Below are 64,237 nucleotides of genomic sequence, written 5' to 3'. Positions count from 1 at the left end.
CTCTCGTCTCGTTCCATCCAGCACGCAGCTACTATGTAACAGAAAGACCGACCTACAACAGTTTAACCGGCGTTATTCCCCTGCGTTTATTTTTTTTCTTGTTTCTCAGTGTTTTTCTTTTTGATTTTCTATTATGGACCCTACTGTTCTCCTCATCATCCTGAAGCAGGGGGAACGCTCTCTTGAGGACCACACCCGTGATTACATCTTCCTGGCAGAACACTCCCACTTCCCGGATAGCAGCCTTTGCACTTTCTACCGTGCAGGACTGAACACCACCACGAAGGGGCTGCTATCCGGGAGGGTCCTCAAGAGAGCCTGCCGGACTACATCGAGTGGGTGCTGGCGTCCTGTGGATCGTCATGGACTATTGACTTCGTCAAGGAGGACGTCAGCCCCACTCCAGACCCAGAACCCAGCCAACCCTCACCCCGACATGCGGAGCATGAGCCCGAGCCCACCGCGGATGACGAGCCAGAGCCACGAGCGACAGAGCAAAGGATCGCCACAGAGCCAGAGCCCTACACGTCCGACCAGGTGCGAGAGCCGGCTACGACTACCGCTACGGTGGAGTGCTGCGTGGAGCAAGAGAGGGCTATGGAGAGCCCTGCCCACTGCACCACCGCTGGGGGTGAGCTTGAACTGAACTCTGGGGACTTGATTGACTTCTTTACTGAAGTTCTGGAAACTAACTCTGAGGATTTAATAGACTTTTCTACAGAAATACCTACCTGTCATGAGATATCTGTTGATATGGAATTCCCACCCACCCCCCCTCTTCGGTCTGTCTGGCCACCGCTGTCCCCTGACAGCCCCTCTGCTCACCCTCAGCCCACCACCTGTGCAGTGGGCTCGCCGCGGGTCTGCCAGCTTTCATCGGCGTCATGGCTGGAGGATCCCTCAGCTCCGCCTCCAGCCTCAGAGTCCAGAACTCCGCCTCGGCCCTCCGACCCTGCGGCTCCACCACGGCTCTCAGCGCCCTCGTCTCCACCGTCGCCCGTCGGCCCACCAGCTCCACCGGGCTCCCTCGTCCCTCCGGCTCCGCCTTGGTCGGTCGTCGTCCCGCCATCGCCTCAGGACTCCACTCCTCCGGCTTTGCCTCGTCGCTCCGTCCCACCGGCTCCGTTGGGCTCCTCCCTCCCTCCGGCACAGCCTCCATCCTCTGTCGCTCCGGCTCCGCCGCGGACCTCCGGATCTCCGCCTACGCCTTGGTCGCCAGAGCCTAGGGCTCCGCCTTGGCCCTCCGGATCCTCGGTGTCGCCCTGGATCTTCGGCTCTCCGTCTCCGCCTCGGGCTCCTCCGCCAGCTGCTCCGCCTCTGTCGGTCGGCCCCCTGGAGTCGTCAGCCCTTCCTCCACCATGGCTCCTCCCTCCATCGGCTCCACCGTGGGTCATCATGGCTGCGGTCTGGGTCTCCCTCTGCTTCTCCTGCTTCGGGTCCCTCCTGTTTCCTCCCTGGCTCCTCCCACCTTCGTCGCCCCCATGGACTCTAAGGACTCTGTTTTTTGTTTTCCGTCCTCCGCCGAAGCCTCCCCCCACATGGACTCTGTTTTGCTGCTGTTTTTTCGCCCCTCTTGTTTATTTTGTTTTTTGTTTCCTACGGCGCGAGGTCGCGCCTATTCGGAGGGGGGAGTAATGTTACATGTCTCCTTGTGTTTCTGTTTATTGGACTGTTTTGGTTTCTCCCATTGTCTTCCCCCGTCGATCTGTCTGCTTTGGTTTAACCCTTGTTAACGTCATCCCATTCACCTGTCTTGGTAATCAGCACACCCTTTATAAGCCTGTTTGTATCCTGAGTTCTCTGTCGGTCTTTAATGTTGTTTATTAAGGTTACTACGTGTGTGGATCTTCCTGCTTGTTTCTGCTTGTGCTACCTGAGGATTATATTAAACCTTTTGCTTGTTATCTCGTCTCTCGTCTCGTTCCATCCAGCACGCAGCTACTATGTAACAACAAGTAAAATAATCATATATATATAATAATAGAAATAAATATTTTATATAATTACTTTTTAATATATTATTATACATAATATCAAGATTTGACTGACACCAAATGTAAATATGAGATTACTGTCCCAGCTGTTTGGACAAAAACTTATTTACAACTTAATTATCAAAAGATTTGTTTCTTTTTTTCTTTGGAAATTGCATTTCAAATCTACTTGGCTCGAACATCTGAAGAGGCACATACAATCTGAATGAGCATGAAACTCCTGGATGCTGCCATGCCATAGCTCTCCTTCATTTGTCCGAATGAATGCGCCCAACTACAAAGCATTACAGCTTCCAGCTATCATTTATTCTATAATAAGCGACCAGAGCTCTGTCATCAGAGTTCTGCCAAACATAATCTCAGTGTATCACCCGTGGTAATCCAATCTCAATCGTCAAGATGCGAATGTAAACACGTGTTGGCCAAATCACAGAGGGAATTGTTTTTTATTTAGCCTCTGAATAAACTCACAGACTTTAAGTTGCACAAACACTGCGGTCAGCGACAGGCACTGCGCCACAGCTGAGCTTATTGTTAATAAAAGAACTCAGCTCTAATGCTAAATCATTCTTCGGAGATGAGTGAGTATATTAAAAAGATATTTTGTACTTCTGCTAACAATGACTACCTTTGGCTTCTGCATGCACATTTGCACACACACACACAAAATTTATGTTTGTAAGAGGTCTCTTAGGCTTACATATCCTGGATTTATTTGATCAAAAAAATACAGTAAAATGACATTATATTAAAAATTAATGATTAAAAATGTATATTAAATTAAAATTAAATAAGATAATATTAATGAAATTTAAAAGAACAGTTTTCTGTTTTAATATATTTTAAAATATAATTTATTCCTGTGATGCAAAGCTGAATTTTCAGCATCATTACTCCAGTCTTTAGTGTCACATGATTATGGAATTATAATGCTTTTTCGTCATTTTTGGAGCTTGATGCTTTCAAAATATGATGAAAATTCCACTTCATGTTGGTTTGGAATGACATGAGGGTGAATAAACGATGACAGAGTTGTCATTTTAAGCTGAACTGCTTCATGTTGTGCCCTCATGACAACCAATTGAGCATGTCACCTCTTTCTCGTGTGGTCTTTTCTGAAACAGTTACAAATGGAGTAAATGATGAGGGTTGTGGTTTGTATCTCTTTCTGTTTGCAGGCGGAAAAGGCAGATGTTGGAGTGTGTGTGATAACATCTCGCCCTAGTGGTTGAGGAATGTGAACCTCGCTAATGCCGGAGCTGAAGGCCAAGCTCTATATGACATTCAGAACATCCACAAGTGCCACATGGTTGTCAATTTTCACACCACTGCTGGTGGTATTTTTCACATTAGACAACATGGGCAGTAAGTATCTAAATGCACAGCTTCAATGTACAGATCACAAAGATAGAGTCACAAAATTAATTTGTTGTTTTTTGACTTTTATTATTATGCAGGCCAGACTCAAAACTATGTTCCCGGGAACGTTGTGGCTTTTCTGTATCAAGGGCATTACCACTGCACCACAGCTCAGAGGTAATACTGATAATCTAGCTAATTAATTAGCGCAAAACCATGTTCAAACTATTTGGAGCATGTCACAGGATTGATATTACAATTTTAATTATGAGGGTAATGACTTCTTTAAGGTCGGAGAGCTGCAGAGACGCTTTAATGGATGGGGAATGTTGCTGATCCCACATCTAAGACTAGCAGGTTTGTGAAACCTTTATCTTTGGCCTAAACCCTAAAGCTTGGAGCTGTCACTCATCAGCAGAGGACGGACAACACAATGCTCCTGAACAAACATCAGACCTTTGACTTCAAACACAGGTCTTTTGTAAGGCTAAATGTTGCATTGTTTAATGCCACATAACTAGTGAAGGAATCATTGCTTTCTTTGATTTCCTGGAAAAAAATGTAATATAAAATGATAAATGTTTTATTAATATAGTTCATATTATAAACTAAATCTCAGTAAACCTACAGAAGTAAATCAGATGTGACCTTAATGTAATAGGATATTGTGGTGTGGTTTTATCAAAAGTAACTTATAAATACACATAAAAATTTAAAATAGAAAGTAAAAAAAAAATGATAATATTATATTATAAATACATTAACATATAGAATTTATTTTGGGGATTTTATAGTACATTTGTTACAAAGGGGTTTCAACAAAATTAACAAACATATAAATTCACATATATATTCAGAAATCAAGATTTAAAGAAATAAAATTAACTGGTGAAGGAATCATGCTTTAATTTCTGGTTTTTATAATATTATAATATTAATAGAATTTATTACAAATATTATATTTTATTATAGGATATATACAAAGTGTTTTCATTAAAAGTAACTTAAAAATACTTATAAGAATTCAGAAATTCAAAATGTTAGTTTTTTTCAAAAATAAAAGATTATATTATAAATAAATTAACATATACGTATAACTATAGAATCATTCTGAATAAATAAACAAACATTTAATTTTAGGGATTTTATGGTGCATGTACTTTCAACAAAATTAAATAACATAAATTTACATATAAATTCATAAAACAAGTTTTAAAGGAAAGTAAAAGCACAAATGCTCAAGGAATCATTATTTAATTTTAGATTTTTTGAAGTATTATATTATAGAATTGTAAGTATTACATATATTATATTATATTACATTATGATATAGGATATATACAATGTGGTTTCATCCAAAGTAACATAAAAACACATAAAAATTCATATATTTAAAAAAGTTTTTTTTTTTCACAAATAAGAGATTATAAAATAAATATTTACATGTATGTATAACTATAGAATCAATCTATTATATATAAACAAAAATTTAATTTTGGTGATTTTATGGTACATGATTAAAAGTGATTTCAACAAAATTAACTAACATATAAATTCACATTTAAATTTAGAAATAAAAGCACAATAAAAGCACAAACAGTGAAGGAATCATTCTTACATATATTATATTATGTTATATTATATTATATACAATGTGGTTTAATCAAAGGTAACTTATAAATACACATAAAAATTGATAAATTCAAAAGAGTTTTTCAAAAATGAAAGATTATATTATTTTATAAATACATTAACTATAGGCTAATTATATAATTAATCTAAATAAATAAAAAATGAATTTTGGGGTTTTTATGGTACATGATGTTACACAGTGCTTTCAACAAAAATAACTAACATAAAGTCACATATAAATTCATAAATCAAGTTTTAAAGAAATAAAAGCAAAAATGGTAAAGAAATCATTTTTTATTTTTTGATTTTTAAAATACTTATATTAATATAATAGTACATATGTTATTATATTATACTATGATATAGGATATATACAATGTGGTTTCCACAGTAACTTATAAATACACATAAAAAAATTAAATTTAAAAAAAGTTTTTCAAAAATAAAAGACTATAAATGCGTTAACATGTATTTATAACTATAGACTCAATCTGAATAATTAAACAAAAATTTGGGATTTTATACTACATGATTTGTTACAAACTGCTTTCAACAAAATTGACTACCATAAATTCACATGTAAATTCATAAATCAAGTTTTAAAGAAATAAAAGTAAATAAAAGCATTTTATAATATTATTATATTGATTACCATACCATAGTATGAAAACAAGAACTGTGGTATATATCCAAGTACTGTAATTGATACTCAATACTGTACCACAGTACCACCACAATCTCTTTTGTAAGATTAAGAATGATTTCTAAGTGCTTTTCGAGATTTTTTGTTTAATATGGACTCTACACATAAATTAAATATATGGTATCTAAAACGATATCTAATGCATTAATTTCAGCACCGTGTTAAAATACCTCAGCTTAAGGGTTTTCACTATAATCAAATTCCACTCAAACGGCCTTGAATGTGTGGAGATGAAGCGAAACTTTTACTTTTAAGCATCGTGGCGATCTGGAAGATGATGTTGTGTCTGAAGTGCTAAGCCTAGATATCGCATTTCAGTCCACTGCACAGTGTTTGGCTTTTCACCGAAGCTGAACACACCTTACAGCAGCAAATGAATCCAAAGGTCTTGAGCTGGGAATTCCTCACATTACTGTTGTGCTTTGCTACAGTTCCTCTGATGGAGAACTCAAAGCCTTTGGATTCAAATAGGACTTTGTTCTGCTCACGGCGGCATTTGTTAAAGGGTTAGGTGGCATATGAAGGATTTTAAAAGCAGGGTAATTTGTGATTTCAACAGGGCACTTCCACAACTGCGTCTAGGTTTGCTAACATTTCCCGTGCTATAAATTCACGTCATCCCCTGGCAGTGCGCATGGCGTGATAGACTTTAAATGAATGTGAGAACACATGTAAACACAGGACATTTGGTAAGACCCAAAGTTCATAGCTGAAATACAAGCATCAACAAATCAATTGCCAGCTTACATTAACCAGTCTGAGAATTTACAAGTGTTTTGTCACTTCTACATCTACTGATTGGAAATATATGCCTATTTAGGCCAAACAGAGACCAAAACGCTCAAGTTCCTGCTGTCAAAACTGTCTACCGTGGCGTAGAAGCAAAACATACAGTAGAGTGACTTTCACTGAGTTTTGTTTATGCTTCTCTGAGGCTAATTCAATGTCATGTCATTTATTCACTTAAAATGTTAACAAAGCACACAATAATATGCCTATTTCAGGTTAACGTTTTGCAACATACAAGGATCAGACATATTAAATTACCTCAAGTCCCAAATACCCGCTTTTACCAAACAGACAGAACATGTCTGTGTGAGAATGAAGAGTCACTGAACAATTACTTCTTGTCAGCAAGACATTTTCTCATAAAATAAGCACAATAGTTAACTTTTACATGGTGTTTGTATATAAATGTATGGGCACAACCACCCTACATTGATAAAAATGCAAAACAGTCTCAATTATCAAGCCGTTTTGATTTTCTGAGCAATATGTTGTCATATTGCTCAAGCCCCGCCCACGACTGCTGACGGACTGTCCCGTATTAGCATATTACCACCCTCAGCCAGTTGTACACTGTCCTCCATTTTTTCAGCTGTAGCAACAACGTCTTGTAAGTACGACGACATGTTAGTGCTATGTAAAAAAATATAAAATCTAAGATTACGAGATTAAAGTTGAAATTGCGAGAATAAAGTCGAAATATTACAAGAATTAAGTCAAAATATTTAAAGAATAAAGTCGAAATTCCAAAAATAAAGTCAAAATATTTCAAGAATAAAGTCGAAATATTTTGACGATAAAGTCAAAATAATGTAAATAAAGTCAAAATGCTTCGAGAATAAAATCAAAATTACAAGAATAAAGTCAAAGTGTTTCGAGAATAAAGTCAAACTTTTTTGGGAATAAAGTCAAATTCCAAGTATTAATTCGTAGCAATTACAAGATTAAAGTTATAATATTTTGAGAGTATATTCTAGCCTAATGTGCAAGCAAATATTTTTACTTTATTCTCTAAACATTTTGACTTTATTCTCGAAACACTTGGACTTTATTCTTGTAATTTCGACTTAATTCTCGAAATATTTCTTCTTTATTCTCGTAATATTTTGACTTAATTCTCGTAATATTTTGACTTCATTCTCATAATATTTCAATTTTATTCTTGTAATTTCAACTTCATTCTCGTAATATTTTGACATCATTCTTGAAATATTTAGATTTCATTCTCATAATTTTTTACTTTATTCTCATAATTTCGACTTTATTCTCGAAATATTTTGCTTTTATTCTCATAGTTTCAATTTAATTCTCGAAATATTTCGATTTCATTCTCGAAATATTTTGACTTTATTCTCATTATATTTTGACTTTATTCTAATATTTTGACTTTATTCTCAAAATATTTGACTTCATTCTCAAAATATTTTGACTAAATTCTCATAATAATTTGACCTTATTATCATAATTTCAACTTCATTCTCGAAATATTTCGATTTCATTCTTGTAATATTTTTTTATTTATTCTAGTAATTCTGACTTTATTCTCAAAATATTTGACTTCATTCTCGTAATATTTTGACTAGATTCTCATAATATTTTGACTTTATTCTCGTAATTTCAACTTTATTCTCATAATATTTTGACTTTTTTCTCATAATTTTGACTTTATTCTTGTAATTTCAACTTAATTCTCAAAATATTATGACTTTAATCTTGTAAACTTAGTTTTAAAAAAAAATAATGTGGCACTAAAATGTTGTCGTACATAAGCGATACAGGTGTTTTGCAGTTGGATGCAAAAGTGAACATGAGAGTCTTCATTTTCTCCTGACATCAGAGCTACTGAGGATGCAGTGGATTTGTTTGGTTTTTGATAGTAACGCACCACCGAATACACAAAAAACGTAAGTGGGGTAAGCAGTAGCTCATTATCATTTAAAGAAACATACACCAAAACAGGTCAGGTGAACAGAGCTGCTTTTGAAAAGCTGAAAAGGTGTTGTTTTAGGGAATTTTAACCAAAGTATGGCACTATGACACCAACATGTAATGGGCATCCAAAGTGCCCTTTAAAGGAAAGAACATTCTAGAACATTAAAAAATGGAAAGCACTCATGTGGTTATTCCTATTTCAGGACCACCTTTGCATGTTCGTACAGAGGGCCTTGGGTCTTTTTATGGATCAAGGCTGCTCTGATCATAGTCAGGTGGTTGCTGTCTCACACCTCAGGTTTTCGGTGTTAATTAGTAGCTCAGGCCAACTTGGTGGAAGCAAAGCTGTTACGACTGCCATTTCTAAAGAAGGTAGAATGCTTGGTTTGTGCAATGGTTGGTGCTTTTAGTGGTTTTAGTGATTAGTGAATGTGCTTCTAAAATATTGAAAAATAATATTAAATCATTGAAATTTTTAAATGTATATTTATACTTAATATTTATAATATTTATAATTCATTTTTCTTTCAGAACATGCTTTGAGAATGTTGACATGACATTCCAGGGTTGGAGGCCATTGCAAAAATAAGTAGCATATATCACAACTTAAAAGCTGCATAAAGTAATTGGGGGAAAAAAAAATTATATATATATATATATATATATATATATATAGTAATTCAGATAAAAGCGACTCTGTTTTATATAAAATAGATTTTTTTCAATTACTTTATGCAGCTTTTATCAAGTTGTGATATATGCTACTTATTTTTGCAATATTTTTTAAGATAATTGTATAAGTAATAATAATATATAAATTATATATACATATATATATATATATATAATTTCATTTCAAATAAATGCTGATCTTTTGAATTTCTATTTATAATCCTGAAAAAAGGTCTCTGTATAAAAAGTAGAACTGTTTTTATTTCAATTATTTTATAAGTTAATTATATATATATATATATATATATATAATTGTTTAATTATAAAATAATTAAAATAAAAACAATTCTATTTTATATAAAATATAATTTTTTTATTTAAATTATTTTATGCAGCTTTATAAATTAATATGTAGATATATTCTATTTCAAATAAATACAGTTCTATTAAATTTCTATTTACAAACAATCCAGAAAAAAATATGGTTTTCATCAAAATTGTAAGATTTTAACACTGATGATAAGAAATGAATTCTTAAGCAGCAAATCAGCATGTGACACTGAAAACTGGAGTAATAGGTGATGAAAAATCAGCTTTTCATCACAGGAATAAATTACATTTTATAATATATTCAAATAGAAAACAGCAATTTTAAATGGTAAAAATATTTCACAATATTACACTTTTTACTGAATTTCTGAACAAATAAATGCAGCGTTGGTGGGCATAAGAGACTTTTTTCAAAAGCGTTTTAAAAATCTTAATGACCTTAAACTTGTGAAGCACATAGTGTACATATTGTACTATGTACATATTTCTGTTACTGCACGTAAAATTGATATCAAAGGTCAATTTATGACATAAATATTCATTATTCGCTTTAGCTTGCCACCCACATGACCAGGTAGCCTGATTATTAATGAAAATGTTTGTCTCTCAACATCTTCATCGTCTTCATTCACTTTTGTTTAGAAAAGACACACATGTTTGTTTAGGTTGTGGAGAAGATCAGAGGATCTAATATATAACTGCACAGGCCAGGCAGAACCACTGTCAGTCCAGATATATGACTGCTTTCCTGGATCTCAGGATTGAGTGTCAGCCTTTTCAACATCAACAAGCCTCCACCTTCTAACGCTTCAGAACGTCTTCATGTCCCATGACCTCCGGTCTTGCAGTGATAAAAGTAAACAAACATTGTCTTACCTGGCCAGGTAACATGAGAGCCGTTGACTTCCTGCCGTGGATCCCTTAAGAGCTCACTTCCAATCACCCCTGCCATTAAAGGCTCTGCCTTAAGGGTGCAGGGGCTTTACGGGACAGGGGAGGCGGAGAGGTGTATGGGGCTACTAATGGACTTCAGATACATTAAGCTGAAAGCAGCAACTGAAGGGGAAAGGGATGGGGGAAAGAGATTTAGAATGAGAGGTGATTTGTAGAGTGTGAAACTCAACTGGTTTGCTTACCTAGAGAAGACAAACCTCTAGAGAAGGTCACCAGTACATGTGTTTAATCACCACAGATGCTTGTGAATCACTAGCTTCTGATAGTACGTGTCAGATTCTAAAACCGTCAAATTCATTTAACACTTTTAATGCAGTGTTTCACTTAAGCAAACACGTGCGAATGAAAATGAAGATAATGGAACAGCTCATCAAAGTGAAGTTTGGTTCTAAGGGAGATTGGGGCATGATATCACACTTTTTAATCTGGTAAAAATGTCTAATGGTGGCTTTATTTTCATTTTCTGTCGATACATACTCTAAAGAATTAGAATTGGACAGAAAGGTAAACAACAGAAGGTATGTTGGGATGAAGTAACAAATTTTACACAGAAATTGCTAGTAAATTTTAAAATTAGTTGCAAAGAAAGGCAATTATCATAAGATTGAAATAGTATTTTCTTTTACAAAACTAATTTACATTTTTTTTAAGTCTCTTATGCTCGCCAAGGCTGCATTTATTTGATCAAAAAATATAGTAATATTCTAAAATATTATTACAATTTTAAATAGTTTATATATATATATATATATATATATATAGTTTATTCCTGTAACGATAAAGTTGAATTTCTTCATATAACTACAATATTTTTATCCTACCTTCTGTGTCATATAAAGCATAATGAAAATAATGTTTAACTGTTTAAACTGTGAATATATTGTTTGTATTGTTGATTGCATGTCAGCTAAGTTCATGATCAGGTCATGGTGACTAAGTGCATCCGATCTGACGGATCCCAGTCATGCAGACGGTCACACTTCCACAGCAGTTGTTGCATGTGTTATTTATACATTCAGTCCTGATGACTAATATTACTATATTAACACGAAATATGAAGATATTTCATCAGACTTGTGCTGAATGCATTCAGATTTGTCTCTGTGATCTTGAGAAGATGTGATGCAATTAAATCAAAAGATGTAGCTTAAAACCCATCGTAATTTTCAAATCAGATTAAGTGCATGCTAAATGATGTAAGATCTGATTAACATTTTGATTGTGTAAGAAAAAAAAGCTTGTATGAAAAAGCAAAATAAGTTTAAAGGTTTAAATTAAAATGGGAATGCATAGAAAATACATATACTTTAACAAGTCACCATTTTTTTAAATATTTTGCCATTTAAATGATGTGCAGTTCACTTAAATGCAGAGTAAATAAAGAATTATGTCAGCAGTAAGTCATTAAAACAGTGTTTAAATAAATCAGTCAATAAATAACAAACAATACCATAAACCACAATTTAAATGTATATCTATAATTTATTATATTTATATTTATTATTTCATATTATAGATTATTTAACAAAATTGTTGTTTTAAATAGTTTTAAGCAAGCCATACTGTATCACACTGCTGTGACTGCTTCAAATGTCATGTCAATTGGAGATATAAATATAAAAGATTGTGACATAAACAGTAGCCGATGTCATAAAAGTGCACATACGTAATCTGAGGCTTGAAAAGCAGCCAGACCGCTGACTGTCACACACGTAGCCCAAGCTGTGGCCAGGAAAGCAGTACCCACGAACAGGTGGGCATAGCGCTTGTCAAGCGGGCAGAGATTGATGTGACGGGTTACGGCGCTGCTGGGTATTCTCTTTCCGCACAGACAGCTGTGCTGCACTGAAGGGAGATGTGTAGTCTCCTAGAGGGACGGGACACACTGGAGCCCTGCAAATTCTCTAGTCAGTTTGAGTCCAAGTACCATTATTTTCACCGTAAAAAGGTTAGTTCACTATTACTTCAAGAGTACCAAGTACTCTTAAATGGTCATTAATTACTCACTCTCATGTCGTGTAAGACCTTCATTCATCAACACAAATTAAGATATTTTTGATGAAATCCAAGAGCTTTCTGACCCTGTATAGACAGCAACGTCGCAACTGACACATTTAAGGCCCAGAAAGGTAGTAAGGACAAAGTTAAAATAGTCCATGTGACATCTGTGAACCGTTATGTTTAAAAACACTGATTCATTTAGAAATGAAACAGGTTACTGACCCTAAGAGTGAGTCATTTGAATCACTCACTGAACTGATTCATTCAAAAACACAGATTCATTTAGAAACAAGTCAAATTAGCTTCTGGCCTTAAGAGTAAGTTATTTGAATCATTAACTGAACTGATTCATTCAAAAACACTGATTCATTCAAAAACACAGATTCATTTAGAAACAAGTCAAATTAGCTTCTGGCCTTAAGAGTAAGTTATTTGAATCATTAACTGAACTGATTCATTCAAAAACACAGATTTATTTAAAAACAAAACAAATTAGCGACCGGCCTTGAGAGTAAGTTATTTGAATCATTAACTGAACTGATTTGTTCAAAAACACTGATTCATTCAGAAACCAAACAAGTTACTGGCCTTAAGAGTGAGTGGTTTGAATCATTCACTGAACTGATTTGTTCAAAAACACAGATTCATTTAGAAACAAAAAAAATTAGCTACTGGCCTTAAGAGTAAGTTATCTGAATCATTAACTGAACTGATTAGTTCAAAAACACTGATTCATTCAGAAACTAAACAAGTTACTGGCCTTAAGACTGAGTGGTTTGAATCATTCACTGAACTGATTTGTTCAAAAACACAGATTCATTTAGAAACAAAACAAATTAGCTACTGGCCTTAAGAGTAAGTTATTTGAATCATTAACTGAACTGATCCATTCAAAAACACTGATTCATTCAGAAACCAAACAAGTTACTGGCCTTAAGATTGAGTCATCTGAATCATTCACTGAACAGATTAATTCAAAACACTGATTCATTCAGAAACTAAACAAGTTACTGGCTCAAGAGTGAGTCGTTTGAATCATTCACTGAACTGTCTTGTTCAAAAACACTGATTCATTCAAATGAAACAAGTCACTGGCCTTAAGAGTGAGTCATCTGAATCATTCACTGAAAAGATTAATTCAAAACACTGATTCATTCAGAAATTAAACAAGTTACTGGCCTTAAGAGTGAGTCATTTGAATCATTCACTGAACTGATTCATTCAAAAATTAATTCGGGAAAGAAACACCAATATTGTGTGGCTAGGAAATGCGTAGCAATTCCTTCTGCTGTGGCTTCATTTCAAACGTATTTCACTGGCAGAGCAAAAATAGTCAAAATAATGTTAATGTTAATTAAAAGTAAAAGGGACATTTTCTTTATTGTTAAGACTTTCGAGATGTGTATACATAACAAACTGTCAGTTTTAAATACACTTTATTCTAAATTCTATCAGTACTAATACAGCGGGAAAGAAAACTCTGAGGTGTGATTTTAAACTGTATATTTGTGCATTTTTTACATTCAAACCTTGTTTCCTTTAACAAGTTCCTTTAACGAAGTTAATCAAAACACATGAAAGCAATAAGTTTTTCCTCTTTCCTGTTTTTAATTAACAGTGAAAGCCGGTTTTCTTTGTGATATTGTCGCACAACAAGGTGAACCCTAATATTTTGAGGGTCTGCTGTGGGTTCAATAAAAATTCCATCCAATTAAAATCAAAGTTGAAAAGAACATGTGCACAGATGTTTTACTGGTGTAATTGAACATAACCTCTAGCTTTAACTTCACAATAACAGGTGAAATCAGAAAGCCAAACAGCTATATATCAAACATATAGACCCGGCATATTTGGTGGAGCAGAGCATAAAGAACGTGCAGGAGAAATAAATTAAAAACACTTGACGTTTTGACGTTTCAAAAGTCAATTTTCAGCACCTTGAAAGCAACAAATAAGCTATTTGTGTGTATTTAATCATACATCAGACCCAGTTGCATTGACATAAACATTTCTACACATTCCTCTTTATTCAATTTCTTTTTTTAATTGATTTAACCGTTTCCTTGATTTGTCTAAGACAAAAGAGCCAAAGTATGTTTCGTTATAAAACTTGACCATGAAGTCAGTTGTCTCCATCTGAAACATTTTCCTTGTCTAATAATGACTCCTAAGGATTTATAAGAATCACAAGGACATTAAGAGTCATAAAACAGAAGTGTAAGCAAAGTATCCTTGGACTTCCTGCTCACATTCATCCTTTCAGTAAAGTGTCGAAATAAGTGTCTGACATTGTCAACCCAAACCCGTTTCGGCTCAGACACGATTTATACGTACAATTCCTTTGTTGGCCTAGAATAGCTATTATCCCTCAGAAACCTTGAACCAGATGAAGGTATAGTGATTTTTACAAAGCACCACAGCTTGTGCTTGGTTTCAGAAAATGGAGTCTATGGGCCTCAGAAAGCATAAAAGCAACTTCCATCACCTCTCAATTTTTTCCAAAAGTGTTTCTGATGTCTTTGAAGCCTCATCTAGAAGTCCATTATGAAGCAACAAAGTTGAAAGACAATTAATAGAGTAAAGGGACCCTAAATGCTCGCTCTCCTATGTCAGAAATCTGTTATCCTCCTTTGAAGAGAAACACAAGAAGTATTTCATAAAAGACCATATGAGAAGAAAGTAAACTCTTTTTTCGCCTTGGCGCTTTGTTATTTTTTAATTAATGAATAACATAGGTTTATGAAAGATCCCTATATCTTTATTTACAGAAAACACAGTGCAAGCACTTTCGAAAAGCTGTTTCTGAAGCTTTGCATGGCCAACAGCCATGATGTAGTGGCAAAATGTGACAAGATGTCATGAAATCAACTCGCGTCGGGAGAAAGCATAGCTTACGTGCATTTAAAAAGTAGTCTATGCTCTGCATTCGTGCATGTGAGTAAACCGCAATGGTCAATAAGCTATCAAGGATTTTATTTCAGCCTAAAGGCACATACAAGGTCACTTCAGTTGATCAACCTATACCACGGCCTGTATTCTGAAAATATTTAGTGCACTTAAAAAAAAAAATCACCATCTCTAAATGACTTCATAAACAAAAAAGCATTTCTGTTGAATAAGGAAATATAACCTTGCCTTTCTTCAGTAAAATCGGCATCATTCTTCTAAATTGCTCTTTTACAAAAAAGGAGGAGTGTTTTTTGGCACAGCGTCAAACACTTAACATCACTCCACGCTCCTATAAACTGAATCGCAATACGGCAGCATGTTCTCAAAAGCAGAAAAGCCCGACATCAGTTTAAAAGTGTAGTCAATAGCCTATCCTTCATGTAAAAAGGGGCTACCAAGGTCTCTCACCATTCTTTCTTTGTTATCTAGAGATGAAATCTCTCAGGTATTCCAGCAATCCTTTATTAATTAAAGGAAAAATGCATCACAAATGCTCCAGTGGCAAATAAACACATCCAGTTTCCTTCACTTTTTGCTTTGCTGCTTCTGTTCTGACTCGATAAACTCCTTCTTGCATTGTCGCTTGTCAAATGCGTTTTAACCTACAATTTTAAATCTATATCGTACGGTGTCCGTCCCGGTAATATTTATCTGAAGGCTGATGGTGTTAAACGAAATGTACAGTATGTGAGGAATGCGGTGCCAATAAGTAAAAGGCCCACACAAAGTTAAGTAAAAATGTCATCTTTGATGTAGCCTGTGAGCAATGAGGTGAAACACTAACCTGCGTTCGTACGGAGACCTGCAGGGCGCTGTGGTATTTTTGTTATGATTTGTTGTCATTTATAAATAAATCTACAGCATTTTGTTCATGATGTCATTCTCCAGAGTGGAGGTCCCGTATGATTCCTCTGCAGAAATGGGAGAAATGTATGAAGTCAGACATTGATTGAGCCGTTGAGCTCTGCAGGAGTGTACTGAAATAAACACGTTTGATGTTATTGGTACAGTATATTGTGTATTGGCAGGGAAACAGAAACCCTCTGTTACGACAGAAAATATTTTTGTATATCATTAACAGTGCATGATTATTTAATTTGTACATTTAAAATGAAATATTGCTAAAGAATAAAGGTTTCTACTGGGCTGAACTTCTTCAGTATGAGAAAATATATGCTGACTAATGCTGATTAATATTTTGATTACACTGGCAGTAAATGCATGTTTTTTTAAATTGGATCACTACAGAATCTGTATCAATCTTGCATTAATATCTAATTGTTATATTATATTATTATATTATATCAGTAGACTATCTTAAATGATCATTCATTTTGTTGTGCAAATGACACTTTAAATATATTTTTAAAAATGCCTGTTTTGTCTTTCTATAGTTACTGTTTTGTGTATTCTAAATATATTTACATTATTTAATTTAACACTTATTTTACAAAAGTTGCATTATTTAACAAAATTAATGCTTTATTTCAAAATGATGCATAATAAATAAAATATGATTTACCTTTATTTTTTATTGTTTGACTAACATTGCATTGTTTGACAAAATTAATACTCAATTTGGAAATTATGCACAATAAATAAATATACATTTACCTTGATTTTTCTTTGTTTGACAAAATTTGCATTATTCCTCAATTTGGAAATTATGCACAATTTCTAAAAGAACTTATTTTATTTTTAAAACGTATTTTATTAAGTAATTAGTACATAATATTATATTATATTATATTATATTATATTATATTATATTATATTATATTATATTATCAATAGTTAGTTTCCAGAAGGTTTCTTTTACCAAATGTTTGTTTTTAGTAAATTATCTTATTCTTATTTAGCTCACTTTTGGAAAAAGAAAGAAAGAAAGAAAGAAAGAAAGACATTGACAGTACAATGTATCTACTCTGTTCAGACAGGTGTAGTAACCCAAGTGTGAATGAGACATAATGCTCTACAGTCTCTGTATTACATTACAGCTCTTCATTCAAACCATCTGTCTGAGATGTTTCAGCTGCACTTGTGCTTATGGCCATAAAGGTGCCAAAATAATCTGAATCATTATTACTTCAATTTTTATTGCACAGAATTTTGTTTGTATATCTGTCAAGCCTGTCTGCTAATATAGCACCTGAATTCATCTAGGCTAAATCATATTTGACATAATTATGTATGTTTTTATTACTACAATAGATGGCTAAACCGCATCATTGCACTGTTTACAATTACTTTCTATCATATGGAACTCCTAACTGCTTTGATTTCCATTAAATGATTTCAGAATTCTTTAGTTGTCAAATTAATATATCCAACAGCACCATCTAGCGTTAACACTAGGTAGAAAAATATATGGAACATTGTAGTATCAGTATTGTAGTGTACCATTGAAAGCCAATATATAACACATTTCTGGTCATTTTATAGACCAAAGTATGATTTGTTTAGGTGCTATACAGGTATTTTGAACTGGTATAGAGTTTTAAGAAAGTTATGATTCTCACTTATAACAAATAAACCTTTTTAGTAAAACATGTTATTTTCAAAAAATCATGCGTGTACATGCACATTTAATCTGGTACTGAGAAAAAAAAAATTGCGGGATTAAAACGATGTAATAAAGAAAATAAAATGTAATTGCAAACTGGTATGAAATAATTTTCTGACCTGTAAACTTCTGTCCAGCAGAGAGCGCAATAGCGTTATTTGTGCACAGGCTGCATAAATGAAATGATTCCTAAAAAGATGCATAAGCCTACACACACACATGCATACATTAGACACATACGCTTTTACAAAAGCATTTGCTGTGCTATATCAAATACCAAAGCAGAAACATGCAAAAAATAAACCTTTTTGCTACATTATCATTCATCTTATCTTTGCACAGTGTCGGTCTGCAGGGTTTTCGGTAATGACAGCAATAAAACTTAATGGCCCACAGGCCTGTGTTCTCCTGGCACAGATGATGTGTCATATGCTGTGGAGTCTATTAATGGCTGTATGTTACTGGAAATCACATTACAGTGTATAACACTTTGATTCACACTTTTCAGAATCTCTCTAGTTTATTTGCCCACTAACAATGTCTAAAAAGTGTATATACACTCACTGAACCATGCCATGACCATATGTCAATTCACTATATCTTAAATGATCATTCATTCTGTGGTGCTGTGGCGTGTGCAACATTTTCTAAAGAAAAAAGCATTTTGTCCTGCTACGGTTAATCTCATAGCTATCGTTGTGTATCCTAAATACATATTTTCCACACTTATTTGACATCATTTGCTTTATCTGACAAAACTAAAGTTCGATTTGGAGGCGACACACAATAAAAATATATTATTTATTTTTTATTTTTCTTTGTTTTCTCCATAACATATCATCTTAGTATAAGTACACTAATATTTGATTTGTTGGTTGTGGTGGAATTTACATCAAAAAGTATAAATACTAAATGTAATATTTCTTATAGTTTAGATCTTATTTTAAAATTAGTTATAAATTCCGTATTTTATGATGAAAATCTGGGTCTGGGAGACAAGGGTAAAACAAAACATTAAAAAATTAGCAAAGATAATACATAAATGATCATTATTTTAAAAAAATGTGATAAAATACTAATATTTATCATTATCATACTTATATTATTGTTTTATTATATATCTTATGTTACTATTATTATTAAACTATTATTTTAAATATGTACTTCCAGTCAAATTTTTTGAACAGTAAGATTTTTAATGTTTTTTTAACACATCTCTTCTGCTCACCAAGCCTTATTTGTTTCAAAGTACAGCAAAAACAGTACATTTCCGAAATATTTTTACTATGTAAAATAACTGTTTTCTATTTGAATATGTTTTAAAATGCAATTTATTCCTGTGATCTTAAAGCTAAATTTTTAGCATCATTAGTCCAGTCGCACGATCCGTCAGAAATCATTGTAATATTCTGATTTGCTGCTCAAAAATATTTATTATTATTATTATGTTGAATTTTTTAGGCTTCTTCGATGAATAGAAAGTTCAGAAGAACAGCATTTATCTAAAATACAAATCTTTTGCAGCATTATAAATGTCTTTATCATCACTTTTGATCAATTTAAAGCATCCTTGCTAAATAAAAGTATTAATTTTTATAATTTCTCCCCCAAAAAAGAAAAATTATACTGACTCCAAGCTTTTGAATGGTATAGCGTATAATATTACAAAAGTTTTTGTATTTTAGATAAATGCTTATCCTTGAATCTTTCTTTTTTTCTGAGTCCTGAAAAAATGTACTCAACTGTTTTAAATATTGATAATAATAATGTTTTTGAACAGCAAATCAGCATATTAGAATGATTTCTGAAGGATAATGTGACACTGAAGGAATAAATTAAATTTTAAAATATATATTTAAATAGAAAGCAAATATTTTAAATAGTAAAAATATTTTGGATAAAAAAAACACAGGCTTGGTGGGCAGAAGAGACTCTTTAAAAAAACATTAAAAATCTTGCTGTTCAAAAACGTTTGACTGGTAGTGTATTTAAATAATGTTAAATAAAAAAATCGAGTCTTGAGACATAAAAGCGCCTTAGGTTTATGTACCGCTTATATCACTTTGTAGCCATACCTTACTCAGTATCCTTACTATACTAACAGCCTGATACAAGCCAGACCCGTCAGACTGGTCTAGTAACCGCTTGGTGCCGCCTGTGGGAGAGAAACACGGAAGAGTTCATTCAAGGCGTTTGGGGTTCCACACGGACACACGTACACGAGTTTCTCCCGGTAAACATGCTCCCGTGAGGCTTCTCCAATGTGCCCTCGCGTTTTACTCTCATTCGCAGCGGTTTTAAGTGGAGATGTCTGGACACACATTACTGAATGGACTGATTCTCTTATATTCAATTCACCCGCTCTTGCTCGCCGAAAAACCGGGTAAGTGAACAAAAACACGGCAGATGATCGGTAACAAAAGGGGCTGTTTGTTGAGGCGTCAGAGGTTACTGGTGGACGACTTCGGATAGTTGTTTGCATATAACACGCGTTTGTGCTTTCATATCGTTGTAAGGAAACGCACAGCTTGTTTTGAGGAGATACAATGTTTCAAACTGTAACTCGAGCTCAAGATCCTGTAAAACTCTTGAGCGTTGAGTTTGACTTATCATTGTAGAAATATTCTTGGATTAAACTCTAAACCAAGATGTATGTTTGCGTTCTCGCTTAGCCTACATTTACATGCTGTCTTACAATAATTGTTTATGAAAAGTTTGGTGTGGCATGTTAATCATTCAAGCTGTAGAATTGCTTACAACTCGTAAACGTGGAGATTTAACACCTACAAATCTGATATCCTTAAACTTTATAGTACATAAGATATTTGTGTCAGCTTTGGCTCATTATAAAATGTGCTGACTGTGTTGTAACAGCAGTTGACAAACATGCTGGCGTAGTCTTGTCTATGAGAACAGCTTTCCCTCACAGTGGGACTGTATTGCAGTAAAAGTGCCTGGATAGTTAAAGCAGCATCTGATCTTTAGTGTGAAAACATGTAATGTTTGTCTGGGATTCACTGCTGGGATATTCCTTTAGGACTGATTTTCAATTCAGATTTTCAAGCTTATCCAAAGTAGCTTGCTGTGCACGCAGTGAAACAGTACCACTGGAGGAAGAGTTCAGCCAAAAATGAAGTTCGTTTCGTTATTTACTCTCTGAAGCTTTAATATTTTCTTCCGTGGAACACAAATAGCGAAAAGGTTTTACTGTCTGAGGTTTTCAAGCTTTGAAAATGATGTAGAAGCAACATTAAGTATGCATATGACTTGTGCACTATGGCTTTTAAGCCATACAAAACTCAGAAAATCTTCAGAGAAGGGTTCATGAGAGAAGTAGATATGTCTGATTTGAGTATGAATCATTCCGAGTCTGATCTTTCCAGTGAATTGGTTGATCTACATTCATGCATTTGGGAGAAGCTTTCATTTAAAAGGTCATCATTTACTTAGCCTTATGTTGTTCCAAACCAAGACTTTGGTTCGTCTTCAAAACACAAATGAAGATATTTAAAGATATTTTACTTGAGTGGTTTTACAGAATTCGTGATTCCATTGAAAGACTAGGTGGGCAAAACTTAAAGGCGTTGTAAAATGAATCCACATGCATCGAGTGCTTTGATTCAAGTCTTGTGAAGAGATACGATTGCTTAATGTGATGAACAGATTTATAACCTTTTTGAATCCTTTAAGTTTTGGTTGCCTTGACTTTGAGTGGAGGGACAGAATCCTCTTAGGGTATCATTAAAAATAGTTTTTGTGTTTATATGATGAATGAAAGTCAGAAGGGTTTTAAACGACATGGGTGAGTAAATGATGAGAGAATATTCATTTTTAGTGAATTAGCCCTTTAAAGGTATACGTTTTATGGGAATGCTCAATGATTTAGTTCACTCACTAATTCAGTCCAATTTTATGTTACCTTTTGACGCTTGAACACTCCCACAAGGATGTGGAAAAGAGCAGTAAGTGCAATTTTCTTTTTGTTTTCCATGGAAGAAATTATGTCAAATGGGTTCGAAACAACACATGAATGAGTAAATATTGGCATAACTTTTCCTCTAAGTATTTCAATCAAAGATGCATTGCTTCAATACTACATAGTATCACTCGTACTGTAGTCAGTAGATTTATAAAGAACCTTTAACATTCTTGGAAACTTTCTATTGCACATAAAGTTCGTTATAGTGAAAAAAAAATTCTTTAGATTTACAAAGTGTTCTTTGGGGAGCCCAAAATGGTTCTGGTTCACTGCGAAAACCACCTTCTGGAAGTTGAATATCCTCAGCTAGTGTGTGACCCCATATTTGGTGCATGTTAAAAGACAGTCAGATTGTCTGTACATGTACAACTCTCTCTGTTGTGAATATTTGTGTTCCACCCTGGGGCAGACGACGGCCAGGTGTTCCTCACCATGCTGAAAAAGCTGGTTTTGAAGCTTGGTTGTGTTCTTCTCTGTTGGATAAAACTGTGTTTGGTCTTTTTGAATTGTTATTGACTACTTTATGCTTTTAAATTATTAACCTAGAACATTTGAAAGCTGAAATAATTTTAAATAAACTTTCCATTGATGTATGGTTTGTTAGGATAGGACAATATTTGTTCGAGATACAACTATTTGAAAATCTGGAATCTGAGGGTGAAAAAAAAAAAAATCTAAATATTGAGAAAATCACCTTTAAAGTTGTCCAGATGAAGTTCTTAGCAATGCATATTACTAATCAAAAATTAAGTTTTGATATATTTATGGTTGGATATTTACAAAATATCTTAATAGAACATGATCTTTACTTAATATCCTAATGATTTTTGGCATAAAAGAAAAATCGATCATTTTGACCCAAACAATGTGTTTTTAGCTATTGCTACAAATATACCTGTGCTGCTTATGTTTTGTGGTCCAGGGTCATATTTGGTTTTTCATGCATTGGTTAATTTACAGCTTTGGCTTTTCATAATGTGTCAGACTAGCGTAAAGAAAACATCCATAACGGACTTCTAAAATGTTTGTCTATTTGCTTATCTTTATTTCAGTTAAAATACATATTTTTAAAGACCATTTACTCAAAATTAGTTTTTCTCCTCATGCACTGAGACAGAAATTTTACTTGACATTTTACTTTACCTGTTTATATGTAATTTGCCTGATTTTTATACAACATTTTATCCCTAAAAATGTGGTGAAAGTTGTTTTTTTTTTTTTTTTTTTTTTCTGGCTGATGACAGTGTTCTGATTTATGGCGTAATAATGGAGATTTCTCAAAATCCCCTATGTAAAAAAAACTTTAACTCTAATATGTCATTAAAATTCAAAATATGTCATCAAATAACAAAATTTTAAACCTGGCTATATCCAATGTTTAGATATCTGGAAATATTAAAACAACATTTCATAAAATATGAAATACAAAAATGTTTGCAATTCGTACAGGATTAGTTCACTTCCAAAATAAAAATTTCCTGATAATTTACTCACCCCTTCCTTTGTCACCCAAGATGTTTATGTCTTTCTTTCTTAAGTCGAAAAGAAATTAAAGTTTTTGAGGAAAACATTCCAGGATTTTTCTCCATATAGTGGACATCAATGGGAGCCAACGAGTTGAAGGTCCAAATTGCAGTTTCAGTGCAGGTTCGACACGATCCCAGCTGAGGAATTAAGGTCCTATCTAGTGAAATGATCTGTCATTTTCTAAAAAAAAACAAAAAAAAAAAAAAACCTTTTTATTATTTTTTTTTTTCCCCTACAAATGCTCATTTTGCACTAGTTACGTATTACGTAGTCACATTGGAAAGGTCACGTGTGGGCAGAAGTACCAATCTAGTGTTTACAAAGCAGACGTGCAAAGACAGTCAAATGCCCTTTACAAAAAAATGTACAACAAACGATTTTCAGACGATTTTGAAGTTGGAGGAGCAAATTAGTTGTTTTTCGTCCTATCCATACATTTTTGAACTGGAGTACACAGACAAAGTGCATGACCTTTCCAACATGACTATGTAATGTGTGAACTCAAGCTAGTGCAAGATGAGCATTTGTGGGGTTTTTTTGGAAATTACTAATTGTTTCGCTAGATAAGACCCTTATTCCTCAGCTAGGATTGTGTTGAGACCTTTGAAGCTGCACTGAACCTGCAGTTTGGACCTTCAAACTGTTGGTTCCCATTGAAGTCCAATGCTTTCCTCAAAAACCTGAGTTTCTTTTCGACTGAAGTAAGAAAGACTTAAACATCTTGGATGACATAGGGGTGAGGCAATGAGCCTTGCCTTAAATGCGTAGCCCTAGCTTTCAATTTCTTTGCATGTTTGTGATTAACATGTGATGTCATTCCTCCACTACCTGCCCTAAGGTTTCCATCCGTTCGTTTTTTTTTTTTTGCCCCAACCCAACCCTACATCTGGTCGGAGTTCAGACGCCACCACAAAGGCCACTGTGTGTCCGTTAGTATTTAGCGCTGACGTAATACGAGCTAAGGTCAAAGAAAGCATTTTTGGTTAGCGCAGGCGAATGTTCCCTTAGAAACACATCGGCGCTATTTATAGCATCGGTCCCGTTTCATTCCTTGTGTCATTTAAGAATGCCACCAATGTCACGAAACTCTGGGGTCTCTGAGTCTGTTATGCGCATACATCAGCGCCAAGTTGCTGCGTGGCTGCTGGAGACTCAGCTGTCTGGAAGGAAAGGAGGAGTTACTGGTGCCATCACAGGTGTGAGTGCCTTTACCGTGGGAGACAGTGGCATAACGGAGCCATAACATATCAGTGAACAGTAACGGTCTTGACAATGCACAAATGCTCATATACACAGCGTGGGAGCTCTTCTCCCTGGGATCATCCATAAGACTTGTGTCTGGCAGCTGACGTTTTCTAACACCACCTTTGTCGCTGATCAGTGAGCATGTGTGAATAACAATTGCGTTTCCTATTTAATAAGGGTGCTGTATAGTCTTTTAATTACAATACTTAGATCTAAGTAGAGACTTCTTCTGGTGTTTTGACTTGTCTTAGGGGCATGTACGTGTCGAAACACTAAGTTAATTAAACTTTCTGCTGGCTGATATAATATTCGGTTTACGTTAAGTTGGCATGCGTTGGCTTGTTGGGTTCATGTAATCTTTTGTTGCAAGAGAATCAGGCATTTTTGTGCATTTGGAGTTTTGCTTGCTGTTACATAATAGATTGGATTACTGTTTTGATATCTGAAAGAGTTTAATGAGTTTGGGGCTTGGACCAATATTATCTTCCATGATTTCTTTGTCATTATTGACACAACTGAATTGCAAAAACAGTGGGTGCATTACATTTAACCTGACCACTTGCAAATACCTTACATTTTGGTCTTTTGTTGTGAGAAGATCCATTGGATTCAGACAGCTATGAGTCTGTTTACATGTCAGTGTTAAAGCAAAAAAGAATTTGACTTTCAGAAGCCTCTTATGCTCACCAAACCTGCATTTTATCAGTGATATTGTGAAAATATTACAATGTAAATAACAGTATTTTAATATTTTGTAAAATGTAATTATTCCTGTGATGCAAACCTGAATTTTTAGCAGCATTACTCCAGTTTTCAGTGTCACGTGATCCTTCAAAAATCATTCTGATTACTGATTTGGTGCTTACAGTGCTTTACTCCAGAAATAAAATTTCCTGATAATTTACTCACACCTATGTCATCCAAGTTGTTCATGTCTTTTCTTTCTTCAGTTGAAAAGAAATTAAGGTTTTTGTTGAAAACATTCCAGGATTTTTCTCCATATAGTGGACCTCAATGGGAATCAGCAGGTTGAAGGTCCAAATTGCAGTTTCAGTGCAGTTTCTAAAAAAAATTACATTTATATTCTTTTTAACCACAAATGTTCTTCTTGCACTAGCTCTGCGACGCGCGTCCTCGACTACATACATTATGTAATCATGTTTGAAACTTCATGCATGGTTAGTTCTTCAGTGGTGATCAACGGGCTGAAGGTCCAAATTGCAGTTTCAATGCAGCTTCAAAGGTTTCTACACGATCCCAGCTGAGGAGTAAGGGTCTTATCTAGCGAAACGATTGTTCCTTTTCTTGAAAAAAAAAAAAAAACTTTTTAACCACAAATGCTGGTCTTGCACTAGCTCAACTTCGCGCATTACGTAGTCAACATTGGAAAGGTCACGCATGATGTAGGCGGAAGTACCAACCCAGTGTTTACAATACAAACGTGCAAAAAGTCAAACACCCTTTACAAAAAAAAAAAAAGGTAAAACAATTTGATGTTGGAGGAAAAAATGAGATGAAAATAAACGATCCCAGCTGAGAAAGAAGGGTCTTTTCTAGCAAAATGATCAGTTATTTTTATAAAAATAATACAATTTATATACTTTTAATGTCAAACGCTCATCTTGTCTTCCTCTTCCTGAACTCTCCCATCTCATGTTCTCCCTCAACTTCAAAATCGTCCTATATCACTGATTTACCTTTTTTGTTAAGGGTGTTTGATCTTCTTTGCATGTTCACTTTGCAAAGACTGGGTTGGTACTTCTGCAGCGATGTAGGATGATTTTGAAATTATTTTTGAAGTTGAGGGAGAAAATACGATTGGAGTTTTTCAACGTACCCTAACTGTCTTGAAACAGAATACACAGAGTTCAGGGAGAGAAAGACAAGACGAGCATTTGAGAATAAAAAGTATTTAAATGTAATGAAAATAACTGATCGTTTCCCTAGATAAGACCCTTCTTCCTCGGCTGGGATTGTTTACAACCGCATTTGGGATCGTTTGAAGCCACGTTTAAACTGCATTTTGGAAGTTCAAACTCGGGGCACCATATCAGTCCGTTATATGGAGAAAAATCCTGAAATGTTTTCCTCAAAAAACACACTTTCTTTACGACTGAAGAAAGAAAGACATGAACATCTTGGATGACAAGGGGGCGAGTACATTATCTGTAAATTGTTGTTCTGGAAGTGGACTTCTCCTTTAAATGACTAAATATTGAGCGTGTTCAGTCTTGTTCTTCCTGGGTCTGAATTCAGCATTCATTATTACAACAAATTCTCATATTTCTTTTACAGATGATGGCTGTGGTCATTATGTTCTGGGCCAAGAGAGTGGTGTCCTGTCCTCCAAGAACTACCCAGGAACTTATCCCAACAACTCCTGGTGTGAATGGCGGATCCACGTACCAATTGGCCACACTATTGTCCTTAAATTTGGAGACCTGAACATGGAGAAGAAGGGCTGCGAGACTGACCATTTAAAGGTTCTGAAAGGATCATATGGGATGGAAAATGGTGAGCTGTTTGAATTTATGTGTTGTACATAATATGCTGTTTTCTCAGCCATTATCTAGCGATTCCCTAGTGGTTGCTATATCCTCTGACTGGGTCAAATAATATATGAAAACCAGATGTTCTCAGTGGTACATCTTCCTGTGTTTTGAGATCTTCATCTTTTGTCAGTGCATCAGGGCTTTCTGGTTTGATTAATGGAAAGTGTGGTGGATTAAGTTGTTTTTGTCTTAGTGGTTTTCGTGAAGCTTTAGTGCATTTTTCAACAAGAAGAGCTGTCTCTTGCTGAATATTATGCATTTGAATTTAAAAATGAAATGTGGCACCAAACCTAATGATTATTTTTAAACACTTTTCCCAAACTGATACCATTGGTTGAGCCAATGTTGCTGTGTGGGGCTGCAACAGAATGTTGTAGGAAACGCTGCTGTATTTAGAAATCTAATTTGAGTCTGGTTGTACTTGAGCAATTACAATGTATTGGTAGCTATTGCTACTTGTGACTGGTTTTGTGGTCCACGGTCACATTATGAAATAGTTGATCATATGCTCTTTAGTCAGTTTAAACTCCTCTAGATCACATTACTGTGAGTAAACCTGAGTAAAGCGCTTTACATCAGAACGCTGCCATGAGTCGCCACCAGTCACACATTGATAAGTTTACTGTAAAGCAGGAGGAAACCACGGAAATCAGTGTGTCAGAGGATGTTTCAAAGTTTATGGTGAAATGATGCCAATTTTTCCTGTTTCCGAAAGGAAATTGTCACTTATCAACCATTTCTGATAGTTTTCTTTTCGAATGAGCTTGCTGTTTCAGCATTTTTTTTTTTTTTTGGCATAAGTTTATGGGAGATGAGGATACATTTCTTTTTTTTTTAATTGAAATAGTGCACAGATTTGGTAGTATTCTGAATGTAAATTAAATTTTAAATATTTTAATTAAAGATTTTCCTGAATGAAATTAGGTAAATGTTTAAACAGTTGATCCCTCACAAGAAAAATGGCTCAACTCCTGGACACATGGCCAGTGGTATGTTACATGAATCTGCACAATTGTGTGTTAATGGATACCACAGCAGCTAAAATTTCATTATTGATTCCGAATTATCCAGGTGTTAATTTGGGCCAGTATGGGCAGTTTTCGAGTGCATTCCATTTTCTGTATTTGCCAGCCTGGCTTTGTTCCAACATTCCAACATTCCAACATTCTAAGTTTTTAAAGTTTAAATTAAAAAAAAAATCCAGACTAACCCAAAAACGAAAATTCTGTTATTGTTTCTCACTCTCATGTCGTTCCAAACCCATAATACCTTCATTCACCGTCAAAACACAAATTAAGATATATCTGATGAAATCTGAGAGCTTTCGGTCCCAAAAAGCATTCTGGTAGCTTCATAAAATTACGTTTGAACCGCTGATGTCACATGGACTATTTTAACGATGTCCTTACAACTTTTCTGGACCTTGAACATGGTAGTTGCGTCTGTCTGTTCAAGGTCAGAAAGCTTTCGGATTTCATCAAAAATATCTTCATTTGTGTTCTGACGATGAACAAAGGTCTTATAGGTTTGGAACGACACAAGGGTGAGTAATCAATGACAGAATTTTCATTTTTGGGTGAACTATCCCATTGTTCTGGTCATTGGGAGGCCTTGGTAGATGAAGAAATTAGTCTAGAGCGTCCACGTTCTCTTCAAAACCTGAACCTCTGTGAATGTACCCACCTACTGCTTTGTAAATGATGGGTAGCGAAGGAAAAGAATATTGCAGCTTTTCACTCGAGGTGAATGGGCTGTTCTGGCTTATTAGGCTATCATCTTTCAGCCCTAAACCTGAGGTCTTTCTTGGTCATCCTGGCCAGAAAAGATGAACTGCCCTTTGTGTGGCCCATTGCTCTGGATAGAACAAACAGCATCATGAGAAAAGACTGAAGGTCATGAATCTTCCCACACTATGTCTGGTTCCTCCCCAGCCACCCCTTTAACCACAAACGCTGTTATGGTGTCACAGTCAAGCCTCAGCCACATCCACTGATCAAAGCGTTCTGCTGCGAGATGGCTGGAATTCCTCTCTGAGTGATTTTTAAACAGCAGTTGAGAGACGTTGGATGACTAAAGCTTTGTGTTAGTGTGGAGTTTGGCAGTTGTGTCATTCACACCTCTCTGTGTGTTGACCCTTTGGTCGCTTCGGTCATAGTGTTTTATAGATTAAAGTCTCCTGATAATCATCATAAGTTATCACAATCTGATCAGTGTTCAAGGTGTTAACCTTCAGTAAACAGACATGTCATAAACTTTATGCAAACACTCTATTTCTGCTTTTTTGGTTTCATTTGACTTCTACACTATTTTTGGCAGACTAGTGACCTTTCAGAGAACTTTTTAGCTTAGGATCTGTACTGTCGAGTTGATTGTATTTGTTTATTTAATTTGTATGTTTTTATTAATAATTAATATGTAATAATATGCAATATAAATAATTTGACCATTTTTATTATTTATTTTACTTTATTTGTATTTATTAATATATGGAATGTTTAGGTGTTTATATATTTTAGATGCAATTTTAATTATTTAAAAAATAGTTATTCGGGTTTTTTTTTCCATTTTAAAAATAGTTATTCTTTTTTTTTTCCATTTTATTTAATTATTTATTTGTATGTTTTTATTAATATATGGAATGTTCATGTTTATATATTTTAGATGCAGTTTATAAAGTTATCAGTTGGCCAGTAACACACTTTTTTTGTGCTTTTTAAATTTTTTTTTACACTTTTTTTAAAATTTGTTTTTTTAAACAATTTTTATTAATTAAACAAACTGTTTATTTATTTATAAAGGTATCAGTTGGTCAGTAACTTTTTTTTGCACGTTTATTTATTTATTTTTTAACTATTTTTATTTATTTATTCATTTGTATGCTTTTTATTAATATATTGAATGTTCAGGTGTTTGTATATTTTAGATAAATAAATAAATAAGAGTAAAAAATTAGTTAAACAACAAACAACAAAAAATACAATTGTTTTGTTTAAATAAATAAAAATAAACACCTGAAAATTCCATATATTAACAAGAAACATACAAATTAATAAACAACAAAAAAAAAAAAAAAAATAATAATAAAATAAATAAAAGCGCAAATAAAATGTTACTGGCCAACTGATACTGATGCAATTTATAACAATTTATGCAATGTATAACGTTATCAGTTGGCCAGTAACTGCAGTTTTTTTGTTTGTTTGTTTTTTTTAAACAATATTGTTTTTGTTTATTTATTTATTTTATTTTATTTATGGAATTTTCAGTTGTTTATATATTGTAGATACAGTTTATAATTGTAATTGTTCATTTGTAATTCATAATTGTTATAATAATTTATATTCTTTTTTTCTTTTTTCTTTTTTTTTAAATACTTGTATTGTGTACTTGGCAGGTGTTCATTTTAAACCCAGTTTTGGTGGATGTTAATTTTTATTAATATTATTAATACCTTAGTGTGAATCTATTTCCTTATTTAGGTTTAATAAATTTCCTTAATTTCATCTAGTTTTCTGGGAGTACTGTGGTGATTCGATGCCCAACACTACACAGGTCCACACGGACTCCAGCGAACTGATTGTCCGCTTTCGTAGCAGCCAGCACATCTCTGGAAGAGGATTCCTGCTTTCATACTCCACAGAAAACCACAAAGGTATATTTACTTTAAATTGAGAATTCTGTATCATCTTAACACAACAATGTACATGTGTAGCTTCAGCTCTCAGGAATCCACTGTCTTCCTGTCTCTTGGCTGACGCTCATGTTAACCGCCGTGCAGTGGCCCCATGCCATGGCTTGCCCCCTTCCCTCATCTGGATGCTTACAGATCCTTTAGGGATGTTTCTTTAAACTTCTTTGAACAAAGCAAAGTGATCTTAAAAGGATAGTTGATCCAAAAATGCGAATTGTCATAATTTACTTATAGTTCCAAACCTGTGGCTTTTGCATATTCAAACTTTGAAACATGCAATACATATTTAACTTTTTCTTTTTTAGTGCTTGATAGTCTGTGGTCATTGTCTGTGACTGTCATGTGAGCGTGAGTGAGGTTTATGTCTAGCTATGTATATGTTTCCATCCTATACATGGAAGTGCAGGAAGTGGGTCCGTCATCCTGTTGTGATGCTCATGTCCTGCTGTTGTTGTTGTTGTTGTTGAGTCGGGGGCCTGCTTCCTTTGTGGAGACACTCATCTGCTCCATTTTTACCCTCATTGTGTGGCCTCCTCTGCTTTCCTCCTCAGAGCTGCTGACATGCTTGGACAGAGGCAGTCATTTCCCAGCAGCAAAATACAGGTTATTCAGGTATTCAGCATATAGAAGCCTGGAAAAAGTTACACTCACACACGCAGGCCGATAAAGCTTCATATTTTTTTCAGTCTTAAAAAAAAAAAAAAAAAAAAAAAAAAGGGTCAAAGCTGCAATGTTTTTAGATTTAAGAAAACTTAAACTTAACACTTTGTGTATGTAAAATCCGTTTTATACATTTAATTTATGCAGACACCAAAATGGGACGTAATATTTATTTTAAATAATAATTTAAATAATTATTTAATTAATAATTATTTTATTATTATTATTATTATTATTACATAATTGATTGGCTCTATAATAAAAAATGATGATAATTTTTATGATTAAATTAATTTTATATTAGATGTTTTTATTCAATTTGTTTGTATAATAATATTATAATACACACAGCCTTTAAAAATAGTTACAAGCTAGGCAATAGAACTAAAAAAAAATCATATTCTATTTTATTGAATTAAGTAATTATTAATAATATTAAAATTTATTATTATTATTATTGTTATTATTATTATTATTATTATTATTATTATTATTGATGATAATAGTAATAATACATTTTATGATTATACATTAGAATTTTATTTTAGAATATTTTTCATAATTTTACTATTTCTTTTGTATATTATATTATATTAAGTAATAATTATTAATATAAATATATTGTTATTATATATTTTTAGATATTATTATTATTATTATTATTATTATTATTAACAAATATTATTTATCTTTACTATTATTATACAAACAGCCTATAAAATTACAAGCTAGGCAATAGAACTACAACTTTTTTCAGATTCTTAATTTAAAAAATAATTGATTCAATAATTAAGTAATCATTTTTAATAATAATATATTGAATATTTTTTTATAATGTGTATATATACATTTTTTATAATGTATATATATTTTTTATAATTATACTATTTGGTTTGTATAATAATATTATTAAAGTACTTAAGTATTAATTATTAATAAAAGTGTTGTTATATAATATTATGTTATTAAATGTATAATGTTATACAAGTATTATATATAAATATTATATAAGTTCTATACAATTATAAGCCTTTTTAAAATTATAAGCTAGGCAACAGAATTCTTGATTTAAAAAATAAATAATTTAGTCAATTATTAAGTAATGTTTTTTTTTTAATAATTGGGTATTAATATCATTGCACAACGTTGAATGTGAAACCAGTCAAATAACACACTCTTTAGGTAAATAAAATTAAAATTTTGTTTAAATGATCACAGTGGAACACAAATACATGAATATGTACATACATATAGTGGATATATTGAGAATAGTCAATATATTGCCAAGACCTCTCCACAACTATTCAGCTGAAATATATCCAAACCACAAGACATTACATAACAGAAAAGTAACTCTAGGTAATAGTCACAGTTTCCAGACTATATCTCATTCCATCAATGCTTATAATTTTAGTTTCTCTGTCAGCATTATCTCTCTAGAGCCGTAGGCTATAATGAACACTAAGCAGGTCTTTCTCTTTGTTCTTGTCCTGTGTAGGAAGTACTGTCCGGCCGGATGTGCAGCGGTGACGGGAGATGTGTCTGGGGACTTATCCCTGGGCTACAGACATGTGAGTAGCGTCTCATTGTTTTCCTCAGGTGTGGCTGGCATGCCGCGGCTCATTCCGCGTCCGTGGGTTTATTTACAAAGCCGACGTGCAGCCAAGCAGATGCTCGGCGGGGTGCTTCCCGAACAGATTTCAGATGCAGCGGCCCGGCCAGGAAAAGCAGCTTCTCTAAGCAGATTTTCCCACAGGTGCTCGGGCCTCTAGGGCCTTCACGGGGAATGTTAAGCGGGCCGCGGTCGGGGGGTGGAATGCGCTAATGGCTCGTCCCATTGTCTGACAGCCATTTGTTGTGACAGGGCTTGTGTGTGTGTGTGGATGTGGATGCCCTGAGGATATGCGGTGACAGATCATTTGTGCTGCCTCCATTGTTTTCTCTGGTCACTTAGTGGGCAGTGAACTCTGAATGAAAGGCGTTTATGTAATTTTGCATACCTCTCCAGCGAATCGGGGTCAGAGCTTTGGTTTATGTGAGGGATTGGAGAGTTTGATGTGGAGAGAATCATGTGCTTGGGCTTTGAGCTATAACTCAAGAAGTTAAGGGTCTTTCTGAAGGCTTAGCATTGTGGTAAAATCTCTTCCTGTTTGTGAAAGCTAAGCTGGCCGAGCTTTATGTGTGTCACGGCATTGATTTTGTGAGGGGAATTGAAAGGTTCTTTTCATTTGAATCAGATGTTTTTTGCATATGCATAGCTTAACCTCTTCAAAACCAAAAGTAGAGTAAACCTTACTGATCACTGTGAGAAACCAAACTGCTGTAGTTAAAATAAAGTCTAAGACAATGAGTGAAAATACTTCTATTTTTTTATTACAAAGAGTGAAATTCCAAAGAGCATTTTGTGTAGGGTCCTATGATTTCTGCGATGCGGAAAATGCAGACGGAATCACGGAATCCAGTCATAAAAATGGAATTTACAGTATAATGTGGAATGTCACAGAATTTTTGGATGAATAAATCAAACTTAGGTCATTACAATTCAATTTAAACACGATATGGACTAGTGTTGGTGAATGTTAAGCCACAAAAATAGTATTTGCTGCATGTCTCTGTGTGAATGAATGGTGAAGACTTGCAGTTTTGTTTACTACACATACTGAAGCACGCATGACGTTTGCGGTGTTTTCAGCCTCTGCCGCCTCAATATATGAGTACATGAACACGTAAACGTAATCTGTAGAACTGAGTCAATTCATTAACATTTTCACGTTTCTTGTAAGAAAAAACAAAACTACCATTATATCATATACAAACTGAAACTTAAAGGTCTTCACAGCAACCCGTCAAAATAAAAGTTTGGTTTAACTTGAAGAAACTGTGACAGAAATATATTACTTAATGTAATGATAGTACATCTGCTAGTAATAAAATCATGAAAATATTATTTACCAAAATTTGTTTTCCAAAAAAATGTGTATATACACAAGACAGTATTTCTAAAAAAAGAAAGAAAGAAAGAAAATAATAATAATAAATTCGTTTTTTTAATAAAAAATCTATTATTTAGAGATGCTTTTGATTTATCAAATTTTAATGAAACCATTAAAAAAGGAATTCAAAAAATGAATGGAAAACAGAATTTGGAAAGAAAAAATGTATTTCATGGGGCCTTAAAATTTTAATTTTTAAAAAAACCTTTAATAAATTGGTGTTAAATTGTGTAAGTTTTGTCATTTCAATTAATTTGACATGCTTTTTTATTAATAAAATTTAATTTAACCATTAAAACAGAGTCTAAAAAAATTTAACTTGAAAAACTGAACCCAAAAACAATTAAAATGGGGAAAAAAACTGAATTTGGAAAAAAAATCCAATGGAATTTGGGAAAAAATAAAACTGATTTTTTTTTAATGGACCCCAACAATCATGTAAATATAAAGCAGTTATAATTTGAAAATACATACTGTATTCATAGTAATAGTTTGTAGTAATTAAAACAATGTTTTTCCTTATTTTTTGAAAGAAATTAATGCTTTTATTCAGCAAGGACTTAATCATTCGATCAGAAGTTACGGCAAATGTATAATGTTTCTAAAAAAATATTTCAACTAAATGCTTTTATTTTAAAATTTGTATTCACCAAAGAATTATAAAATTCTTTGAATACAAATAAATAAGAATTAATGCTTTTATTTTGAAATTTGTATTCATTAAAAATTGTGCAAATATATCACAGTTTCCACAAAAATATGAAGCAACACAACTTTTTTTAACATTCATAATTCTTGAGCAGAAAATCATCATATTAGAATGATTTCTGAAGGATCATTTGACACTGAAAACTGGAGAAATGATAATAACAGGTATAAATTACACTTAAAATGTATACAAATAAAAAATCCGTTATTTGAAATTGTAATATTTCACAATATTAATAGTTTTACTGTATTTTTGATCAATTAAACGCAGCCTTGGTACACATAAGACTCAAAAATGTGGTAAATAATATACAGTTTAAAAAAGTAAGTAGTTTGTAATAAAAAAAAAATGCTAAGTGAATAGAAATAGACTAAAAGATGTAAAACACAGAAAGAAACTGGAAAATGCACTTTCTGGTTGTGGGAAAAGTCTAGTGTATCAGAGCTTGACTATATCTCTGTGTTGTATTTTGCTAATGATACATTTCTACAGACTAAAGGGATGGTAGGGGGAACGCTTTCTGCTTTAAGTTGTCCTAACCCCCATCACGGATCACAGGATTTTAAGAAAGACAACAGACACACAACAGGGTCTTTCCCCACAATGGAGGACAAGGGGGCGCATTTCCACCCTGCTGCTGTCTGCTTTGATATGCGAGCGTGGAGGGCTTTAGAAAGAGCCAGAGCGATTGATTACTTCACATTGGCTTTTGTGTAGATGGGGTGGAGCAGTGGACTCTGGGATTACAGACAGATAATGCCACCACGGTGAGGGTGTGGATCTGCCCTCCAGAGCCATTCAGCAGTCACTCCAACACACACACACGCACATTTATTCATTGTCCTGACACCTTAATCTCAGATTTAGGGTTCATCAATACTTTAAAAGACTGAATGAATCAAATAAATAAAATCTGTTTGCACATATAGCACCACCCTCCTCTTTATGCAAATAAATGAAACCTAATTCCCACAGTGCACCGTACAAGGTTACTAGTTTTGCTAGCATTACTTAGTTTTTTTAATAAGAAATTAATACTTTTATTCATCAAAGACACATGAAATGTACCAAAAATGACATTAAAGTGATTTATAAAAATGTATATTTTTAAATATTTCAAAGTAGAAAAAAGTTATGTTAAAGTGTAATAATATTTCATGTTTTTTTTTTACAATTTTATTAGAATTATTACATTGATTTACTGTATTTTTCATCAATAAATGCAACCTGGCTGAGTATAAGAGACTTACCGACCACAAAGTTTTGAATGGTAGTGTAAATTTTGTCGCCAAGAAGTTTCTCTGATTTGTTTAAAAATTTCTCAAAAGGCTCCTTGGCTTCATGCTGTGACCCGTCCTGCACTGAGGAGATTTGACTCGAGCTCATGCTCTTTCACTAAAAAAAAACTCATTATGCAAAGGTGCTTCTAAGGACGGTTAAGAATAAGGACTTCTTATTTGCATAAAGAAGCTACATATGAATGACAGCAATACTGAGTCAGTTAATAAACAAATAAGCATTAGAGCAAAGCAACGAAATAAACGTGCTTGCAAAGTTAAGTTACTAAGGCAAGCTTTACTATTACTATTGCTATTGTCCTAAGACTTATTTCCATTGTCTTCAACATGACAGACCGGAAGTCGTTTATTTTGAAAATGGAACATTATACACTTTTGTAACATTATACACTATACCATTCAAAAGCTTGGGAGTCAGTATAATTTTGGGGGGGGAAATAAATTATAGAAATTAATACTTTTATTTAGCAAGGATGCTTTAAATTGATCAGAAGTGATGATAAAGACATTTATAATGTTACAAAATATTTCTGTTACAGATAAATGCTGTTCTTACAAACTTTCTATTCATCAGAGAAACCTGAAAAAAATTCTACTTGGCTCTTTTCAAAATAATAATAATAATAATAATAATAATAATAACCAATGTCTTTTGAGCAGCAAAACAGAATATTTGAATGATTTCTGAAGAATCATGTAACTAGAGTAATGATGCTAAAAATTCAGCTTGAAATCACAGGAATAATTGACATTTTAAAATGTATTCAAATCGAAAATGGAATGGTTATTTTAAATAGTAAAAATGTTTTACAATTTTACTGTTTTTGCTGTACTTTATATTAAATAAATGCAGGTGTTGGTGAGCATAAGAGACTTCTTTAAAAAAAACGTAAATTTTACTGTTCAAAAACTTTTGTCTGGTAGTGTATGTATTTAGAATTTTTGGTTCCAATTCAAATATATATTAGATGCTTTTAAATATTTGAATTTTTGTGGCTAGATCATGTAACCACCTGACCGGATATGATGTAGTCTAATCAAAACTAAAAGTTATTATTTTATTATTGAAACACTATTTATGTAAAATTTGGCAGTTATGAGTAATAATGAGTAAATTAATATTATTTTTTTATGATTGTTAAACGTGACGTGTGTGATATATTTATATATTAATTATTCATTCATTTTTAACAATGACAAATAAACAGAGGGTAAGGGTCTTTTTTATAACGAAATAACCAGAAAGCATTATTTAGGCCTATTTTGAAGGCAAAATCAAACTTTGTAGATTTTTTTGTACATTCTAGCAGCCAGAAAGAAACACCCAGAGCACTGTGGCATTGAAGTAGTGTTTTGCATGGGCCAGCACGACATTTATGCATCATAAATCAAAGGTAGAGACTGCAGTTGTTAGATAGCGCTGTATTTATGGCCTTTACTGGAGGAGACATGTTCAGGTTAATGAAGCATCTCAGTCTGAATGCAGAGCAGCTGTTTCTGCTGATAACACACAATACGTCGTCTGTTACCTCATCACTGTAATGATTTGCAAGTAGCTAATGGGCTCAGTGTAAAACACAGGACCACCCCAGAGACCGTACACACTTCTGTTTAGTTTTCCCTCCGTAGTCAGTTTTAAGTGGCCTTGCCTCCGGAAGTATTTTTGTAATTAATTTTATCTTCAGCTTTAAGATTCAAAGTAAAAAGGTCTTTTAAGTATTTAACACTTGTTGTGGTTAATGTTTATTATGAGGCAGTGAACTATGCACATGGTAGTTGAAGATTTCAACGTGTTTTGTGGTATTAACTTTAAGGATTAGTTGTTCAACTGATCATTCATTGAAATAACGATCAAGTTCTGAAAAAAAGCAAGTAGATTTTTGTTATATTGCAGATGAGAAAGGGAAAAATTACATATACCAGATGTATATATTAAGAAACACCCGCATTTAGACGACACGCGTGTGCTCTCAGGGTCAAAGCTCAGTGTTACTCAACACACATTTATATTGTAAGAAAGTGATTTGTCATAATCATCAGATCACAGTGTTCACATTCCATTAGGGCTGTTACCTGGCCTAGCCAATTGAGTAAAAGGGCCTTTGGAAAGGTTATTCATGCAAAGGCATTTTCTGTGACAAAGTGGTAGCATTAGCGGTGGTAGCTGAGGAATGCTAAGCATTTCCACTGGCTGCTACAATTACTGTAATTGTTGCCCCAGAATGAAATTATAAAGCCCTCCTCAGTCAGAAATTAATCTTTTGTGACTAAAAACGTGCATGCTTTATGTTCATTGGAGGTCTGTCTTAGTAATTATCAAATACTAGAGCAAACAGAGATGAATGCCTACATAATTACTAACAGGAAGAAATTACAAATGATAAATTTTAAATACAAATACATTAATATAGAAAAGTGTTTTTAAGTTGTATTAAAATTGCACAATATTACTGTTGTTTTTTTGTTTATAAATGCAAGTATCTTCTGCTCACCAAGCCTGCATTTCCAAAGTACAGCAAAAACAGTAAAAATTTTAAATGTGTATATACATATTCTATTTGAATATATTTTAAAATGTAATTTATTCCTGTGATTTCAGCTGAATTTTTAGCAGCATTACTTCAGCCACATGATTCTTCAGAAATCATTCTAATATTCTGATTTGCTGCTCAAAAAACATTTACTATTATTATGTTGAAAACAGCCGAGTAGAATTTATTCAGGTTATATTTATCTGAAATATAAATATTTTGTTAGAAATTAGAAATGCCTTTATAATCACTTTTGATATAATTCTAGATAAATGCTGATCTTTGGATCTTACTATTCATCAAAGAATCAAAAAAAATGTATTCAACTGTTTTAAATATAGTTAAACTCAAAATGAATATATGAATATTAATTTTTCATACTGTACAGTATAATGTTCTTTTTTTTTATTTAGACAAAATATTAATAAAATATTTTTAATATCAACAATTTCTCTGTTAATTGTCAATATATGAAAATAACTGGCTTTATTGGTATTGTTCTGATATTGTTTTCGTCAACTGAATTTAATCGCTATATCAGTCTAAAAAAAAAAAATCAACAAAATTTAGATTCATTTTAAAGGAAAGTTTTGATAAAACACAAAAGGTGACACCAAAAAAAAAACAAAAAAAAAAACACTAAAGGTTATGTATGAGTAAAAACACACTTGTTAAGGCTTCTCAGTCTCTGTCCTCTCTCTGTCTGTCCCTTCATTATTGTGACTGAGTGCTGTCTGTACTTTCTATTTCAGACATCAGTTTTGTGTAAAGCAGCGGTGCATGCTGGGGTCATCATGGACCAGTTCGGAGGACCAATCACTGTGGAGGAGTGCCGAGGGCTCAGTCATTACCCTGCGGTCAGAGCCAACGGCATCCAGTCAATAGAGTAAGTTACTCCAGTGGTTTCTGTGGTCTTCCTCTATGACAGAAGCTTGAAGCCTCAGATTTTATCTGTGCTACAGAATGCTTTTATATCCGTAGGTGAGTCAGACATCAGCATGTGGGCTTTCTGCTGTATAAAAAGGAATAAAATGTTGATGTTTACATGTTTACAGTTGAAGTCTATGGGGCAAATATGCAACAAATATGCGACTTCCATTCTAAGTGGATTTCTGTCAACATGTGTGTTTACATTAAGTTTGCCAGGGAAGACTGTTAGATTACAGTTTGAAGTATTGAAATATCTGTCTTACGAGTTCCCCTGACAAGTCACAACATGTCTTATTCCGGAGCTTCATCTAACGGCTATGGCTGAATGTGACCTTGGTAGGTTCTCCGGCAATACAGCAGTTGTTATTAAGTGGTGCTTCCTGCTGCCTTTTGTGTGATCGATGGTTCAGGTACTACCTAATGTCACGGACACTCTGTCTGGACTGTTGCGGGTTCACAGATTTGTCATCTGGGAATTGGGGGGCAGGTTGAGAAAGACATTGAGATTGCCTCTCGTTATAGTCTCTGAGGAGTGCTTGAAGTGTCCATTGAGGAGTGATTTATTAGGAGGACAACAGGCAGCTCTCTAGAGCCATTTAAAACCTGGTGAAGCCTAACAAAACAAATGCAGATTAAGATCATTTTCTGACTTTTTTGAGCGAATATTGATAGGATTAGTAGATAGAGAAAACAAGAAATGATGAGGAGAAGACCAGCATGGTTTAATGTGTCATGTGCGTGCACTAGGCCATGGCACCTGTTTATTTTTTATTTATTTATTTATTAAAAAGGGCTAGAAATTATAATCACAGTAGTTGTTGTAATAGTAAATTGACTTGTGTTGGTTACTGTGGTGTGCTAATTGGTTTTTGATGTGTTGCAATGTGATTTCTTGGGTGTTCACTAGAGCATTGCTATGCAGTTACTGAAACCCCTACTGCCACAGTTCATGTTCCTGTGCCAAGAATGGCTCTTGGCCATTTCACAGTCATGCAAACTGGAAACTACTATGAATTGGAAAAAAACGAACAATGATGTAATGGGTTTTGTTGCTACATTTGTATTTTTATATATATATAGAGAGAGAGAGAGAGAGAGAGAGTGGTACGTAACAAGTCCAAAAATCAACATGCAACAAGTGTATAAGAAAGGCTAACAATCAATTTTTGAAAAAATTACTGTAACTTACCAAAAAACCTGTCACTCGGCATTTGTTTGTAGTGTGGACATTGTTGCTGAATTTAGTGTGCTGATTAACTGAATAGCCAGTCTTTGTCCAAGTATTTTTTTTAGCTTTGTTTCATCCACTGCCGCTTTTGTGAAGTCCTTTATTCTGGTTTCTGTAGACCTTTTTAAGTTTCTTAAAGGGATAGTTCACCCAATAATGAAAACTACCCTATATTTACTCACCCTCAAGCCATCCTAGGTGTATATGACTTTCTTACAAATACAGTCGGAGTTATATTAAAAAATGTCCTGGCTCTTCCAAGCATTATAATGGCAGCAAATGGCTGTCAATTTTTTGAAGTCCGATAAAGTGCGTCCATCCATGATAAAAAGTACTCCACACCAGAGTATGTGGAGTGCAAGAATTTCCCCTCCGCACTCCAAGCATTCAATAATCACTCCGCTCCAGCTCCGCTCCGGGTTCACCATTTCCCACTCCCTCCTCCACTCCTCACTCAGCTGATCAGGAACACCGCTCCGCCTTCACTCCATTTTCTACAGATTTCTGCTCATTCAAAATCGGATACAGATGAAGCAGCACTCTAAGATTACATTTGATTGAATCCATTATTGAGATAGCAACTGCATGTGTAAATAAGTGTTGTACCTGTTTAAATCATGCTTTTATCCGAAAATATTCAGTATCTAGGAGGAGCAAACAAATTCCTCAAACTATCCTCCTAAACTTCCCACTCATGTATACTGCTGTCAGTATAATCTTCACATTCTTTCTGAGCTCAGTGATCCATCTATATCAAGCTAGCTGACTATGTTTAACATGTGAGTTCTTGCTAAATATGCAGTTATATTACAGGCCGTTGGCATGAATTGTACTCGTGAAAACCACAACGCTCTGGCTTTAAAAAAAAAAAAAAAAAAACGCTCCTCGCTCCGTTCAGAATCACACCGCTCCGCTCACATACTCTGCTCCCCACGGGGTCCGGGTGGTTAATAAAGGCCTTCTGAAGTGAATCAATGCATTTGTGTGAGAAAAATATCCATAGTTAAAGCTTTATAAACCGTAATCCCTAGTTTCCGCTAACTGCCGCGTTCACGAGAGAGTGGCGTTCAAGCGGATGACGTAAGATGTTGACATAGCGTGTTCTTCTAATTTGTGACCAGTGTTGTGTTTTGTTTTGTTCTCTCTTCCTCTCAAAGAAGAAAGTCATATACACTTAGAATGGCTTGAGGGTGAGTAAACCATGTGGTAGTTTAAATTTTTGTGTGAACTGTCCCTTTAAGTTTATTCTCAATTTGTTAGCAACCAAACTGTTGTTGTTCACAAATGTGTTGTGAGGCGCTACATGTCTCCTCCTGTGTCCTGCATCACTAGTTCTGGGGTTCCAGTTCAGCAGGTTTTTAGGGCTGGAGTTGAACCACTCTTTCCAGCCTGGGGCCCTGTTTTCTATAGTGGAAATGCGGAGAATGGTTCAAGATGAGACACGAGCCATTGAAAAAGGGATATGGGTGTTTGAGTAGTTTTTAGTGCGTTGCTATCTCGTGTCTAGTATGTTCTGGGTGTTTACTAGAGAGTAGCTATGTACTTACTAGGTGTTCTGAATGGATTTTAGTGCATCGCTATGCTGTTGCTTTTTGCTAGAGCATTGACATGCAGCTACTGCAGTGTTCTGAATGGTTTTAAGTGCAGTATTGTGTGCCGTCCACCTTTTTCTGGGTGTTTACTATGGCGTTTCTACGCAGTTACTGCGTGTTCTGAATGGATTTCAGTGCATTGCTATGTTGTGGCAGTTTGCTAGAGCATTGTTATGTAGTCATTGGATTTAGAGTGGTTTTTGGTGCAGTATTTTGATTCCAAATGGATTTTAGTGCTGTCTAGTGTGTTCTGTGTGTTTATAAGTGCATTGCTGTGAAGTTACTGGGTGTTCTGAATGGATTTTATTGCATTGTTATATAACTTCTGCCTGCTAGAGGAATTCTATTTAGTTACTTGGGTGTTCTGTTTTTTTTTTTTAAAGCATTTCTGTTTGACTGCTAGGGTCCTGGATGTGGGGTTTTATATATTTAATTGTCACTCACATGTTTCATTTTATTCTTTAACTAAACCAAACTATGAGAAATGGTAATAGTGTTGCTTGTCTTGCCAAAATATTAATGCATACGAAGCTGGTGAAGTTACACAGGTGGATTAGCCATTTATTTCACAAACCAATTGATTAGTCAAACTAAATCCATCATCTCCGCTCTAAGGAGATTATGTTGATGATGTAACAGTCCTCAGGGTCTACTTTAACCTAACTGAATAACGACAATCAATATCAGTTCCTGTAATTACATTGCTTGGGTTTTGATCTCTCAGGCTTTCCGCATGTTTTATTGCACGCACTCAAACGGTTATTTGAGTCTGGCGACTCTGATCAGCACTTGATTCACTTTTCCGTTGATTTTATTAGATTATATTTCTGTCACCAGCAGTTTATAGCTTATATTCCCAGGCTTCAGACTTTTATTTATTTTTTTGCTGTTTTTGGCACGCCACTCGCCATATCCTATTTCGGTTCGTTCACGCTGTCATAAACCACTTTGTACCCTGAACTCTGAAACGGTTTGCTCGACTGCCATAAAAGTAATGAAAAAGTAATCACATCCAGGAAGCCTGTGATAATGACAGGTTTTTAAGTAATGGCTGACAGAGATGCAATTTCCCAGCCTGTTCCTCTCTAATTACCAGCACACTGCTCTTTTCACCGGCCCAGCTGTACCCCAGTTCTCCTGTCAGAGGGGGAGATGCGGGACGCAGTGAGGGAGGTCTTCTGAATTTGGCAACACAACGGGGTTGACAATGGAAATCTCCCTTTTGGCCCCTGTAGGCGTTACTTTCACATGACAGGGCCTTAATTAATCACTGTAATAATGATCTTTTGTGTCTGAAACACTCAGTGCTCACTGATATTTTTGTTTTTTCTTGTCTTTCAGTGGCTCGTTGTCTGAATCCCTCTTCACATTTGTGACAAACGGTAAGCACTTTTGTTTTATGGTTCAATGGTGATGTGAATTGAGCACACATATTGGTGTAGGATTAATCCCATTATTTCCTGAACCGTGTTGACATGATTAGTTTTTGCCACCTGCTGTTATTCCTGCTGCCATTGTGTGTTATGGTTTTGTTTGACTGGTATATTTACACCTCTGCAAAAAAGGAAGTAGCTTAATCACCCTGTGCCGACCCAACAGGTTTTTTTTAACCAGTTCGGATATGGGAAGCCCTGTTTGCTCTTTATCAGGGTAAATGGTAGGCGTGGGAATATCTTATCACCCGAGTTTGCTTTTCTCGGGCTGTTTGAGTCTGGCACAGACCGGTTGGCATTTACCTGTACTGACGCGCTCCATGCAGCTCTGCAGAAGCTGATGAATCAAACTCTCACGGTGGTTGCCAAACATGTACATGTGCCAACACATGCACCAAACATGGTTATGCAGGCTGCTAAATTCAGAGTAATTATGTTTCCATTACTCTGTTTTTATGCACATTTTGAAGTATGACATCAGAAACGAGAGACTGAAACGGCAAATTGAAAAAAATAAATAAATAATAAAATCCCTTAATTTGCAAAAAAAAATTATGCTTGCTTGAGGTGGTTTTTTACTTGTGCAAAAGAGTTAATTTGAATAATGGGAGATGGAATCACATTTACCGAATATATTCATTCTTGCGCATCAAAAAAGTCATGTGACTTTGCACTATGGGACGGCATAACCTGACTAACCAGCAGACCGATTTCATTGCACAGCATCTGAAATGTTGTTATTGTCGTTCTGAATTGCCAGAGCAAAGTATTTCGTTAAAGTATTTGTATATAATTACATCCCAGAATTGTCTTACACGACTGCGTTCCCAAAGAGCAGGAATCCAACTCCGGAAGCAATGACGAAACCGATATGATTTATTATATATGAAAACTATTATATTCAGTAGCTTCTCCTGCTTTTCTTAGTGATATTTAGTGCCAGTTTATAAGGAAGTTACGATTTTGTTATCTTTGACTAGATGAAAACAATGCTTTTTTTTATGCGATATTCCCTATAAAATAAGTGAAATTCACAACTTTGAAATAAAACTTAATTAATGGCTTTTAAATTTTAATCACAGTGGCAAAATATAATTAAAAAAAATAAAATATGAGAAAATAAAAATGTAATAGGATGAAATCAAGAAATATTTCAAACTTTTTTTTGTATTTGATTTATGTATATAAATTATATATGTACCCACAAAAGATTTTTTGTATTTGCTAAATATAATTAACTAATAGATTTTTTTTTCTGTCAACTTTTTATAGTTATGCAAAACAATGGTAATTTTCACTATTTAACTTGAAAGATATATAAATAAATAAAAAATAACTTGAAATATGTTTAATCACACAAAAATATATATGTATATAAAAATGTACTATATATATAATATATATATATACATAGTATACGCACCTCTTTGAGTATTGAAACCAGCGAAGACGAAATATAATTCAGAAATATGTCATGTCGTAAGACAAAATCTGTTTTGCAAGCTGTATTGCCGCTGTTGTTGTTTTTAGCATAGGCATAATGCAACGGCATTCCCATAGAAACCAGTGCACATTACGTAAAACGAAAGAGCGCTTGTAGACACACAAAACGGAAATGAACAGTTGCGATACACTGTGTGGACAGTCTGATTTAAATCGGATTCCATTCGGATATGCACAAAATTGGATTTGGGCTGACAGTCTGAACGAGGCTAAAAGCTAATTCCATAGGATGTGCAAGTGGAAACTCTCTACTTCACTACTACACTTCTTAAAATAAAGGTTCCAAAAGTCAGTTTTTTACAGCAATGCCACAGAATCGTTATTTTTGGTTTCCTAAAAGAACCATTGTTTTCTTAGTGTGAAAAACATTTAAAAATCTATAAAGAATCTTTTGTGGAATGGAGAAGTTATATGGATGTTGAAGGTTCTTCACGGAACCATGGATGCCAATAAAAATCCTTTGTTTTTAAAAATGTTTTTTCAACTGACAACCTGAATGCATTGACTGTTCACTACTTGCTTTAGTGATGCACACAAGCTTTACTGAGCTGTTATTATAGATTTGTTGAAGTACCTTTCCCAATCGTTACGACCCTAATCTCTTCTGTGCAGAAGTGGACTTGTGTTCAGTGTGCATTGTTGATGTATTGCATGAGTTCCTGATGACAGGAGTTGATAGATGTGTGGACGTCAGTCGATCCATGTCAATTGATTCCAATTGATTCCCATTAATCCAATTAGCTTAAAGCACAGCGTGCACCCAGCATCAAGTGAGCGTCCTACCCTCACTAGCCTCTTAGCTAGATCCACACACAGAACACTCACAAACAGTATGTGATGAGACCTCTGAGGTATCAAGATGCAATTTTGTGGCGCTTTATGTCTTACCAAATACTCAAACGCATATACAGTGGATTTCAGACACCATGTTGAAATTCAGAGATTAAAAATCCTGTTTAAAACTGAAAACGAACAATTTTAGTATTTGAAAGAAATGAAAACAAAGAAACATAATGATGTGAAATAAAGAAAAATATAAAACTAAGCATTTTCTCCAGCATTCGTGGACTTTTGGACCCCACTGTAATTATAGTGAGTGTACAGAGACTTCAATCGGGAATCTTTTCCGACCTCCTGCTGAGATTCTCCTTGTCTTCTTCCTGAGTTTTTTCTGCTCACATATGCTAAATGTGTGGAATGTGATAGTGTTAGCCAAATCGGGACTAAGCAACAGGATGTATTGGCCCTGTTTTTCTCTCTTTAAAGGAAGTGGGTGTCTTTTCCCCCTCTTTTATTGTAATATTGTTGTGTTCATAGCACATACGTCTCCATTTAACTGTACACATGGTGGGTATTTTAAGAGCTCTGGGCTTCCTGTTGAGTCAATGCACACGTAACTGAGTTTTTGCTCCACATGTGTGTTTTATTATGCCAAAAGCAAATGCTAGACATGACTAGAACCAACATTACTCTCTTTTGATCTTCTTTTTTTGGGGGGGGTGAATTTGGAATTCATTAATATGTCACCATAGTTGCACATGTGGCACGAATCACAAGATGCCTGACACTTACACTACCATTTAAAAGATTTTTGTTTTTGAAAGCTGTCTTTTGTGCTGAACAAGGCTGCATTTATTTGATCAGAAATACAGTAATATTGGAAAGTAATTCCATTTAAAAATAGTACAATTTAAAATACCAGTTTTGGATTTTAATGTACACTACCAGTCAAAAGTTTTTGAACAGTAAGATTATTATTATATATATATTTTTTTAAAGAAGTCTCTTCTGCTCACCAAGCCTGCATTTATTTGATCCAAAGTAATATTATATATAAAAATATCATATTTTTGCTATTTAAAATAACTGTTTTCTATTTGAATATATTTTAAAATGTAATTTATTCCTGTGATTTCAAAGCTGAATTTTTAGAATGATTACTCCAGTCACACAATCTTTCAGAAATCATTCTAATATTCTAATTTGCTGCTTAAAACATTATTATTATTATTATTATTATTATTATTATTATTTTGAAAAGACCCAAGTAGAATTTTTTTCAGGTTTCTTTGATGAATAAAAAAGTTCAGAAGAACAGCATTTATCTGAAATAGAAATCTTTTGTAACATTATTAATGTCTTTATCATCACTTTTGATCAATTTAAAGCATCCTTGCTAAAAAAAAAAAAAGGTGTTTAAATTAAATTAAAATTATTTAAATTATACTGACTTCAAGCTTTTAAATGGTATATTGTATAATGTTACAAAAGCTTTTTATTTCAGATGGGTGCTGGTCTTTGGACCAGCTTTTTAAATATTTATTTTTCTTGAACAGCAAATCAGAATATTAGAATGATTTCTGAAGGATCATGTGACACTGAAGACTAGAAGACGAAAATTTTGCTTTGATCAAAGGAATAAATTACACTTGAAAATCTATTCAAATAGAAAGCAGTTATTTTAAATAGTAAAAATATTTCACAGTATTACTGCTTTTGCTGTGTTTGGATCAAATAAATGCAGGCTTGGTGAGCAGAAGACAAGAGAAAAATGTTTTGACTGGTAGTGTGTTTTAAAGTGTAGTTTATTTCTGTGATTTCAAAACTGAATTTTCAGCATCATGATCCTTCAGAAGTCACTCTAATATGCTGATTTGCTGCTCAAGAAACATTTCTTATCAGTGTTGAAAACAGTTGTACTGCTTTATATATTTGTGGAAAGTGTGAATAATTTTTCTGGATTCCATAATAAACAAAAATTCAAAAGAACAGCATTTTTTTTTTAAAAATAGAATTTTACTTAACTGTCACTTTTGATCAGTTGAATGCATCCTTACTTTAAAAAAAAACTGACTTCAAACTTTTAAACAGTAGTATATGTTCCAATTTAAATGTGTTTCTGACCACAATACTCTCTCTTTCACAGATTGCAGTCAACAGAGTGTTCTTCAACCTGTGAGCACTACTACAAACTTGTCATCACATAATACCTCCTCTGACGGGACTGAAGTTGAGTGGTTTCCTAACAGCACCCAACCAGGTGTCTCTGATGACCTTAACAATAAGCATCCAAAATCGCTTCAGATTGACCTTGGAGAAAAGAGGAGGATCACAGGTAATACTTGTAGCCTTCATAACCTAATCTCATTTAAATGCTCGTCTCTGGGTCCCCTGACTCTGCCAGTTTCCTCTTGAACATCTCAATGTGCAAATGCCTCATTAATTAGTGCTTCAGGTAGAAATGTAATGCTGTTACATTAAAACAAACATTCAAACATGTTGGAAAGACCCAGAGTTGGTTCCAGAGACTGTATTTATCCTTACAAAAGGTCTTTCTCGTGATCAGCTCTGGAGTGCCGAGCATTACACACTCAGAGCACATGAGCGTCTACCCCTCCCCGTCCACTAACTGGTATCTTTTGAACAGTTCCTGGTATTGCATAAAAACACAGAAAGGCCCTCTCTGTGTCTATTCATCACCCATACAAACCCTCTTACAAAAGCACATTTAAATTTAGGAACGCGCCGGACATGCGTTTATTTTGAGCACGACTGTGTGTAGACAGCGCAACCGAGTTAATTTCATACAGTTCAAGGAGTGAGAGAATGCTCACTTTGTCTCCTGGAGGGGAATCTGTGCTTTTGGACACGATGACCCTGAGTGAAACCGGCCCGTCTCAAATAGGAAGCTCTGTTAACGTTGTGATGAGGGCGTAAATTTGTGAGGCTAAATAAAACTGGAGGAAAAGCATCTCTTTATCCATGGGGTCAGCATTCTGCATTTTTTCTGAGGAAGCTTTTGTCAACAGGCATGAAAAATTCATGTTTTTTTTTTTCTTTTTTAAATACATTGCCGTAGAGAGTAGAGTAAATGAAAGCAGTGAGACACAAGAGACTAGTGTTAGTGGTATATATCAGGAGGAACACCCTTATACAGTCAAACCAAAAATTATTCAGACACCAGATATAATTTGTGATGTTCTTTTACTAGTGGGTGCAGGACACCATAATTCATTTATGTAAATGAGGATAGAAAAATAAAGTAAACTGTGACATTATACCCAAAAATTCTTCCTACAATGGACTACCAGTAAAACTGATACATTTAGGACCAGCAATTATTCAGACACTTTGAGCTGACCATGATTTGCTTAAATGTTTTTCTTTAATTGCTAATGCAACCTTTTTATGCCACAGACTGAACAAAATTAAGCATTGCCTTGTAACTGGTCAACAAAGTATTGATAATTGTGTAAATATTGCCATACTAACAGTTGTCTAAATTTCAGGTTGACTGTAATCCATTACATACCTTTCTGTCAAAGTTATCTGAGATTATCAAGATGAATTTGTTCTGATCGAAAAATCAGCATATTAGAATGATTTCTGAATGATCATGTGACACTGAAAACTGAAGTGAAGATGCTGAAAATGCAGCTTGGCATCACAAGAATAAATTACATTTTAACAAATTGTTGACGCCAAACTCGCGTCAGACAGTTGGACTGTTCTGAAGTTAGTTGCTATATCTGTTCTAACTGATCCGACTTAAGGTTTTCAAAAACCAGACTATCTTAACCACCAAAAATCCCATAGACTTTGTTTGAGGGGGTGAAAACTTTTGTACAGTAAGAGTGTTTTTGTTTACAGTAAGCGTGTTTAAGCTGTGTATCACTAGCAAAGCTTAATGATTGTCCCAGGACAACATGCTAATCATGCTAAAACATGCTAGCAACATGTTAACCATGTTAAAAACATGCTAGCAAAATAATAATGATAGCAACAAGGTAATTATGCTAGCAACATGCTAACAAAATGTTAATCATGCTAATAACATGCTATGCTGATGTTGCCTTCACATGCTATCGGAAATTTTGTATTTCCCAATCATGAAGTCGTGATTACGAACTTGTCGCATTCAAGTGATTTGTTGTCGGAAAGAATAAAATGTAGTATTTCATTGGTTGATAACTATAAACATAGTAAAGATGACTTCAGAGGGTGTTCATGTCCAGTGTCCGATTAGGAAACTCTTATTTCTGATAGCACGTGAAGGCAGCATAGTCATGCTAGAAACATGGTAGCAACATGTTAACAACACGTTAGTCATGCTATTAACATGCTATGCTAATGTTGCCTTCAGATGCTATTGTAAAATTTCCTATTTCCCAATCATGAAGTCATAATTACGAGCTTGTCGCATTCAAGTGATTTGTTGTCGGAAAGAATAAAATGTAATATTACATTCGTTGATAATCATTAACAGAGTAAATATGACCTGAGATGCCGTTCATTTCCAATTTCAGATTAGGAAACTTGTATTTACGGTAATTCTGATAGCATTCGAAGGCAGCATAATCATGCTAAAAACATGCGTGCAACATAATAAATAATTTTAGCAGTGTATTAAATCATGCAAGCAACATATTGTCAACATTTATCTAATTTATCTAAACTTATTTTTATTGTTTTCCCCCAGAAAGTAGGATATAATAATAATAAATAATAATAATAATAATAATTTATAATTTATTTATAATTTAAATAATTAAAAAATAATTATATTTATAATAATATTTATGTATTTAGTTTTTCCTTGCTCAAATGGCATAATTTTTTTTTTTTTTTTTTTTTTTTTTATGAAAAAAAAAAAAAGTAATGAGTCAATTTTTTTTTTTAACTGTGTTTTTCATCTGTTTTAATGTTGTAAATTTTCAAGCTTTTATGACTGCTTCAAACTGTCAGACCAGGCTTTCTCAAGCCAACTTCAAAGTTTGTTCACAGGCTTTATTTATCTAGTTATCAACTGAAGTTGGTGATTCATCTTGCAGTGATATTGAGGATTATGAAATCTGTAATGTTTTAGTGGTAATGCTGGTATTTGGAGTGGAAATACTGAAATATCCCTCTTCTGCCCTCAAAATGTTCCGGACATTCTGTGTTCCAGACAACTCATAATTCTCCCAAAACAAACAACAGAGCATTGCTTTACTCTGCCATCTTTGAAATGACAATAAATTACACTTCTCACCAGTGTCGGACGTCTAAGTGCCATTCCAGCAGTAATTTTCACATAAGAGGTGGGAGAATTATGGGTTATGCATGGCTCATCCAGTCATAACCACAATTATGTATTTTGGCATCTACCTTAACCTCGTTTAGTGTACTATACATTCATCTTCAACCACAAAGAATGCCACTGCCTTTTTTAAAAAAAATAGTGCTTTGATTCTTTAGTTTTCCTGACTTGCTTCAAATAGTGGCCTCTCTTTGATGACGAGTAACTTCCTTTCACAACTTTCAAGTCATCACACTTCTCACAGTTTCGCACTCCTGTGATCACACTGGTGTCCTCACGCCTGTGATGTAGTTAATTTTGGAAAGTAATAGCAGGCCTTGGGGTCTTTCTGTGTCTGCTGGGAACATGCCACTTGAGTGTTTCCCTCAGGAATGTGTTTAGTAACAGAAGGAGGCCGGCCACAGGTTTTTCACTGTGATGCAGATGACGGACCACACTCTGAAGTGAAGTTTTTAGCCTACATGCTGGCACATTCCTCAGCTGGCTGAGCGCTTGCATCACTGTCCTGAGGAGAATGACCTCAGGAGCGTTCGAGGCTATACTTTGTGTGACTAGACATTGAACTAAATGGTACTTTGCAAATGAAATTATTCATGCTTTTGTTTAATAGGTATTCTGACCACAGGCTTGACCATCGCAGGCTTCGAATATTTTGTGAAAAACTACAAGATCGAATACAGAGAGAGGAACCGTTGGCGAACATTTGTCCAGTATAATAATACTGATGATATGGTAATTGAATTACTTTGTTTTTTTCAATTATTTAATTATTATTATCCATTTTATTTGTGGTTTACATTGTTTTTCCCTAGAAAGTAGGATATAATAATAATAATAATAATAATAATACTAATTTATAATGTATTTATAATTTAAATAATTAAAAGAAAATAATATTTATAATTTATATGTATGCATTTAGTTTTTCCTTGGCCAAATGGCATCAAAAATGTTTTTTTTTCAGTTTATGAAAAAAAAAAATTAAGTAATGAGTCACACAATGAGACCAGAGATGTTTATTAAGAGTCAATAATAAAAAAAAATTGATTTATTGTTTTTTTTTTTTTTTTTTTTTTTTTTTAATTGTCTGTGGTTTTCATCTGTTTTAATGTTGTAATTTTGTATTTTACCTCAGATCTTTGAAGGAAATACTGACAGTCTCCACCAAACACGCAACACCTTTCATCCCTCCATCGTAGCACGAAGTATTCGAATCATACCTCAGCAGTGGCATCGGATTATCGCTATGAAAGTGCAGCTACTGGGCTGTCCTTACGTTAAACCCATCCCAGGTGCATGTCTTGACACATAAAGGCTTTATAACCTAATTTTTCTCATTAAAACTGTTTACTAAATCGCTGTTTTTTTCCTTTGTAGTGAATTCATCGTCGCCGGTGACACAGGAGGTCCGGCCTACACAGTCCATTCACAATGACATGACCAAACCAGTGGCCTCTCAAGCTGATCTTGGTATGATTTTAAGAAAACTCATTAATTGTTGCAGATTATGTTACAGATGTATTGGAAAAATGTCTGAGAATGTGCAAATATCTTCGCTCTACCCTTATTCAAATTTGTTTCTCACTGTTTTGTTTCTTGTTTTCAACCTCAGGGGTTTATTATCATTAACTATAACCATAAAAAGTGAATTACTTAAAATAATTTTTAAAAAAGTGATTTCTTATTTTATTTCAGCTAGATGCCAACATTTTTCATTTTCTCATTTCCCATCAATACAGCAAAAGCAGTAATATTGCTAAATATTTTTACTATTTAAAATAGCTGTTTTTATTTGAATATATTTTAAAATGTAATATATTTCTGTGTTCAAAGCTAAATTATCAGCATCATTACTCCAGTCTTCAGTGTCACATGATCCTTCAGAAATCTAATATTCTGATTTGCTTTTTAAGAAACATTTTTTATAATTACTATTATCAATATTTAAAACAGTTGAGGATTTTCAGGATTCTTTGAATAGAAAGATTCCAAGATCAGCATTTATCTGAAATAAAAAGCTTTTGTAACATTATACACTACAACATTTACTTGAAGTCTGTTTAATTTTTTATTTTTTCTGGAAAGAAATTATAGAAATTAATACTTTTTATTTAGCAAGGATGCTTTAAATTGATCGAAAGTGATGATAAAGATATTTTTAATGTTACAAAAGATTTCTATTTCAGATAAATGCTGTTCTTACGAACTTTTTATTCATCAAAGAAACCTGAAAAAATTCTACAAGAAAACATATTTAAAAAAATAGTGTAATTTAATTCAAAATATTAATATGAATTTTAATAGTACAGCAATGACACTACAATAACACTGATTTACCAGACCTTAATTGTTATAATTGTACAGTATTTTTATTATTTAATACACTTTTTTTAAAATTATTTCCTTTATAGAAATGTATGTTTATTTATTTTTTAATTTTGATTAATTCACGATGATTGATGAATGAAATCATAATGATTTCATTTTAGGAAATCTTAATATTCATTATAGTAATATACATGTATTCACTGTATAAATGTTTATATGATATATATATAAAACACACTATAATAACTAGAAATTAATCAAATTAATTTAAGTCTTTTTTTTCTCATCACGTACATCACATTTTCTTTTATTTTTCTTTCTTATCTTGGAAATATCTTGTATTTTTCTTTTGTTTACAGTTAATCTGATCGTGATAATTGTGCCCACCATTCTCCTTGTGGTCTTGCTTCTGGTGGGAATCTACGTGGTTAAAATGCTATACAAGTAAGTCAATTTTATTATGTTTTTATAAACTGGTGTATTACTTTGGATACTTCCTGAAGTCATTTTGCTACCATACCTTTTTGAAACGTAAAAGACAACAACAAAGTAAACAGATCTATTTTTATTTCATGTTGACTTTAAAGAAGAAAGAATGAAAGTTAAGACTATTTTGTCTGTGTTCTCCGTGTTGTGTCTGACTTGAGAGGGTGGCAGAGTCAGATATGTTAACATCCGTTGAAGCACAGCGGGCTTATCTCTGCTCAGCTACTGTCTGTTGCTAGTCCTGTTATCAAACACAGCAGACACTGTCTTAGCATCGCGTATATACATGCACCAGTGATTCCCAGCCTGCCCTAATAGATACCACAGCCGCTGGTGTCAATAAAAGATTTGAGTGTAAGCTGATATGAGCAAACCCTGTTGTGATTCCTCAGCAACACATTGCAGCGGCGTTTCGATTTATAAAGAATGGAGAGATTGAGGCCTGTGGGGGATAAAGGAGGGTTGAGGGTCAAAGGTCAGTGTCAGGAGATGTGCCAGCTGCATTAGTCCCCTGAGAGAGAGCTCAGGGACAAGGGGGATTGTGGGGAAATGAGGATGAATGAATGGAAACCTCTTGTGGAGGTGTTTCAAGGGAATTGTTAGGCTTCTTCTGTTGTTCAAGACTGATGAAGGTGGTGAGAGACCTTAGACTTTGCCACCTGTGTCTCTGACACTGATGTTTTCATTGTCCCACAGTAAGAAGACAAAGGAGAACACGTATGGCTCTGCAGAGACGCATACAGGTAAAACATTTGCTTTAACTGAACCGCCTGGAACATTTAAAAAAAAATTATCGATATATTAAAGCTGTTATAAACCTATGACTTGTTTCTTCAGTGGACCACAAAGAAAGATATTTACAAAAATGTTCAAACTGCACTTTTTCATAAAATAGATGGAGAGCAGTGGTACCATAAAAACACTATAAATCTTCTGAAGTTCTGTAACAATATGAGAATTAACCAAAATTGAGTCATTATTCATAAATGATAGTCAATTTTACGTACAAAAATATCATATGGCATTAGATGGAAAAACTGAATGAAAAACAGCAGCTTTAATAAACATAAAAGAAGATATTTTGAAGAATGCCGGTAGTCAAATGGTTTCGAGTCCCATTGATTTCCATATTATTTTTAGTCTATAAAATGGAAGTCAGTCGAACATGTTTTGAAGAGTATTTAGAATATTTTGGAGTTGTTTTCCATAACAAATCTGTCATCCCAAAGCCATATGATAGCATGATAGTAGATTTTCTTTTACAAATAATGACTTAATTTTTGACTGCTTTTCATATAAAGCTATCAAATAACTTTACAAAGTTTAACATATCGACTGCCTTTATGGTGCTTTTGTTTCTGTCATCACAGATCTCCATATACAGTCGAGGGCCAAAGTTTACATGCACCTTGCAGAAACTGCAAAATGTTATTTAATTATGTAATTATTTTAACAAAATAAAAGGGATCATACAAAATGCATGTTATTTTTTATTTAGTACTGACCTGAATAATATATTTCACATAAAAGACGTTTACATGTAGTCCACAAGAGAAAATAATAGTTTAAAATTTATAAAAATGACCCCATTCAAAAGTTTACATATGCTTGATTCTTAATACTGTGTTGTTACCTGAATGATCCACAGCTGTGTTTTTGTCCCTAGTTTGTCCTGAACAGTTAAACCGCCTGCTATTCTTCATAAAAATCCTTCAGGTCACACAAATACTTTTTTTGTGTTTTTGAACTCTTTCCAAAAATGACTGTATGATTTTGAGATCCATCTTTTCACACTGAGGACAACTGAGGGACTCATATGCAGCTATTACAGAAGGGTCTTACGCTCAATGATGCTCCAGAAGGAAAACTGCGCATTAAGAGCTGGGGGTGAAAACTTTTGAACAGAATGAGGATGTGTACATTTTTTGTATTTTGCCTAAATATCATATTTTTTTTCATGTACTACTGCCCTTCAGAGGCTACTGAAAATACTTGCATGTTTCCCAGAAGACAAAATAAGTAAAAATTTATCCTGATCTTCAAATTAAAGAATTTTTCACCCCCCAGCTCTTAATACATTGTGTTTCCTTCTGGAGCATCAATGAGCGTTTGAACCTTCTGTAATAGGTGCATATGAGTCCCTCAACTATTATTTTGTCTTATGGACTATATGTAAACATCTTTTATGTAAAAATAGCTTATTCAGGTCAGTACTAAATAAAAATATAACATGCATTTTGTAAGATCCCTCTTCTTTTGGTAAAATAATTAACGTTTTGCAGATTCTGCAAGGTATGTAAACTTTAGACCTCAATTGTATTTACTGTTACAAATGCGTCTTTTTTTCTTTTTTATTCATCAATGAATCCTGAAAAATTATCACAGGTCCGAAAAAAATATTAAGAAGCAAAACTGTTTACAACATTTATAATAAATCAGTATATTAGAATGATTTCTGAAGGATCATGTGACATTAAAGACTGGAGTAATGATGCTAAAATTTCAGCTTTGGATCACAGGAGTAAATTCAATTTTAAAGTATATTAAAATAGAAAAATGTTATTTTAAATTGCAATATTATTTCATAATATTACTGTTTTTTCTGTATTTTTAATCAAATAAATGCAGCCTTGATGTTTTCAAAAACATTAAAAATCTTATTGATCCCAAACTTTTAATAGCATTTTAACTTTTTCTTTGCTTTAGACAATCATTTACATAGAAAGCAGAAAATCATTCAGTGCATGCATTTGTATTAATAAAACATGGCATTCACTATATGTGAATGATAGAATGTCTTTTTTTTGCCTTTATTTTTTGAGTCTTCACAAAAAGTTTTAATCATCATGACACATCCTCCTTCTACGTATATGTTGTGTTTTGCCCTTTCAGACATGTATAATTTAAGGCTTAGCTGCTCAGTTCACAGAGATAAAACCATCTTTCACAGACTGGCTGACAGTTGAATGATTCTTGTCTACAGGCTGTTGGAGACAGATAAAACAGCCATTTGCCAGGCACCAGTCCACAGAGTTCACCATCAAATACAGCTCTGAGAAAGACCCCATCCAGAAGCTGGACCTGGTAACCAGTGCAATGGCAGGTAAAGATTGACCAAAAAGCAAGGTTTTGATTTCATTTCATAAAGTACAACTGGTTTTAACAGTAATAATAATAAATGTTTCTCAAAGAGTGAATCAGCATATTAGAGTAATTTCTGGAATATCATGTGACACTGAAGGCTGGAGTAATGATGCTGAAAATTACATTTTAAAATATATTTAAATATAAATGGTTGTTTTAAATTGTAATAATATTTCACTATTAAAACACTGTTTTTTTTGTCTTATTAATTAAATAAGTGCAGTCTTGATGAGCATAAAAAACTCAAAAACATTAAAACTGATTACTGACCCCAAACTTATAAAAACTTCAACCACTAAAAATGTAGTTGATATTAGTTTAATGTTACATACTTCCCAGCACTGAAACCAAGATGGTAATAGATCCCAAGTGACCAACAAAATGTCTCGTACCACAGTTTGCTTGTCATAGTCAGGCCAACAACACTCAACATGGAAGAGATGTGATTTATCACTTAGTTTTATTGCTTGTCGTGCCCGGTTAGGACATTGTGTTCATGTGGAAATGTGGATTTAAAGCCAGACCATTTCATTTTTGTGGCTGCGGCTGAAAGACGAGAGGAGTTTTTTTTTTTTATTGTCTGATAAAGGGGTTCAACTTGTAAGGCTGTTTATTGTCCTCCAATGAACTGAAGAAATAAAAAAAACAACCTTTTTGAAATAGTTGTAACAGCCTGAGTGCTTGCCAGATGAAAACCCCTGCTAAAATTTAATTGGCAGTTTTTCCCCTTATGCTCCTCCAGGGCTGTAATTATTGATGATTCAAGGTTTGTACAAGACGTCAGACAGATTACAGGCACTCTGATTTCAAGCCTCATGCTTGACTTGAAGCAAATACTGACATTGTTTCATTTATTTGATTCATTTCTCATTTTTGACTCTCAGGAACATGCATGAAAATTAACTATAGTACTGTATGTCATTCATATTCGATGGCAGTAGAGTTTATGGTCCCATATTTATGAACGTGGCTTACCAGCAAACCAGATTTCATGCAGGCATGGAACAAGTTTACAGGGATAGTTCGCTCAAAAAAATGAAAATCGCCATCATTTACTCACCCTAATGTCATTCCAAACCTGAATGACCGACTTTCCTCTTTTGGAATAGTTGTTTTGACCCCAGAGCAGCTTTGGACCCCATTAACTTTTATTGTATGGTCTAACAAACAGTCAGTGTTATTGTTTAGAGAAAACATTGTTGTTGTTTTTTTAGTATCATTGATGTTGTTATATTTTTCATTAATATATTAAAGTAGGTTTTATTTTTATATTTTCTGTATTCATTTTAATTTAAAGTTTTAGGAATTAAGTTGTGTTGTTTCTATAATTTTTTTTCGTCTGTATAGTTAGCTTTATTTTGAATTGTAATTATTTTATTACCTAAACTTATTTTGTTTGAGCTGTTTTTCCAAAGCAATATTTCCCATTTTTGTTTAGTCAAAGTTAGATTTTTTTTTTTTTTTTTAATTTTTAAATTTCAGTTAATGTTTATTTTATGCTTTTAGTTTTAAGTAATAATTATAATAAACCCTGACTAAAACTATCAAAGTCATTTTCCCAAATTAAAATAGAGCTGAAATAAAAATAATTCTAAAAATAATCATTTATTCTTAAAAAGATAATAATATTAATAATGTTATTGTTAGAATATTATTAATATTCATAAATTTAAATAATAGTATTAAAAATAATATTTGATGAAAATCTTAAACTTAAACTGAAAAACTGAAAAAAGAAAATTAGAAAAGTTGCCCACTAATTAAAATACTAAATGAAATTACTAAAGTGTATAATAGTAATAATAAAAGTATATAAATATATTTATAAATATTTTGAATTATTTCTATATTTTGTTTTAATTTTAAAGTTAATTTTAGTAATTTAGTTGTTTCTGTCATTTGTATAGTTTAAGATTCAGCTTTTTTTAGTTTTAATTATTTTATTACCTAAACTTATTTTATTTCAGCTATTTTCCAAGGCAATATTTGTTATTATTTTCTAATTTTTAGAATAGTTAGTTTCATTTTTGTTTAATTTAAGTTTAATTATTTCAGTTAATGTTTATTTTTAAGTAATGAAAAAATATTTTTTTTACGCTTTTAGTTTGTTTTAGGTAATAATAATAAACCCAGACTAAAACGATTAAAAGTCATTTTTTTGTCATTAAAATAGAGCTGAAATTAAAAAAAATATTTAAAATTTTATTTAAAATGTAATTTTAATATTAATAATATTATTGTTCTAATATTATTAATATGAATTAATATGAATAAAATGAAATAATATTTGATGAAAATCTGAAAAAAAGAAAATTAGAAATGTTGCCCACTAACTGAAATACTAAATGAAGTAAAGTAATGAATGTACTAAAACTATAATAATAAAGCTGAAATAAATTAAAACATTATTGAAATAAAATATAAAAAATATCTAGAACAAAAACACACAACAATATTACCAAAACCTAAATAAAAAAAAAATCACAGTATTAATAAATACCATAATCGTATATAAATAGTACTAAAATAACATTTAGTAAAGATTAATGCATTTTTAGAATAATTAGGTTACTAACTATTTCCCTATTTTTTTTTTTGTTTTTTTTTCCCCAGCTGAGTACCAGCAGCCTCTCATGCTCGGCACGGACACTGTGTCCCGAAAAGGCTCGACATTCAGACCCATGGACACCGAGGCCAAAGACAAAGACATCGAGGCTTCTTCTCACTACGACCACCTGCAAACAGGAATCCAGTACGCCCTCCCGCTGACCAATCAGGAGCCAGAATACGCCACGCCCATCATCGAGCGCCACGCTTTCCGCAAAGATCCCTTCCTTCCAGATCCCAGCTACAGCGTCCCAGGCGTGGTACTAAACAAAAGCCCGTCGTTCCGAGCGGTGGAGGGCAGCAACTGTAGAAAAGTGATCGGAGGCCTGGCCGGGGGCTATCAGATGCCCCATGCCAAAACGGACAGGGGGAATTACCCAGAGGACATCTACGACAGCCCTAAAATCCGAAAGCCCGTGGTTCAAAACGGGAGCTGCTCAGAGTACCAGAGACCCCAGGTTAAATCCCCGGTTCGAGAGTGCTATTCCACTCCCAGAGACTGCGTCAGACTGCCTTTCGCCGGATACAGACCCGACCCGGAGGGCAGTAGGTCCGACCCGGAGGGCAGCAGCTCTGAAGGAAGCTGAGAAGAACCATACTGTGATGTGCCTGATTTACATGACTCAACAAAATCACCTCCAGACTCTACTTAACTTATTTGTGCATGAGGGACAGCTTGTTTTTGCATTTATGCGGAGGACATAACAGATGCGACGAGTATATATGATGTACTTTGTCTTGACGAATCAAGATTTTGTTTTAAATCAAATACAATATGCAGAGATTTGAAGGGGACAGTGCGTTCATTCTCTACTCGGACAAACTGTGAATCGAGCCAGGTTTTCACTTATTCCACAATGTGACCATCATCTCAGTCTTCTCAGACTCTGCTTTGAACATCCCTAAAAGACAATTTAACTGATTTTTCCGCCCGCTTTGCTTTAAGATGTCAGTAGTATATGTAAATGTGCAATATATGTAAATTCGTTCTCTGTTACTTCCCTGTTTATTGGCCAGCAAAAGACTTTTGACAACCATGTGATGTGTTTTGCGTAATCTGGCAAACTTTTGCTAACATAAACTAGTATATTTGGGTGCAGGCAACATGGAGAAACTGTAAGATTTTTAATGTTTTTTTTTTGTTGTTGTTGTTTTTTTTAAGAATTATTGTCTGCTCACCAAGCCTGCATTTATTTGATCCAAAACACAGCAAATGCAGTAATATTGTAAAATATTTTACTATTTAAAATAACTGCTTTCTATTTAAATAGATTTTAAAATATAATTTATTCCTGTGATCAAAGCTAAATTTTAACCATCATTACTCTAGGCTTCAGTGACACATGATTTTTCAGAAATCATTCTAATATGCTAATTTGCTGTTCAAGAAACTTTATTATTATTATTATTATTATTATTATTATCAAAATTTAAAACAGTTGATAAATTTGTTTTAGGATTCTTTGAATAAAAAGATCCAAAGATTAGCATTTATCTAAAATAAAAAAGACTTTGTAACATTATAAACCATACAATTAAAAAGCTTGGAGTCAGCATATATATATAATGACCATATATTTTTTTAAACAGCCAATCAGAATATTAGAATGATTTCTGAAGGATCATGTGACTGGAGTAATGATGCTAAAAATTCAGCATTGAAATCACAGAAATAAATTCCATTTGAAAATATATTAAAATAGATACCAGTCATTTTAACTAGTTAAAATATTTCACAATTTTTCTATTTTTGCTGTTCTTTGGATCAAATAAATGCAGGCTTGGTGAGCAGAAAAGACTTCTAAGACATTTTTAAAATAACATTCAAAATCTTACTGTTTAAAAACTTTTGACTGGTAGTGTACATTTATATGAAATTGGCAATGTTTCCTTTAACCATTATACTGAAGTCTACAGGCAGAATATATTAAAAAGAAGTAGGAGATCTTTGGGAACTGGATTAATGCAAGTCTCTAAACCAATCAAAACACATGAAATGAGTTAAAAACAAGTTTAAAGTAGCCTAACACCATCTAAACTGGAAGCAAGATGCATGTCGAAATGATGATGTGGAAGTGATCTGGTTTTGACAATTACACACTTTTCCAAGTGTATATTGGGTGTGAGGGTTGGTTAGATTCAGCTGTTTTGGATCATTTTTCATCCGTCATTCTGCTGTAGGCAATTGCATTGTTGAATCTCAAAATTCCATGTGAAAACTGGCTGTTTAAAGCAATAACGGACTAAAATTGCTTATTTGATACTGATTTTATTTGTATTGTCCATAGGAGTATACATATGTACAGTTTTGAAATGTATATTTAGTTAAAAAACAAAAAGAGATGTTACTTTGTGCATTCGATGGTTATTTAAAGGGACAGTTCACTCCAAATGTGTTGTTTATTCATTCTCATTTCATTCCAAACCCGCATGACTTACTTTCTTCTATGGAACATGAGAAGAAATAATAAAAAATGCGTTTCCCATAATTAAATTGAAACTTTTTATTTCCACGGAAGAGATAAAGTCATCGTGGTTTTGGAGTGAATGATGACTATATTTTCGTTTTCACATGGACTATCCCAAGCATCCGTAAGATCTGTGAGTTGCTGCTGTTTAAGGGACAATCCCTGTTAAAGATTACTGGCAGGTCTTAATTTCTGTGAAATGTTTTGGGGGATGTGCTCGGGGACTGATGGTTAATGTTTGATATGCCTGTGAGGATCTGGTCATGCTGGTGTGTTGAAGTGCTTTGTCACTGAGAATCTCAGTGCTGTGTTTGTGCTTGTCTAAACCCTGATTAAAAGCACCAGTAGTTCAAACCTGTCCTGTGATGGTTGCCTTGCTTTAAAATGGGCAAATGACTTGAAAAATGTGATTATGTAAGTATTTGGTGAAAGCAGGATGTCACACGTGGGGTGTCCTTGTGGGACAGTGATCAGGAATGTAACGGTGGGGTGTTAGTTATGGGGCAGCAGCTGATGACCCTGCTGTTTAAATCTACCGTTCAGGCGCCCTGTATCACATTTCCCAACCAACGTATGTAACATTAAAGCACGGCAGTGAATCCCTGGCCCGATCTACTTCCATAAATGTTAATATGAGTCCATGTGTATTTGCTTCTGGTATAGAAATGCAATCATACAGGAAGGAAGAACAGCATTTACCATATTTTTAGGGTAGAAAATATGGTAAATATATATTAACCTGTAAAGCATGCAACAAAAAACTAACAATCATTATATTATATATAAGTCTTACTCAGCTGCAGGTCAGGAGCTGCTCATTTGTTAAGCATTATATATTATATAAAGGTTATGTCATGAACTTAAAAGGCTCAGCTTTGTGTTTTGTATGTGTGTGTGGGAGGTCTTTGTGGGAAGGGGAACTTGTGTGCCGTGTTTGTTCACGCCAAGTGCATTCCCCGCTCACACCTGTGCGTTAAATATCGAATTCTGCTGGATTACGAATATTAATAAGGTCGGTTTACGTTGCTTTTATTACCCTCATGAGGCGCAAAATCATATCTTGGTATTAAATAAAAAAATTAAAAGTTAAAAGTTTACAACCATTAACGACCATTTACAATCGTCTAGCTTTAAATTGCAAACGATTGGGCGAACGTCACATTACGTCATTAATATTCATGAGCGCATCGCTTCTGTCGTAACCGTTGTTTCTAATATGTTAATATATATGGTTTATATGGTTAATTTAGTGTGTATTGAACTTTAAACTCCATGTTTTTTAGTATTATCATCCAGACTGAAGCCAATGTGTGAAGCAACCCAGAGCAGCGTTACCACAGCGTTACACGGTACAGTACATTAACTTTCTCAGTGCTTGT

At 33.9% G+C, this 64,237-nt stretch overlaps 1 protein-coding gene across 1 annotated transcript; it reads left to right on the top strand.

Annotated features, from left to right (window-relative positions):
* Positions 1–20,010: 20,010 nt before the first annotated feature.
* dcbld1 (discoidin, CUB and LCCL domain containing 1) lies at positions 20,011–63,669 on the top strand. The gene is made up of 15 exons (XM_051139518.1): positions 20,011–20,258; positions 26,922–27,140; positions 30,687–30,830; positions 31,421–31,481; positions 33,028–33,100; positions 39,813–39,946; positions 44,152–44,192; positions 48,673–48,861; positions 52,436–52,557; positions 52,961–53,117; positions 53,203–53,295; positions 54,513–54,597; positions 55,336–55,382; positions 57,623–57,742; positions 60,397–63,669. Exons 1-15 carry the CDS (start codon positions 20,183–20,185, stop codon positions 60,975–60,977), a joined length of 2,142 nt encoding a protein of 713 aa, XP_050995475.1. The 5' UTR covers positions 20,011–20,182; the 3' UTR covers positions 60,978–63,669.
* Positions 63,670–64,237: the final 568 nt, after the last annotated feature.

Source organism: Labeo rohita, chromosome 20, assembly GCF_022985175.1.
Source record: "Labeo rohita strain BAU-BD-2019 chromosome 20, IGBB_LRoh.1.0, whole genome shotgun sequence".
NCBI lineage: Eukaryota > Metazoa > Chordata > Actinopteri > Cypriniformes > Cyprinidae > Labeo > Labeo rohita.
The sequence above is the reverse complement of the archived record's forward strand: the minus strand, read 5'-3'. Positions and strand labels throughout refer to the sequence as shown.

What these genes read in the sequence shown, in the direction of transcription:
- dcbld1 (XM_051139518.1), top strand. Translation starts at nt 20,183, where the DNA reads ATGTCTGGACACACATTACTGAATGGACTGATTCTCTTATATTCAATT. An exon ending in ATCATATGGGATGGAAAATG is followed by an intron (nt 27,141 to 30,686) that starts GTGAGCTGTTTG and finishes AATTTCATCTAG; the next exon opens with TTTTCTGGGAGTACTGTGGT. An exon ending in CTCTGCAGAGACGCATACAG is followed by an intron (nt 55,383 to 57,622) that starts GTAAAACATTTG and finishes TCTTGTCTACAG; the next exon opens with GCTGTTGGAGACAGATAAAA.